General features: G+C 41.2%; 2 protein-coding genes across 2 annotated transcripts; both read left to right on the top strand.

The window, feature by feature from the left end:
- The first annotated feature begins 3,033 nt into the window (after positions 1–3,033).
- u2af1 (U2 small nuclear RNA auxiliary factor 1) lies at positions 3,034–9,549 on the top strand. Its single transcript, XM_039819157.1, has 8 exons — positions 3,034–3,129; positions 4,311–4,398; positions 4,969–5,035; positions 6,219–6,268; positions 7,381–7,479; positions 7,609–7,742; positions 8,976–9,068; positions 9,176–9,549. The coding sequence occupies exons 1-8, from the start codon at positions 3,086–3,088 to the stop codon at positions 9,345–9,347; spliced, it is 747 nt and encodes a 248-aa protein (XP_039675091.1). The 5' UTR covers positions 3,034–3,085; the 3' UTR covers positions 9,348–9,549.
- An 18,428-nt stretch (positions 9,550–27,977) lies between these two features.
- Positions 27,978–49,851, top strand: cbsb (cystathionine beta-synthase b). Its single transcript, XM_039818768.1, is given in 14 exon segments — positions 27,978–28,297; positions 45,189–45,323; positions 45,439–45,518; positions 45,603–45,807; positions 46,035–46,126; positions 46,287–46,400; positions 46,515–46,599; positions 46,694–46,799; positions 47,684–47,761; positions 47,845–47,879; positions 47,882–47,978; positions 48,720–48,828; positions 48,925–49,009; positions 49,600–49,851. Coding segments are annotated over 14 exon segments (1,329 nt in total). The 5' UTR covers positions 27,978–28,296; the 3' UTR covers positions 49,707–49,851.
- Positions 49,852–72,089: the final 22,238 nt, after the last annotated feature.

The raw sequence follows: 72,089 nt of genomic DNA, 5'->3' as shown, positions 1-72,089 counted from the left end.
TTTGGCCTTCCCATACTCTAATCTTCATTCTCTAGTAAAGTATGGATTCACTCTCTTATTTTAGTGACACCTGAAGTTATTTGTAATAGAAATTTCAGCACACTCTTAAAGCTTACAAAAGAGAAAACGTTAAATAAAAATTCCGTTATTCAGTAATTTAAGATATTCACTTTAAGGCACATCTCATTATTCCACTTTTTGAATAAAAGTCAAACGGTCTGCATTGACTGTGTGAGTCTAATTAAACCTCTAATTTACAAACAAATGTAACATTTTAATAGAAAAGCCTGCACATTTCTGTCACTGTTCTGTCATAATCAAAACAATTGGAGACTGCATACAAACTGATATATGGGTCTGATAACATTTTGGAATAAATTGGAATCTGACCTAACAGGATGTGAGTGTTTCTGTGACTACCTGTACAGACTGAAGGCGGAAATGGCTGGGAACTCTCCGACTTGACCCCGTCCACTGTCCAAATGTAACATTTTCATTTTTTTAATTTTAAATTTGATCCATGCATATGATGCACTGAAACACTTGGAACAGCTAGATGACCATTAAAAAATAATAGGTTTGCAATTTAAATGAACATGTTTCAGTTGATGATGAAAGCGTAAGCTCAAAGGGGGCCGTGCCTTTGCTGTGTCAGCTCCTAAACTGGGGAGTGAATTGCCTCTGTTCATTAGACAGGCCTCCTCACTGTCTGTTTTTAAATCTCTTCTTAAAACTCACCTCTTCTCCTTGGCCTTTGACACCAGGCACTGACCTTTTGATTTTATTGTTGTTTTTTTTATTGTATGCCTGTGTGAGTTATGTACTTTATGTCTTTTATTTTTTCTTCTGTACAGCACTTTGGTCAACTTTAGTTGTTTTAAAGTGCTCTTTAAATACAGTTTGATTGATTGATGGATAGAACAACAAATAGGGAACACCTTTTGAATTGCACTGACTTAAAATTAAGCACATAGTGTCCTCACTGTTGTCTATTGACCCCTTTTATGTCCCTTAGCTGAAGTAAAACTTAGACTGATATTAACATAACCAACCGATTGCATTATTGGGGTGGAAGTCACCTGTTTCTAGATCTATCTCTGCTCTAGAATTCAGCATCTGCCTCAGGGCTGCCTGTCTTTGGCTGTTGCCTGGCACACGGACCAACCCCTCCACATGAAGGTTTTTACTCAGGTATTCAATGAGCTGATAGATCTGTGCTATTCCTTCTTCAATTAACGGTGCACCAAAAAACACTCCTTTGTCTTCCCATTTCAGGAAGTTGAAGGAGCGTAGAAAGCATGTGGCGAAGGGCAGCTTAGCCTCATTCTCCGGTGAGCAGCATGGGCAAATCTTTCCCTGGAAGGTCTATGAGTCGAGTGATATTGCTTAGTACCCAATCTGCAAAGGCCTGTTGGTGCTCATGCCTTAGCCTCTCCACAAAGAAGTCTACAGGTTTGCTTGTGTTTGGTTTTTCCTGGCTGATAAACACATTGCATTTTGTCCCACTTCTGCTCAGTTTGAGTTCATTGTTCAGAACATCAGCAACAGATCGCAAGTAGAGCATTTAAACAGGCTACTCTGTCATAATCAAAACAACTGTAGACTGCGTACAAGCTGATATATAGGCTACGGAGCCCTTCTGGTGACAATGGTGGAAAAAATATTATTGCATGGCCCCGCGTTATTAATGCGTGGCCTCGGCCATAAGATAATTAAGGTGTGGCCACATGTTATTAAGGCGTGGGAAGGAGATAAATAAGTCTTAGCCATGCATTAGAAATTCATGGAGAAACTCAATCTAATTCACTGTTTCACATACTGGACTGTGTGCACTGTACGCCGTCCTTGTACCCATGCCTTAATAACACGTGCCCTTGCAATCGGAATTGGACCTAACAGGATGTGAGCGTTTCTGTGACTTCCTCTACAGACTAAGGCTGAAACTGCTGGAAACTGTCTGAAGAAAAATAAAAAATAAAGAGACCTATCTCTGAGCCCTGAAAAAAAATCCCTATGAGTCAACGAGGAAGAGGAAGAATGACCTGGCCTGGAGGAAGCCCGGGGCCCCATAGAACCAGGCCCAAATGAAGCGCTCGTCAGCGAGCGTCTGGTGGCTGGGTTTGCCCCCTGCAAACCCCCAACAGTCCGCAAAGGCTACGTGGCACCCCTCACTCTATCCCATGGGCCCACCACCTGTGGGAGGAACTGCTGGGGTCAGGTGCGCTGCCCCACACGACCCTGCATAAGCTGTTTAAGATTGATGGAAAGATGCACCCCACTATAACTGAAATGAAACTGTATTTCCCCTTGTATTATTTATTTTTAATTTATTTTTCTCTTTTTTCCCCCTTTCTATTAAAATTATAATTCTGTTCAGAATGTATTTCTAAAAGCACTTCCTTTGTAATCCATTCTTAATCCTGTTTTATAAAATGTCTATCTTTGATTACAATGCTGTTGTGCCATTTGGCAAGTGCTTTGTACCTTTAATATAATGTATGAATGTAAATGTTGCCATATCTGTTTTGTACATTTTCAATAATAAAAAAAAAATATTTTAAATAAACAAAGTTCCGAAAGTCACGGTCGAGACGGAAATGACCAATATTGACAATTATCCGGGTTGGGTGTCTTGACTTCAAAATAAAGGGGGTAATTTTTAAGTATTGTTTTAGAGTATTATAAAAACACAGAAGGCATGTAAAAAAGTGTTACACTTTACCTTCACAGTCTGCACATTAAAGATCGACAATGAGCAGCTTTTGTTTAAACCTCTATGATTTCAACGATAGCTTGAGGATAATAGACACAAGACTAGTTTCCATAGACAACAAAAACAACAAATTGTATTAGTACTGTATGCTATGTATGAGTTTACAAAGCAGGGATATAGAATTAGATTACATTAGAATTACCAGGTGTACCTTATTAACTGTTTAATATAATTTGTGCAGGTTTTGTGCAAAAATTCAATTTTGTCAGTAACGTTAGCTACATATTTGTTGAGATTACTCATTTATTCTGAAAGAGGTAAGACGGAAGACTTGTCGTTGTTGCTGCTGGTTGAGCACACAGGCGGGCCAAGATGGCGGAGTACCTGGCGTCCATTTTTGGGACAGAGAAAGATAAGTAAGTATTTAACGTTGATTAAATGTAGTAATAACCCATTTTTGTGAACCATTTCCGCTAAAGTCCGCTTTAACCAGTAACACTATATCCAGCGGTGTTTGCAGTCTATAGCTGGCAACGTTACACTGGCTTTGGCAACTAACAGCTAAGCTAGTGCTAGTAAGCTAGCTAACGTTTGTAAAATACCGCGCTGCGACTGCTAGCTAGCTCCTGCAACATCTGGATGCTGAGCAGTGCTGGGATGTTCAGAAAAATGATCCTAACGAGTTACTGTTTTCTGAATGTAATATAAGCACTTTACTAATTGAACACTAGTGGAAGTGTTACATTAACTATCACATACCCTTGAGTTAGCTGACGATAGTTAGCTAACGTTACTTTATGAAACCCATAGAAGCCTTTGTTACAGTGGGAAATATACGGATAGTCACCAACTAAGCATGCTTCTCACTCTATATTTAAGCAAGTTAATTGTAACGTTACCCCAACCCTAAGCATTTAATCTCATAGTGTGCCTTATCGTTTTGGGAAGTAAATTCAAAGTAACGTGAATGAATGGGAGCAGGCGTATCTTACCGTCTCAATGCGTCCCGTAACATCTTTATCCTCTTACTACTTTTATACCTTACATTGCAACTTCTTCTTATCTCATCACGCGTCTTTATTCTTTCGCTAACCGCAGATGTTGCTAGAACAGCTCATGCCATGTCCCTTTTTAAAATCTAAACTTAATAAACTAAAGACCCAGTCACTAACTTTAACAACTAATTGAAAATATCTTTACTTAAGCTGTCTTTGCCATATTATAGTCGTTTTGTTGGTATTGTTCAACTCCCTATATAAATGATAGTCGCGCATATTTTAAAAACACACTTTTATTTGGTTTTCTCCTTATCTCTGTGACACAGAAATACATTTTGCTCTAATTTAACCCAGCTCAAATGAAATAAAAAGCGATAGACACTGAACGACCTGAAACAATTAGTCAATTAGTTAAATAGTCTGTTTACAGAAAATGAATTGGCATCTATTTTTATAATTGCTTTATGTTTTAGTCTTTTTTTTCAAGCAAAACAATAGACCACCTCTGCAAGCCAGATTGCACTTTTTAAACATAGTGAAAATGTCTATGTTTTTGTGTTTACCTTATCTCATCTTAATCATTGTTTCTTTTTCCTTAGGGTCAACTGCTCTTTTTATTTTAAAATTGGTGCCTGCCGACATGGCGACCGCTGCTCCAGATTACACAACAAGCCGACATTCAGCCAGGTAACCTCATACTTTTTTGTTTCAAAATGTCCTAATATAGCCTAGATAAAGTGAAAAGGGAAAACAATATTTTTTCCCATGTCAAATAGTAATTATGGAACTTAGGTCTGAAACGGCAGGACATATGTTTAGTATTTTACAAATAAACTTTACTAGTTTTAAGTTTTATCTGTGATCCACACATCCTAGTCACATGTCATACCCAGTTTTGCATTCTAATAATACCAGACAGACAACAGGGCAGGGATTAAACCCTACCTCTATGAGGTACCAGTGATAGTTATAAAAATGAAGCACTGAAAATGTAGAGCACTTTCTGGGTATTTATATGTATTCAGTCAGCATAAGATAGCAAAGTAGATTTCCAATATTTACTTGATAAAGTTTTGTTACATTTTTAATCTAACTTTTTTTACTTTAATCTGAGATATTTTCTTTTAATTATTGCGATTTGACTGTTCTCCCTGCTACTGACACATTTTTTTTGGTCAGTACCAAAAAAGCATGAACGTTTAATACCAGCCCTAATCAAAACAAATCATCCAAATAATTAACATTTTTGTGTTTCAGACAATTGCCCTCCTGAACATTTACCGGAACCCTCAGAATAGTGCCCAGTCTGCTGATGGTCTCACCTGTAAGTGTTTCTATACAAGATCTATATATATAAATGTGCAGGGTATTCTTTAGGTGGAATGGGGAGAACAAAATGATTAATTAATTCCCCATATGTTAGTAAAAGCCCTCACTGTTAAAAGGTTGACGTGCTATAGGAATTTGTTTTCATACCAGTTCTGGAAAAGCAAGGACTTGATTTTATAAAGTATATAACGATTGTTCCAAAATAAATATTTGTGGGTGAAAAGTTGTTTTATAAATCCGTGCACAGTAGAAACTATTACTGGAATCTTATCAATATTGTAATGAAAGGGTCAAATAAATTCTAGGCCACCAATCTTTCACAGTTGATTAGGTAGTACCAGTCCTATGACGTTCTGTCAGCTTTTTGAGTAGTTGAATGCTACTCAAAAATGCAATGCAATTCAGTTAGCTTAAAGCAGTGGTTCCCAAACTGGGGGGCACAACCCTAGGGGAGCTCGGAGTTAAACTAAATACTAATTATATTTGCTAGCAAAGCATTGACAAGTTTGTGAAAGGAGCGCCAGATACATGTAAAGCAGACAATGAAGCTACACTAAACACCACAACTATTTAAAAAAATAAAAATAAAATAAAAAAAAGGGGGCAAAAAAAACCACATACTGGTGACCACAATACGATCTAAGGAACTGTCATTTGAATCGCATTGTGTCTCGTTCCCTACAACTATCCCTTGGCGGAAAACAGCTGCTTGCTGTACACCTCTCTCTCTGTCTCTCAATTCAAAGGGGCCTTATTGGCATGGGAAACAGATGTTTACATTGCCAAAGCAATTGTGAAGTAAAAAAATATATATATTTGTATCTATAGGGGTGGGGGGGCTGCAGAAAAAGTTTGGGAACCACTGACTTAAAGCAACAATTTAATGTGAGCCAGGCATACAACAAGTTGCATGAAAAAGTTCTACGTATAACACTGGCATTGAGGTACTGCCAGACTGAACTTGGTGAGATAGACAGAGCTGCTACCTCCTGTTCATTTTCTATAAGATGAGTCAAATACTTTGCATGATGGGATTACAGATAGTAAAGAGTATGTTGGCTCTATAAAGGGCAAAATGAAATAAGTGACAACTGAGGGCCCTGTTTACAACAGAATTTATTGCAGAAATGATAAATTATATCCGTTTTCCTGTTATAATTCTCTCTTATAACCACTAGGTGCCATCAGTGACATGGAGATGCAGGAGCACTATGATGAGTTTTTTGAGGTAAGTTCTGAAAGTTTGATGTAGTGCAGGCCTGCCTCAAACCCTGACCATACCACTTTGCAGCTGGTACATTTTCTTTTACTTCTTTTAAGGAAATAATGAAATCATCCTTTTCTCATAATAATCTAAAACTATATAAAGTATGTAGTTGTTGATGGCATAATGATAATTGGGCCACTTTTATAAATACTGTTCTTTTAAAACATCAGGAATCACAGGGAGGCAGTGCTATTTCGCGTGAATGAACGCACCAAATTTCTCAATCTCTTCATATTTATCCTACAGGCATGGGAATGGTATCAATCTTACTAGTATGAACGCACATCCAAACCAAAGAGGGCGAGACTGTAACCCAACATTGCAACAAACACTCAAATACATAACGTTAACACTTAAAGTGCCCATATTATGAAAAAAACACTTTCTCTGGTATTTGGGGTGTTATTTTGTGTCTCTGGTGCTTCCACACACATACAAACTTTGAAAAAAATCCATCCATGCTGTTTTGAGTGAGATACGGTTTCTGAATGTGTCCTGCCTTCAGTCTCCTGGTGAGCTGGTCAAAATCGGCTCGGACTGTGACATCACAATCCGAAACGAGCTGGCTAACCGCAACCGTTAGCTCATAGCGTTAGCATGCTAACGCTAATGCTAACACTAGCATGGTACCTCGTTCTCAATAGCAAAGCACTGCTACAACACACACAAGTTCACCATAATCTACAAAAGAACTATTTACATGTGCGCCCTCATTTAGAAGTCTCCCAGCTAATCCTGCCTTGTAACTGACTGAAGTTGGAGAAACAGCCTTTTACTTCTACTTCTATGGAGCTAGCTAGCTGACATGATCTACATCTGAGCTACTGAGCATGTGCGAGTGCAATCAAAGATAGTACAGAAGAAGAAAAGAGGTCTCACTCTGTAGCTAAAACAGAAACCAGGTGAAAAGAGGATCTGCAGCAGTGAGAGAGAGCTGTGCAGTACAACAAAAATATGGTGTTTTTTGAAAATTAAACCATGTAAACCTTTTCTGGTACAACCTTAAATACAGTTATGAACCTGAAAATGAGTATAATATGGGCGCTTTTAATGTTTCTCTCTCATCCTCACAGGAGGTCTTCACAGAGATGGAAGAAAAGTACGGAGAGGTGGAGGAGATGAACGTATGTGACAACCTTGGGGACCACTTAGTAGGGAATGTGTATGTGAAGGTAGGTGTCCGGTCTAAAAGCCACATATGCTACCACCACTGTAATGCCATGTTTTTTTTTTTTTTTTTTTTAAATGGCTTGGATCTAGAGCCTGAGTTTTTTTTTTTTTTTTTGTGGTCCTTTTTGTAGTTCCGTTATGAAGAGGACGCGGAGAAGGCTGTGATAGACCTGAATAATCGGTGGTTTAATGGACAGCCCATCCATGCCGAGCTCTCTCCCGTCACAGACTTCAGAGAAGCCTGCTGTCGCCAGTATGAAATGGGGTGAGTGCTACGTGATAGGATAGAGCTTATTTAATAATTAACCAAAAACTGATTGTGAGAGGGCAGAGTTAAGAGACTCAAATAAAGAACCAGAAGAAACAATTTGCTCATTGAAACACTCAAGCATTCATTCTTTAAGATTAATGTTGGACTCTTTGATAATACAAGGAGCAAATTCTCAACTGTTTTTACTTAGAGCTGTAGGACGTCTCCGTTATGGGTTTGAGTAGGAGTGAACTTTTGCAATAAAGAAGCTTTTTAAAACATAAAATGTTATAAAATAAAGGACAGGATCAATGCTGTTAGCAGGCTTCTCATTTTTAGATTTTATCAACTGCATCAACATTTCTTTTGTGTTAGCCAAACTTCAAAATGAAACTGTAAAATGCTCTAAATTAGTCTGGTTTTCTGTGTACAAATGAACTTGTATGTTGACTTCAAGTAAAATACTGATAAAATATTTATCTGTGGCACATATAAGGCCTGTTAATATTAAGATTTCACAGTTTCTTAAGAATTCAAATTAGTTGTGTAATCAAAAGCAAAATAAATGTCTAAATGATTTGTATTGTTTAAATATAATTTTGTAGCTCTCACCGGGTGTACAGTTGATACAGTATTGTTTATTGTCCTCCTCAGATGGAACAGTGACCCCGATCCTGCCTCAAATACTGCCTGTTATTAGGGCTGGGCGATATGGAGAAAATCGGATATCACGATATTTTTGACCAAATACCTCTATCAATACCGCAACGATATTGTAGTGTTGACTATTGGTGCTTTCACAAAATATTTACACAATGAGATTTTTGATAATCATCAGTAATGTGGATATGACTAAGTGGGTAAAGGCAAATAATAGAACAGTTACAACAGTCTGGTAAGTTCAGAAAGTGACATCACTTTACTGTAATGCAGCCTTTAAAACCAGAGAAACACTTATGCCATATTACGATATCCAAAATCTAAGATGATATCTAATCTCATATCACGATATCGATATATTGCCCAGCTCATATCTTCAGTGATTTATAGCGTCCAATCTAAAGCTTTTGTTTAAAGTCTACCATACGTAGCACGCCTTTTGTTTTTAGGTCGATCTCTCTCTAGATCATCCTACCTAAGCTTGTTGCTGCCGCTGTGTCAAACTTCGCCATTGACAGTCTTACACCTCATATGTGATTTGCTTATTCCTTTTGGCTCAAACTGCTCCACGTTGCCCTCTCTCCACAGCGAATGCACTCGTGGTGGTTTCTGCAACTTCATGCATCTGAAGCCCATCTCACGTGAACTGAGGAGAGAGCTCTATGGGCGTCGGAGGAAGGGGTACAAACATATCATTACCTTTTACATTCAGTCACTTAGGAACCTGCATGCATAGTTTTTTTTTTTTTAAATAGCACTTCATAATCGCTCCTCCTTTACTTGCACAGCCGCCATAGGTCCCGGTCTCGCTCGAGAGAGAGGCGATCTCGCTCGAGGGACAGAGGTCGAGGAGGAGGAGGTGGTGGCGGTGGAGGAGGAGGAGGAGGAGGAGGAGGAGGAGGTGGCCGTGACCACGAGAGACGTCGCTCCAGAGACAGAGAGCGTTCAGGACGATTCTGAACCACAAGCCATGACTACTTGTCCTTCCCTCCCTGTATCCATCCCCAGTCTTCTTTTTTTTTAAGGTTGTACCCTTTCAGATCTATTCTAGGACTAAATGAAAGGTACCTGATTTTTGAAGCTGTGACAGCATTGATGAACCTGTTTTTTTCTTGATTTCTGAAAATGACTTTCACCTCATTAAATTACCATTTTTACTTAACTTGACTGATTCATGAATCGTACTTATTATTACATAGCATGAATGTTATTGTACACTCCTATTTCTGATGCAATACAGTAAAAACTAAAGCTACACACCGCTGATTATTAAACCTAACATGTAGTTTATAATTCAACTCATTGCATTGCTCAGAGGTCACAGTTTAAAATTAACACGCTGTTAACTTGTTGACATTCCTAGACTTCAACATCAGTCACTTCAACCAGAAGGTGGCAAAAAGATAAATATCTATTGGTCTTGGCACTTTTGAAAAGCACCAGATATTTGTTGTGAACACATTGCACCAGCCAGAGTAGGTTCAAACATAAAAACCTTAAATCAGAGCAAACACAAAACTGCTGAAATTTGTTTACTTAAAGGAACACATCAACTTATTGGGACTTTGTCTTATTCACCGTATCCCCCAGAGTTAGATAAGTCCATACATACCCTTCTCATCTCCGTGTGTGTCGTAACTCTGTCTGACGCCCCACTGCTAGCCTAGCTTAGCACAGATCCTGGAGGTAACCGGCTCCATCTAGCTTACTGTATGTATACGGTTAGAAGATGGCTGTGTCTCGTGTGACATTATTTGTACACGCTGTAATTATACAAATCACAACATGTAAATAGGAAAACGTTGGCATTATTTTGTCACTTATTGGGAGCAGTAGTTGGAGCCGGTTACCTCCAGCATCTGTGCTAAGCTAGGCTAGCGGTGGGGGCGTCAGAGTTATGAAACGCACAGAGATGAGAAGGGTATGTATGGACTTATCTAACTCTGGGGGATACAATTAACTAGACAAAGTCCCAATAAGTCTGTGTGTTCCTTTTAACTGAACGAGCATGGGTGGTCTCTGCAGTCTGCAGCTACAGTTTTTACTTTACACATTTCCTGAAATGACGGTTTGTTTTACTTTTACATTTGGGTGTATATATTTCATACGGTCTCATTAAGATGTACGACAGGAGATAATCTTACCCTGGCTAAGGTGATTAATACAGAATAATATACACTCTGATAAACAACCCATATAACAAACAGTGCCAAAGCTCAATCTAGGTTAGGTTGACCTAACCGCATGTGGACAGGTAATAAGTGAAGTGATAATGAAGCCAGATACAATTTAAAAAAAAAAAAAAAAAAAAAAAAAAACACTGTATAGTTGTTGTTCTTAAAGTTGAAATTTTCACAAAATTAATAAACATTACTTTTTAATGCAGGGTGTTCTGCAAGTGTTTTTCAGTATCATACACTTCTTCTGGTCTACTAGTTGTTCAAGGTGTTTGAAATGAGTGTGTTGACTTGAGAGGTATGTAGTTCACCCAACCCACCACTTAAAGTAGTAAAAATAGCTCAATCTTTACCATCTATATTAAAAAGCTGCTTATATGTAAATACGTCAATAATAATCCAGTTAATATAGACCACTGAAAGGATCCCGTCTGCATTATGAGTACTTTTAGTTTTGATTAAGTGTATTTTGCTATAAGTAAAATTATGAATGCAGGATTTGTATTTTTGCATTGTATAATTGCTATTTATACTTAGGTAAAGGAGATTTAAACCTCTTAGTCACTGCAATGATTAGTGTTTTATCTCTGCTGAGGACACACTGCAGACTGGACCAAAGGTTTTTGTTTGAGGTAAGGTGAGGTGGGTGGGGGGAAGAAAGAAGGTTTGTGTAATCAATTTTAAACGGAGATGTGGGTTGGTCCAGTCTGTCTGCTGGTGGAATCCAGGCTCGATCAGTATTGTATTCAGATGCTGGTGTCTCGTCTGGCGGACAGGTGAGTGCGCTGCTCTTTAACCCATTTGTGCACGCAACTGAAATTTTGAATTGCCTTCGGTGGAAGACTTCTTTGGGCTTGTCTAAGCACAAATCTGAAGATTAATTTTAATCCCTCAAACCGATTTTTTCTTATAATAGTAGATTTAGTCTTTGGGCACATGGGACTACTGTTTCTTTTATATATTTCATTATATTTCAAGAAAAAACAGTAGTTCCATGTCCCCAAAGACTAAATATAGTATGAAAAAACAAAGAACTGAAGAGCTTCTTGAAACTAGTCTTTGTGAAAATAAGGCAGTCCTCTTTGGTAGGGCGGTATAAATAAATCCAGTGAGCATGAAGAAAAAAAATCAAAGGCACTCATCTTTAGAAAGAAAAGTAAAATGTCTTTATTACATCTGTCATATATTATTCTAGATGTGCCAGATGTAATAAAGGCATTTTAATTTTTTTAAAGACAAGTGCCTTGGATTTTTTTCTTGATGCTCACTAAATATAGTATGATAAGAACATGGCTGTATTTTAGAAACTACCAGGAGCACAATCAAGCCATTGGTGTCTATGAACTCATAACAAGTTGAATATCAAAGATATGCACAAATATACACACAGTAGACATTCAGGAAACACATTGTTAGCATTTTCCCTCATTTTTTAAAAACCTAGACTTTGTTGATAAGTGTAATGTTTCATGTGATCTAAATTTTTATGTGAACTGTTAGATACTTGCCCAAAGTATGTTCGTACCAGAGTTCAATGTTTTAGACTAATCAGAACAAATGTAGCATTTTCCCTTATCATACTATATATAGTCTTTGGCCACAAGTGGTTTAACATGTAAAGCATTGCCTATTTTCTACTTAAATTAACCTAAAACTGTAACATGGCACACTGACTCTGACTCGGGAGCTCTGATATCTGTTAACACTTGTCTCTGCAGTGGCTGTAATCCAACACTAGTTGTATCTTTAGCTTTTTTGAGTCAGTATTTCTTCATCATTACTCATTACTGTAGCACCTGCTACAGTTAATGGGCAGTGAGACATGTGAAATACTTTTATTTTGATGGTCTGGCAGTTTATGAAGAAAACTCAGTAAGAGACAAAAAAAAACAGCTCTTTTTATACATAAACAAGACACTACAGAGTAGTGATGGTCAAATGAAGCTTCGCGAACCACTGTCTTTATTTCCTGAGCTCACTAGATGGTGCTCTCTGTTCAAAGAAAAAGGTTAAAGGAATGGCAACTCAGTGTGTTTTCAAACCTTTGTTGAACAGAGAGCGCCATCTAGTGAGCTCAGAAAATAAAGACAGTGGTTCGCGAAACTTCATTTGACCATCACTACTACAGAGTCTACAGCCATGCTAGCAGCTCTGTGAGGCTCTACTTTGGCACCTTTTAAGCTAAATGCTAAGACATCATGCTAACATGCTATTAATCACATTGCTAACATGCTGATGTTTGGCAAGTGTAATGTTTACCATGTTTATAAAGCAACCTCTATAGGCCAAAATTGACTTTTGGTCATAGTGCCCCCCGCTGGCAACAGGAAATCTTATCATGAAACTTATAATGTGTGGTCTACATGTGATACTGAGCTGCCCACTATACTTTAACCATGCCCACTTACTCAGACCACGCCTCCTTTAATAACATTTGAACCGTTTAAGGTAGAGTCTTGAGGTATCATAGAGAGCCGAAGTCCCGCACCTTCTACTTCCGGTCCATGGGACCTAAATTTGGAAAAAATATGAAAGAGTCAATGGGAGATAATAATTGTTTTTTGATCCCGTTTGTATTGAGCCATGGATTACAAATATGATCTTCGTCAATTTAAAACATTATTTTTCAACTGAAGAAAGTCTCCGTTTATTGTTAAACTGTTGAAGTATAAGACTGTGAAAATACGTAATTAGAAAGACTACACACTTCAATGTCTCATGGATGACGTCTCGCTGAAGCTACGATGTCTGTGTGTATCGTACCGGGGATGTAAAGTTACTCTAATGAGCCAAGGATCTCGCTTGTTCTTTTGCTTATCTGCTGAAAACACTTCACTGGATAAAACACAACAGTTAAGATAACGTTACATGTGTTGTGGAACAGAGCTAAGCTAGCTAGCTAGCGAGCAAGTTGAGCATCAAGCTAGGTGACGTAAATTGTGTGAGACGAGAGATGTAGTTCACTGAGCGGTTTCACACAAAACTAAGTGGTACTACGACAAACCTACGGCTAACTGAGACTTTTCTTCGGTTGAAAAATGGTCTTAAATTGACGAACATCATATTTGTAATCCGTTTAAAAGGGATCAAAAAATGATTTGCCTCTGCCCGTTCACTACGTTTCATATTTAGACACGCCCCCTTTTATAACTAATGACCCCTTTGATGTAGACTATTGTGTGGGGTATCATTGAACTCAGCAAAACTTTCATTTTTATTGGTGACGGTTTGCTTGGCCCCATATGCTTGAGCCACGCCCCCTTTAATAACTAATCAACAGTTTCTTGTACACTATTGTGTGAGGTATCATTGAACTCAACAGAGAGTTCCGTTTTCATTGGTCATGGTTTGGCCTGCCCCCTATGCTTAAGCCACGCCCCTTTCACGCTAATGAAATGTATGACGTAGAGTCTTGTGTGAGGTATCATTGAACTCAGCAGGGAGTTCCCTTTTCATTGGTGATGATTTGCGGTGTCTGATTGCCGCGCAAATGCACAGTCGCAAGGAGCGGTGTCCGCTCCAGCAGGAAAAGTTGTATACAGCTTCTACATTAACTGGAAATGCCATTTGGATGTTTTCTATTGTGTTTTCCTAAAATCTGCTAAAAAGTCATTGACTCCTTGCTTAGATAAACCCTCAGATGTGTAATGTTTAGCAAGATTCAAGCAGAACAAGAGTGCTGTTTATTCATTCGCGTTTGAAAGGTTTTATGTTGCATGTGCGATTGTAACACCTGCCTTATCTTCCTGCAGGTTTCTAAAACTACATGTTTGAAAGCTGTTCCTATTCTTTGCCCACATGCAGCTAACCTGATAGATGCAGATATTACTCAGGGTTAAAAGTCTTACAGTGTGGATGGGGATGCTGTAACTGTGACAAGTGGCAACAGGTGTTCTGCAAAAACAGGACTGTCTCAAGGTTTAGGTTCAATCATACCACGAGATTGAGGATAGCAGTGAGAGTGAGATGGAGAACGGAGAAGCGACTGCTGATCAGTGGAACTGGATCCGTCCTGATTTGCCCAGCAGATGTACCTGGAGGCTGGGTGCACCTATTTCAGAGTCACCTCATAGCCACCCAGAACGGTGAGACATGTTAATGAAAGCTCGCAAAATAAATCACTGGTTATTGTTGAATTAATGCTGGCAGTGAAAGTATGGTCAAATTATGAGACGACAGGCCCCTGGGTATGTAAGAGGCCCGCTACCCCTCCTACATGGGAGCAAAATTCTTGGACTGAAATAGACACAAAACGACTACAGCTGCAGATACGCAATATTAAAAGACTCTAAGGACCAGCAGCAAAAAAAAAAATCTCTACTTTTAACTGACTTTTCCGACAACGTTTTTATAATAAACAGTCACTTTAAATAGAGGCTCTGGCTTAGGGGCCCAATACGTTAGTAGGCCCAAAACAGTAACCATGTTCAGTAATCCTAGTAAAAGGAAAAAAAAAAATGAAATGCACTTTGCATGCACCCAATAGCTTACGGTACGCATGCATGCATTAATTTACAAAAAGAGCCCAGGGTCATATCCCATCGAGGTTTTCGGATGTTAATTGTGTTAAATGAGTGTGTGTTTCTTGACATGTTACAACATGTTGATCAGTGAATTGGACAAAACCATTGGCTGGAATGTCACACATAAAAACATTGCTTGCAATAGCCTTGATAGTGGTTAAGATACTCCACAGACACGTGTGTATTCATCATTGCTGAAATATGACCCTAAATTGTATTTACAGAAAGCTGATGGTGAATTTTTCTTCTACTCTCCATCACAGCATCAAGCCCCCCAGCATCCTCCCCAACATCCTGGGGAAAATTGGACACACACCTCTGGTCCGTTTGAACAAAATCCCAAAGGAGTTTGGACTCAAGTGTGATATTTGTGAGTAAAAGCTTTCATGTAATCCTTCCAAAGGGAAGTGCTGCAAATGCGGAGGTGCCTTAAAGGTGCAATATGTAATATTGTATGTAATACTGGCAGCTAGCGGTTAAAATAGTTACTGCACTACCAATTCAAAATACTGGACAGTCGTTTCCCCCGCCCCCTCCTGCCCAGACTCGAAGTTCACGGGGGTTGCCAGGCTGAGACCGCAGCATTCACAACAACGTTGCTAGACACTTTTCTCACATAGCCAGACATTACTCCACAGCACAGCGGAGTACTTAACGTTATGCTGGCTATATCGACAGTCATAAAAGCCCGTGCTCACGCGGAGCCATAGATATATACACGACGCGGAGCTCTGTAACCAACTGACAGACACACTTTTTCGGCTTAAAATTACAGTATGAACCGCTAAAAACACAACAACCTCACCGTCCTCTCCACACGCCAGGCAGGCACACTTCCTCGGCTTAGAATTACAATACGAAACGCTAAAAATACCACCACCATGCTGACTGAACACACTTCATTTGGCTTAGAATAGCATAGTCCTCTCTTTCCGATTTACAGCCCCCCTCTCGTGGCTTAAAATAACTCACCGTTGTCGGCTCCAGCTGCTGAACTACCCGTTGTAAACAGCCATGGCCCGCTTGCCTGGTCCCCCCGGTAACGTCAGCAGTTAAAAGGGTTAGCATGGCGGCGTTAGCCAGGACCAGTCGGGATCACTTTACTGGCTGTGTCTCAATTGTTTTTGCGAGTAACCAACTCGGGTACTCTAGCTAGCTATATAATTCAATGCGAGTACACAAATGTTGAAATGACATAAAATGCCCGTCCCTAGTGGCTGTGATAAATTAGCCTGAAGCTAATGCTTACCTGTTGAGGAGGAAATTCTGCGTCCTTTTGGGATCTAAGCTGTCTCCATCTTTCAAATACATCTCCAATATTTACCAGGGGGTTGTTACGTCTCTGGTCACGCAACTGTTAGAAACATGCTGTTTTCTTTTTTTTTAGGTCGGGTAGAATCTATCTCCGTTGATCCTGTTCGTTTGTGTGCTGCTTTCATGGATGTACTACCGTTACAGCTGTAGCGCGCTGGGTTTACGTTTTTCCAGGTATATCTGGCAACCCGGCCTGGCTGTCAAACTGGGCCGTTGATAACAACCACAGACCAAAACATAAACATAAATTCCGTCACGGAATGTAAATTTCAAAAAGAAAAAATACTGAAATTAGCATTGTTGTCAGAAAAGATAGTATTTCAGTTTAACATGTTTCCTTAATATCTGATGAGGCATTGGTGTCATTTTTGGATTTATTACAGTACAAATATTACATATTGGACCTTTAAACCTGCACTCTATCTGAATTTCAGCAGGGGGCGACACGTGCGGTTGCAAAAGGAGTTCGGTTTCTGTAGAGGTCTATGAGAAAGTGACCCACTTCTCACTTGATTTATTACCTCAGTAAACATTTTCATAATGAGCTTATGGTCTCAATTGCTTGTTTTAAGGGCGTGTTTTAGGGCGTGGCTATGATGTGATTGCCAGTGAAAGTGTACGACACGTAGCTCCTCCCTCACTCTTCCCTCTCGTCTAAAATCCTCACATCTGCAACCAAGATGGCTGCGCCCTTAATGGCAAACTCGACGACTCATAGCAGATCTCCACAAAACAATGGGTAACGTCACACATGCTCTGTCCATTAATAGTATACAGTCTATGCATCATACTGTATATCGTATGTTTTTTTTATTTTTTACTTTTTTTTAAGTAAAAAGTAACCAGTAACTATAAGTGTCAAATAAATGTAGTGAGGTGAAAAGTGCAATATTTCCTCTGACATGTAGTGTGGTAGAAATATAAACTAGTATAAAATGTAAATACTCAAGTAAAGTACAAGTATGTAAAAACTGCATTTAGGTACAGTACCTTATTAAAAGTACTTAGTTACATTCCACCTCATCATGTGACACACACGCCCCACATATCCTATCAGCAAAATGCACTGCTGAGAAAAAGCCTCTACATCAGTGCACAACATTATTTAAACTTTATACTTTTTTAAGTATATGCTCTTGAAAAGGTCAGAACCCTCAAAAAAAAGAAAAAAATGGGAAGGTGGTGCAATACTTGTTAATCAGTTGCAAGAAGAAATATTTATAGTTTGAATCTTGTCTGCATACTTATCATGCAGATAGCTGGAGAGGAAAATAGCACGGTGAAGATGAACAGGACTGGAGAGTAAAATGTTGTTTTCCCTTTTTCAGAAAAGGAGAGACACTCCTTCCTCCTAAGAACAGCATTATTGTTTTCCTTCCTGGGAAGTGAAGACGTTTCAGTGTGCAGTTGGCTAGCTGGATGTGATGGTTGCTCAGCAGCAGTAGATTAGACAGTCAAGTCTTACCTGGTAAACAGTCTTTGGGTACACTGACTTCTTTCAGGGTATAAGGCATGCAGACAAACATATTAAATGAATACGTGCATGCAGAAAACCTGGTGTGCTTTTATCAAGGGGCTGTTTATATGGCTGTGTCCCTGTTGGCTTCCTGCTGAAAATAAAGAAGCTGCTGTTAAGAAGGGAACATTAAGGTATCATGTAGCTTTTGGCCTTTAATGTTGCCAACTGTGTGCCTGTCGGTATTTTGTCTGAGGCAAAAGGAAAGACTTGTTCTTTTGGCCCACAGAGCAAAGCACAGCAAACCTTTCAGGTATGCTGCTACAGTAGGTATACATTTGATTTCAGTACAGTATCTCCTCATCTGATCCGTCTCGTACTGGCAGCCCGGTGAGGTTATTAGGTTCAGTGAGGATGAAACCTCCCAGAAACATCAGTTTAAGCCTCCTAAGAAAAGCTCTTTCACTCTCCCTTTAACTAATTAAAGTGAAGTTCTAGTTTGTTCCCATGGCTTAATGAGACAAAGGGCCTTATACTTATTTTCATGTGACAGGGATTACTCTCCACTTCACTTCAGATTTCGTTTCTTTGAAATGATAGGCTATTTTCGTCAGACAACAGAAGTGCAGTAGATATTGGCCTCCATTGTTGTCCAAACCAAATGTTTGCCGGTGGCCTGTTTATAGTGCTCAAGCTCTGAAGTGAACTTTTGCCAGAAGTGGGTTATAAAATTGCAAACTGAGTGTAAAATAGAGAATGTGCATTCAGTTTGGCACACTTGTAAATGCATTGCATTTAATTATAGCTGCCCTATATTTGTAGTTGGAGGGGGGGATGGACCTGGTTCATGTGCAAATATGCAAATCTATTTCAAAGTTGACCTACTAGACACAATATGTCTTCTACTTTACTGAAAAATGACAGATTTGTATTTATAAGAATGTCTTACTTTGCCCAATTATTCTTACATCATCAACAGCTACTAACTGTATACGCTGATTATTAGGACTGTTGAATCATTTTCTTAAAAGAAGAAAGAAGAACATGAATGCATTAACTTTACCTGAATGTCACAACAGTTTTCCACTAACTTACTGCTTAGATGAACTACACTCTAAAAAAAACAGTTTACAGTTACACGGTGTGTAAAATTGAGGCATCTTTTTGTTTTTTTACAGTTAAACCTTAAATTTAATGTAAAGAAACGTTAAAAAACAATCATGAAAAAAACTGTAAAAAGTCTGGCAGCAAAAGTTGCCAAACACTTACCGTGAAATGACGGTAAAAAACCTTATGTTATTCTACAAAGAATTTCTTTTTAAAATACAGATATCTACTGTACATTTTCTGTATTTTCACAGTCCAACTACTGTAGAATTAAAAAGAATTGTAATCAAAAAACATATTTAGAATGTTAAACAAATGTATAAATTTGTACAAACACTTAAAATATTGCAAAATACCTTAAAATTACATAATTTAAATGAAAACTGCTGTTTTCATACAGTTTTCTTTGGTAAATTCACAAGATTATCCAATCCATCCACAAGATCTCCCTGTTAAAGTACAGATTTCTGGATGTAAAACACACAAAAATCATGTCAAATTAATGTAAAATTAACCTATTTGACAGCCCATTAATGGTATCTTAAAAGCTTTAGGCATTTATTTTACATGATTATCCAATCAATTTACAGTAAATTCCTGTTTAATACTGGTTTTCTACTGTACAAAAAAACAATATGTGATAATAACTTGCAGAACCATTATTTTATAGTCATTACTTTATAAAAACATTTATCAGTAATTACAATCAACTCTTCAATATGTCTACAGGCTTTTCCCCGTAAATGTATAAGGGTTTACTTTATATAAACAATATTGTATAGCGTTAAAAAGAAACTGTCTAATATACTGTCCTTTAATCATTAATATATCAGGTTTACTTTATACAAACAATACTTTATAATGATTAAAAGCAACTATTCAATATATCTACAGACTTATCCCATTAATGTACTGTGTATATATATATTTACAATTAACTATCCAATATATGCATCAGAGACTCTTCAGAGGGTAAATATTGGTATAATGTAGGGTCCATTTTAGTTTATTCAATGTGATCTCATACATACTGTGTGTTAGTGTTTTAATCTCTGTCAAACATCATCATGTCCAGTATCTCTTAATGCAAGTCTACTAAATTCTAGCCATAGAGTAGGACTTGTATTTAGCTTTGCAGTTATTTGAAGAGGGGTTAACAGAGGTACTGAGACAGGTAGGACCAGCCATACCTGTTTAATGCATTGAATGAGGCTGACATGAACCCTCACTGCATTGGCCTCAACAACTCCACAGCAAAAACCTACAAGCAATTGTTCTCAGTTATAGTTGGATCAATGTAATTATATTAGAAACTACACTACTGTAATATTTTGCAAGCATATTTATGGTAATACAAACAGTAAAACAACTTGGCAGCACACAAGCTTAAAAAGCTGTACTGCACCAAATCACCACTGGGGCCAATGCGGACAAAGATGTTGTATTTAGACAAGAGTCAACTTAAACTACAAGCCTTGGATGTACATGATGTCTATTTTAGTCCAAGTCAGTGATATGCTCATCACTATATAATCATGTTTTGGTCTGGCGAATTAGTTGACAAAAGAATCGTGTAGCCACAGTTCACATCACATAGGCCCACAACCCTATGGGCCTACAGGATGACGATACAGTACACAGAGAGCCAGGCAGCCTGCAGCCTGGGTAAGCCTACATCTTGACCATCCTAATATTTTAGGGGGCATCTGATGTTCTTGCCTCATTTCACTTCTGTGGAGGCCATGGGCCTATTTCAGATTCATGGCCCAACATCTTTTTGCATTGACTGCTTACTTTGCTGATGTCTGGGTGGGTGGCTTATACTGTGTCCACTCTGGCTTTTGATGTTTGTCCCTGTCTATGTCATGCAAACAGCTCAGAGCATGAGCTTCCCTCTTATGTGGGGTAGAATGAATATTCATGCATGTCCGGCACCATAAATCCCTCACCAAGACCTCGGTGATCTGACCACCCCTGCCTATGAAATTACACTACAATTTCCATTGACTTGCAATGGTTACACAGGCATTGATGCACATATTGGGCAATGTGTGTTTCATTTAGGTGTAACATTAATAAGTTAAATGTATTGCCTGTGCCACAGCTATGCTACACTTCTATAAGGGGTGGAAAATCAATATTAATGCACACCAATACCTCAAATATGTACCTACTTGCGTAACTTGCACACCACCTAACCTAACTTGTTCCACTTGTTCCAACGCTCATACAGTTTAATTCAACCCTGCGTTGATACGCCACAACAGACACAACAGAGCCATACGTGTAATGTCAGATGTTGCTTGATATGGTCCTATACCTGTAATTTAATTAACAATAAAGGAATCTTGAATTGTGTGCGGCTGCCCATTTAAAGTGTGTCCCCTCCTATGAAAGTCATGCCTACCGACAAACCGTATGGACATCTGCAACATTATGCTTATTTGAGAAATTATCTGTGATTTCATTTCAAAACTGAAGGAGTAGGCTTTTCATAAAAGGCTGTTAATCCACTTTAAAAATGTTGAAGTCTTCCAGTACAAGCTCCAAACTGTTTTAGGCAAGGCTCAGTGAATGTCATGAAAATAAACAATTCAAAAAGTTTTTACTGTTTTTCCCAATTCCCCACAGTCAGAAACTAATATGCAGACCTCTTTTTTATGTATTTGGTGTACTTCAAATAGAATACATAGCATACATGTTCTTTTCCTTATGAAGTTAAAATTGATGTTAAAACAATTTTCTCTTAATATTAAGACTGGTGAAAACTGGAATTGTATTACACTTATAATTTCATTTAAGTGCAATCCTGCGGGCGAAAAAGTAAACTATAGGCTACTAATCCCATTCTGAGGCTGCAGCAGCATATCATTAACAGAACTATAATGTATAATCATTTATTTCTTTTTAATGACTCTCACTGGTTTGTGTCCAGGGAACACTAAAAAAACATTTAAAAAACGTTTCAGAGCGATCACACTTTTCTGACGGCTCTGCATACAGTGGCTTTACTATTACAGTATGATCCGCTACACTGTTATAAAGAAAACTGCCGTTTGCAAAAAACGTAATGTGACACAAAGAATCTGCTGGGATGTTAAAGCCTGTCCACGATGGTTGATGTTAGTGATATGAGGACGGATAAGGTATCTACATATCTAATGGACTGTGATAAAAAATACCTCTCAAATCGGTTATGTGGAAATGAAAATACATCTATAGTCGGGACATATCATCTCCCGACGTAAACTCTCTGTGAATTAATACAGCTTTTTCATCAACGAGATCGTCGACAAAAGGACATGACATGTTTGAGAAAAAAACGTTTTATAATCTGCCTAACATAAACCAATAATTTTTTTTTTTATTCATGAAGCTAACAAACTGCATTAAAATGCGCCTGATACAGACTGAATGAATGAATGAATGAGTAAATGAGTTTCTCTCAAAGGTTTCTTGAAGAAAACCTGCTCCTGACCAGGTTAGGTTCACAGGCTCAGTTACCATAGTAACTGACTCTGAGGTTAAGTTACCTCTCTTTCTGAAACGGAAAACCCAGAGTTTCCCTCATCTCAGGGTTAACAAACTCAGAGTTTTCACTAAACCTGCTTTCTGGAACGGGCCTCTGGTCTGTGCTTGTAAACAAAAACAAAAAAACAACAACCGAGAGGTTACACCCCTTTTTGTTGGTACTGCTTTACTTGAGTCTAAACACAGTGACTTGGGACTTGGTCAAGACGGTGAAGGTTAAGACTTGTGACTTACACGTGTGACTTAAGACAGTGACACACCAGGGGCGTGAAGAATAAGCGACACCAATATGCAAAATAGTCGCCTGTGAATATTTCACATCAAAACTATTGCGATGCAAATTTGCGACAGTTTTCAATAAAATATTTGGATATTCGCGCCAGCTCATCTACCATGTCAGTAGGACAGATGCTGAAGAGAGAGAGAAAGTGACGGAAGATGTGGTGTAAGCGGACGAGAAAGAGAGAGCAGTCGGAGCAGAGGAGAGTTAACAATTAGTGGTGAAGATATGAAGTGATTGTACAGCAGCTAGATTCTGCAGTTTGAGAACAAATAAATGCAGCAGCTCCTCAAAATCACCAAAAGGTTTCCTGTCTGGTTTCCAGACTGCTGAGTGGAGGGACGGGGGTTAGCTTCGGGTACGTCCCAGGAAAAGCTGTAACACTAAACTACTGTAAGCTATTTATTGAGTTTCCTCCAACTCTAATTCATACTTTGCACGTGACGTCACAACTACTGGCTGGCGGGCAAGAACATCATTCTATAACGTATATTTGTTGTGTGAATTGAGTGAATTTGCTCAAGAATCAATTTGTTGGCTGAAAGCCTACTGTGAAATTTAACACAGGTGTCAGCAAAAGACTGGTTAAAACGAGACCGATAAGAAGAGGCATTGCAACAATGTTTACAAATATACATCATAACGCTGGCGGCACAGATTATTCAGACGCAGACCGCTATGATTGACTGACACACACACACACACACACACACACACACACACACACACACACACACACACACACACACACACACACACACACACACACACACACACACACACACACACGCTTTATTAGTCTTTCTACATGGGTTTAGTTAATGATCAGGCTATAATAAGACCACGTCGGTTATGTAATCGCTGACAACCGGGACAATTTCATAGTGGTTGGTGTAAACTGGGATATTTTAGCGTCCCGACACAGCTTTTGTCGGGACTCGGGACTGTCCCGGTCAAACCGGGACGTCTGGTCACCCTACATGATACATAGCCTAGTGTTGGCAGAAGGTTTTAAAAAATAAACTACTTATCAAGCTGTCATTCGCCGGCAGGCAGGGTGTACATATTCAGATGAAGACTTCAGATTAGCAAACGTTAGCGGGTAGTTAGCTAGCTAACTAACTACACTCACCTTTGCTTTGATTATGAAGATATTCCTGTTTTTCACCTCTCATACGACAGCTTTGTTAACCCATCCACTCTTGAAAAAAAGATAGCTATCTGTACTTTTGTAGGCTTTCATTTTTTGTGCGGTGTAAAGTGACGAATTCTCTATAAGATAGATGTAAATATCTCCAAACTCCAAGTCTGGTAGAGACTTTGCCAGCTTCAAAGCAATGAAAACATCAGCGGGTGCTGTGTATGGATAACAAGTTCCGAGTGACATATGGTCTGAATTGATTGTAGTATTGGAAATCTGCAAGGCTGCAATTCCCGTGACTGGCCACTGTTCAGCACCATTCTATCGGCGTTTCTTGCCCGCCAGGTATCCATTAAAAAAATATCTAGCAGAAATATGGCTACAATGTGATAGTCACATACAGTATATAGTAGCCTAAGAACAGAATAGCTTACCTATTGTTATTACTATTATTTGAGGCACTTTCTTGCAGGATTTCACTGAACATATCAGACAACGAGGGTGCATGCCCCTCATCTGGTGCAGAGAGACGAGTCTTTTTTTCTGCGCTCTGATCTCCTCCTGCGCTGGCCGCTGCTCCGTGCGCTGCTCCGTCTCTGTCTCCACGCGGGTTCTCCGCATCCATCGCGCGGCCTGGATCATTTCTCGTGCGCCCTGCTTTATTTCCGCATCCAAGTAATGGTCTTTATAACGCGGATCAAGTACAGTCGCGATGAAGTGCAGAGGATCCAAATAGATCTCACTGAAACGTGTGCTGACAGACTCTAAGAGCTACTTTTCATTGTTTTCCCTCCGTGGTCCGTCTCAACCTCGTTGCTTAGGAGACGCTTTGCAGGTGGAACGGATCGGGTACTGACACACGTGCAGGTCGCGGTTTCTGTTTGCGTCATCACAACATTTCGGCCGTATTGTTTCAGTGATAAAAGTATTTCGGCCGAAAACCAAAAATGCCCTTTTGGGCCATTTTCGGCCCATTTGATGCAAATGCACTTTTACATAGCCCTTTTGGTTTTTGTACATTCAAAACCCCATTTACTAATGAGGAAGTTGTGAACATATATTGGATAGTAATAGTAATTACTGTAAAATAATGTTCATGAAGTAAATCCCATGCACTTATAAGAAAAGTCTGTAGATATATTGGTGTTGCTTGTTATTACTGTCAAAGTTTAACAACATTGTCAAAGTTTAAATAAAATAAACATGTATGTGCATATAATGGAGAGTTCCTTGTTATTACTGTCAAAAAATGTTTATATAAAGTAAACCCCCTACTTCAATGAGGAAAAGTCTGTAGATATATTGGAGAGTTGCTTTTAAATTACTATAAAACAATGTTTATATAAAGTAACCTCATATATTAATAGTAAAAGTATGTATATATATATATATATATATATATATATATATATATATATATATATATTGATAGTTGCTTGTAATTACTATAAAGAACAGTTTATATAAAGTAAAACCCCATACAATAATGAGGTACAGTCTGTAGATATATTGGATAGTTTGTTATAACTGTCAAATAATGTTTCTATAAAGTGAACACCCATACAATAATGGTAAAACAGGGTGTCCGCGGGGTTTTAAAAAGTATTAAAAGGTAGTAAATCAATTTAGTAAAAATTAAGGCCATTAAAAGGTATTAAATGGTATTAATCGCCATTTTACGAGGTATTAATTTTTTGAATGACTTTTTTGCAATCTATTGCAGTTGTCCATTTGTTTTATTATGTCTATTTAAGTTAATCTTATAAAGTTTGTTTGATATTATATCCTATCCCGCATCGGGTGATAACCTATTTTAGCCCGACAATCCAGACCCACATCAAGGTGTAGTGTCTGGGTTCACACCATTGGCAGGGCTCAATCTGAGGGGCGGGATAAACGGTTGTCTTTCAAATTCCCTCTGCACGCTACAACCAGGCAGAGCAACGAAGAAGATAGCGGAGCTAGTTGATAGATTAAACTTTTGCCGTATTGGGTCGGCAAAACTCTGAACACATCTTCCTTTTTTAAGAATGACTTCTGTGCCGTTCTTTTCTCAAAGAAAAGTTGAACTCCAAGTCTTCCAGAGTCGCGGCCAAAACCGATTCCAAAGACCGCTGTTAGCCAGCAGCAGCTCTTCTTTGTTTTCAAGTAGAGATGCACCGATTAGAACTTCCTAGGCCGATTCCGATTTCCGATTTTCTTTGAGTTTGACCTGCCGATACCGATTTTAGCCTATTCCGATTTCATTTTTTCTAACCACTTTACAGCACACCCAAATATTTATTTTCTATCTTTTCTTAAAGGTACAATATGTAACATTTCTGCTTTAAAATGTCTAAACATTACCATACCTATGTTATATATTTTTATGAGTTGTGTTCTTACACTATCCCAAATGTTTCCACCAAATGTCAAACCCAGAGAAATCTGTTATTTTATTTTCAGACACGGCACGTTTCCTTTAGTCGCCCGTCAGTGGCGTCATATAACCTTTCACCCTCCAGTTACTCTAACTTCCGTCAGAACACTGGCACCAAGATGATACGTTCAGGAGTAATTGTAAATCATGCAATGTCACAGAAAAAAAATACTTGTAACCGTAATACTGCTTTTTTTTGGCCATAAAGCATCATTTTGTGATTAATTACATCCCACTTTTTATCACAGTAATACAACAGATACCTTATTTATTTTGAAAGTTCAATATCGACAAGTAGCTAACATTGATGCTAATGCTTTGTGGGTAACATTATGAGGTTACAACATCATTCAACACGCTTTAGTATGACTGTTTCGACCACAGTTAACAGGACTGGGCCAACCCACGAATAACTTCACTAGCAACGTTAACTGTATAGATAGACGATTAATCTAATGCTAATTTAGCCAGCTAGAACACCCCGGTCTGTCTCGCTGCCTCACTCCCCGGGCGCAGAGACTCAGTCGGGGATGACAGCTGACAACAGTCCGGGACATATAGCTAGTTAGCTATCGTTAGCCCCCAGTCAGCTATCAGCCAGCTACTTTTATTACAGCAACCCCCCGGCCAGAACTTATCTCCAGTGCCTGGTGCTTACGGACCGCTAACGGCAGTTTAATTAAACGTCGGAAACGGACCATATCAGACCAGGCAACAGTCACAACAGCGGCCATCTATAGAGTTACCTACATCTCCGCAGTGCTACCGGTGTATGTGCTGAAAATCTCCTCCCTGCGTTCGATTCTCCCTCTTCGCGTTAAGCTGTCTTTACGGTTAGCTAAATTAACCTGACAAAAGGTGAGTTAAGCACCAAAACGAAAAGTTAAGATTACTGAAAAGTGAAGGGGAGATAATTCCGGGCAGCTGGGAGATGTTCGGCTGCTGCACAACCGGCATCGAACGTCCTGGCTCGCTGTCGCGGAGATTCCCCCGACAATCCCCACCCACACCTGTCTCTCAGCCTCGTTTAGTAGCTAGCTAGCGTTACAACAAACCCCGTCCGCCCCGGTGTTGAAACGATCCAAAAGGTGATACTGATATGTGAAATATTTTGTGTTTTAGCTGCTGGCTACTGTTAGCTTGCTGGCTCACGAGCTAACTGGTCAGCTACAAATAAAAATCTAATCAAGAAAAACGTAATTATGTTGGGGAAACTGCAGCTATTTTATTAGAATGAATAAACGTAACGTGAATAAACTTGAACGGGTAAACTCGTCCGTGAACTGATGCATTCTAACTGGCAGCGAATGTAACTGTCTGAGGGACAGTGTTATAAAGATTTGCTTTGTGGTCTATATTTTTGATAATTCCATATTAAAAACATTAAAAATGTAATAAATAAGAGTAAAAAGGGGATGTTATATATGTTAAATATTTTACTTTAAAAATAAGTTGGTTTAAAATGTTGTTCTGTAGCACAAATACCATTTTTGATGCGGAGGTCAAATGACCAGAGTTCAATGAAGGCCACACCTGTGGCATTGTGGGTTGAAGACGGACAGAGAGAGTAAATGTGGCCGCAGAGACACATGTACCGGCTTCAAACTAAAAATGATGCACGGTTCAAGAGGCAATAACGGTAATTTTGCACTTGTATTTCAGCCTTGTCATATTTATGTTTAATATTGTTGTACTTTCTTTACATTTAACGTATTATTGTGAAGCTAACATTGTGGGCCCGTCTAGTTGGTGAAACGTGCTTGAGAGACTGTGAAATGACTGGCGGAATTGCATTTGACTTATTGTATTTTATGTGTTTATTTTTCTTTTAGTTTTCACGGTGTCTTACGATGAAACGTGGAAATAAATGAACAAAGGACATCTGTATGATGCGTGGCCTTACTCCATTGGACCAGTGTATTTACAGTGAAAACGTAACGCCAGCATGGCCAAGAGTCTAAAGTGAGAGTCTTACTAAAGAGCAGCGGTGTCCATGAAGAAGAGAGAGAGAGAGAGAGAGAGAGAGAGAGAGAGAGAGAGAGAGAGAGAGAGAGAGAGAAAGAAGCATCGTTGAGGCAGCTTGTGACCGGACAAGAAGCTGGAGAAGTGGCGAGCTGATCCACGGAAGAAGGAAGGAGAGTCGTTCCTGAGACAGGGCGGAGAGTGCCGCGATTTCGCCAATAGAGGGCTGCAACAGCGAGGACTAAAGCTCCGCAAATACCCCCTACCGGCCAGAGTGCAGAAACTGTTTCGTCCATTGCTGTCAACATAAAACGGGCGGCTCCACAGACAGCGCCAGGTTTGATTGTGCTACTCTGTGCTTCTTTATGGACCTTTGTACAGTTTGAAAGAAAGGACTTGATAAAACAAATTTCTGGGTCATAAAGAGAGATTCGCTTATTAATCCTTATAAGCAAAAGACAAAAAAAAAAATATGTTAAAAGAAACTGGTTTATTAACGATAGAGTACCTTTATTTGTTTTTATAGTCCAATTGTTGTTCCTGAGTTATCAGTGTAATTGTTATTAATGTTTTAATGTAATTGGTAATAGCTTTCATCTGAGAGTTAAAATACTCTTAACGAGTTTGAGTGAATAGAAATAGTGGTCGATCGCAATGATAACTACATAGTTGTAAAGGGTTTACCTGTACAATTAATAATTTGAAGTACACAGTGCCCTTTCTAAAATCTGTGAAATGTCAGTTCAGGAAGAAAAAGCACCAAGTGCCAAATTAAGTGAAAAAATAGAGTCCCTTCAAAAGGAGTTAAGCAGTTTGAGAGTACAGTTAAAGGCACAAACGGAGGAAGCTGAAAAGGAGAGATTAGAAATATGTATAGGTGAAATTCTTGCTAAAATAGAGATACTAAAAATATCAACAGTTGAGCCTATCTCTAACACCTCCCAGACAGACAACCTCAGGAGATCTTCACGAGAGAGAAGGTTAACCCCAAAAATGCTGGAGCTGAAGCAACAAGAGACCTCTCAAAATGAGAGTAAATTCATAACATTGTATGAAAAATGGAAAGAGCAGGTTAAAGCTGCACGCATCAATCTTAAAGATGAGTGCTCTGATGAAGACTTGAGTGAAATGATGGATGCCGTGGAAGGGCTAGAGAAACAAGTTAAAGATGCATACGTAAATGTACGATCTCAATCAACACCCTCTACTGAGATTAGAAGGAAGGTGGATTCCTGCACAGCGGTATCAAGAGACTTGATGGAGCTAATGAAGGTACGCATGAGTGAAGTAGGGCAAGAGGAATTTGATGCTAAAGCAGAAAACGCAAGACTTCATGTGATACTGGATAGAGAGTATGCCCAGTCAATATTTGGGTCTTCAAAGACCAAATCTACTGTACGTAGCCACCACTCAAACCGTTCTTCACAGTCATCAGAACAGCAAAGCATAACAGCAAAAAGGGCAGAGTGCGCAGCGCAGCTGGCCGCAAAGAAGGTTGAAATAAATATGGAGGAGGCAATTGCTGCACAAAAGCAAGAACTTAAAAGACTGGAAAACCAGAGAGATCTTGATGTGATAGCTGCTAAGCTTAGGGCATACTCTGAAGCGGACTCAAATGAGATTTGCAGCGAAGACCAAGCAACACCTCCAGTACCACGTAAAGAAATTAAAAAAGAAAAAACGCATAAGAATGATGATGAACAAACAACCAATACTAACAAGGAATCATCATTAGTACAAGCCCTGCATGATGCAATGTTTCTTACAAGACTTCCTACACCTGAACCCTCAGTCTTTTTAGGAGACCCACTTAAGTTCTTAGAGTGGAGAACAAATTTCAAAGCACTAATAGAACGTCGATGTATAAATCCAGTGGACAGGTTGTTTTACCTGCAGAAGTACATCGGTGGTGAGGCAAGATCTGTAGTAGAAGGAACCTTCTACAGAAAGGACGATGAAGCTTACAATCAAGCATGGGAAGCATTGAATGCTCGATACGGCCATCCCTTTGTGATCCAGTGTGCATACAGAGAAAAATTGAACAACTGGTCGAAGATTGGCTCAAGAGAGTCAGTGAAATTAAGACAATTTAGTGATTTCCTGACAGCATGCAGCAATGCCATGCCTCACATCAAGGGACTCCAGGTATTGAATGACTGTGAGGAAAACCGAAAGATCCTCCAGAAACTCCCAGATTGGTTGACCTCTCGCTGGAATCGCCATGTCACAAAACAGCTGCGACAAACAGAGGAATATCCCAATTTCAAGGAGTTTGCTGACTTTTTAGCAAAGGAAGCAGACATAGCCTGCAATCCTGTGACATCCTTTCAAGCCTTAAAGTCTCCTGAAGAAAGGCCACTAAGAGATGTAAAACGTCCAAAGGCTAGTGCATTCAGTACAAATGTGAAAGCAGATACATCGGATAAATCAATGTCAAGTATAAAAACAAACAGTGTTGTAGAGAACAGCTCAAAAGATTCAAATGGATCAAGGAAAGTGAGCATATCAGCATTCTCTTCTAACCCGGTAACATGCCTATGCTGTGGAGAGAGTCACTCCATCCACAAATGCCAGAAGCTCTCCAGTAAGCCTGCAGAGGAAAAGAAAAGGTTCGTATTCGACAATAACCTGTGCTTTGGTTGTCTTAGGAGGGGACACAATTCAAAGAACTGCAAGAATAAAGCATCTTGTGGCATATGTAAGAAACCTCATCCAACACCACTTCACGAGGACCGTCCTGCTGCAGCAGACGCATCTTCCTCTCATGCTATGCAAGCAGAAGAAAACACATCTTCCCTTTCCTGCTGCGTTGATAGAGGTGAAGGTGGGAGCACATCCATGATAGTGCCTGTTTGGATTTCTTCGGTCACCACCCCTGAAACAGAGACCTTAGTGTATGCCCTACTAGATACACAGAGTAGCAACACCTTTGTAGACCAAGGGGTAAGTGAGAAGATGGGGGTGGGTTCAGAGCCAGTCAAGTTGAAGCTTACCACTATGATGGGAAAAGATTCCATTGTTCAGAGTGAAAGAGTTAGTGGGCTTAGAATTAGAGGGTTTACCTCAAAAAGCTTTGTCAACTTGCCACCTGCTTACACCAGAGACTTCATTCCACTTGAACGTTCTCACATTCCTACCCCTGAAACTGCCAAAAAGTGGAAACATTTGACCCAAATAGCACAGGAAATACCAGAGCTGATGGAGTGTGAGGTTGGACTCCTCATAGGCTATGATTGCCCCAGAGCCTTGGCTCCACGACGAGTCATAACAGGAGGTGACTGTGAGCCGTACGGTATCAAAACTGACCTGGGTTGGAGCATTGTTGGCAATTCATCTCAGGTTGCAAAGTCAACAGAAGTGACAGGTCTGTGCCATCGAGTATCTGTCAAGGAACTTCCACCATTGACACCAGCCAATGTCATCAGAGCCCTTGAAGCTGACTTCAAAGATACTAACCCAGGGGAAAAGAGCATATCACAAGATGACATTCAGTTCATGCATTTACTGAATGAAAAAATACACCAGAATGCAGATGGACACCTTGAGATGCCTCTTCCTTTTAAGACACGCCCACAACTGTCAGAAAATAAGCGTCTGGCTCTGGTGCGGCTGAAGCAGCTGAAAAGAAAATTTGAGAGAAATCCAAGATTCAAAGATGACTACATTAAGTTCATGGACAGTGTATTTAAAGATGGGGATGCAGAGAAAGCTGAGAACCAACCTAGGGCAGGATACATCTGGTATATTCCTCACCAGGGAGTATACCACCCTAGAAAACCAGAAAAAATTAGGGTTGTGTTTGATTGCTCCGCCAAGTATGAGGGCACAGCTCTGAATGATCACTTGTTAACCGGACCCGACCTCACAAACGGATTGACAGGAGTACTCTGCAGGTTCCGCAAACACCCAATTGCACTGATCTGTGACGTTGAAAAAATGTTTCATAGGTTCCATGTAAGCCCAGAGGACAGAGACTACTTACGATTCCTGTGGTGGGAAAACGGTGATACAAAGACAGAGCCAAAAGAATATCGAATGCGGGTCCATCTGTTTGGAGCAGCATCTTCTCCAGGCTGCGCAAATTATGGAATGAAGTACCTTGCAAGCAAAAACGAGAAGGATTATCCCGCAGCAGCCAACTTCATAAGAAAGAATTTTTATGTTGATGACGGGTTGATCAGCGTAGACTCTGTGGACACAGCCATCAAACTAGTCAGAGAAGCGCAAAATGTATGTGCAAAAGGGAGATTACATCTCCACAAGTTCATCTCAAACAACAGAGAAGTCTTGGAGTCTATCCCTGACAGGGAACTAGCCAGTGGAGTACAGGATGTGGATCTCAATCATGAGGAACTCCCAGTTCAGACTGTGTTGGGAGTGAAGTGGAGTGCGAACAGTGACTCATTCTCCTTTAATGTCGCCCTGGATGAGAAGCCAGTGTCACGGCGGGGAATTCTCTCTACAGTCGCTTCTGTGTTTGACCCGCTAGGCTTCCTGGCTCCTTTCCTTCTACTGGGAAAGAAAATACTGCAGGAGATGTGCCAAAAGGGCATTGGATGGGACGAACAACTGCCTGCAGAATTAAAGCCTCGATGGGAGAACTGGCTGAACGATCTAGAGAATCTGCAGAAAATCCAGATTCCAAGATGCTTTGTTCCTGAAAACCTAGGGATGGTACAGAGGATTGAACTGCATCACTTCTCGGATGCAAGTAGCTATGGGTACGGTCAGTGTTCATATATCCGAGTGGTGACAGAAGATAAAGTGCATTGCTCCTTAGTCATAGGTAAAGCCAGGGTTGCACCCACCAAAGTTGTAACTATACCTAGACTGGAGTTAACAGCTGCAGTGGTCTCCTCAGCAGTTGGCGGTATGTTAAAGGAGGAGCTGGAGCTCAAGATCGACCAAGAATACTTTTGGACAGACTCACAGGTAGTCTTAGGCTACATTAACAACGAGTCACGCAGGTTTCATGTTTTCGTTGCTAATCGAGTCCAACGAATCAGAGAAACAACAGACCCATCCCAGTGGTACTACATTGACACCGACCAAAACCCCGGCGAAGACGCTTCCAGAGGGCTCAAGGTGGCAGAGTTGATGAGTTCATCGTGGTTCACTGGACCAAAATTCCTGTGGGAAAGAGAAATTGTCACCCAAAAGTCAACTCCACAGCTTATGGTGGGAGATCCAGAAGTCAAAGTGATACAAGCACTACAGACAAAAGTCGAAGAGGAAAACTTTCTGGAAAGACTTGGGCGTTTCTCAAAATGGCATACAACGTTGAATGTTGTTGCTCGAATCCAGAAACTGGCAAAAAGAGCAAAAACAGCAGAACCCATAAGTGTAGAAGACAGAAGGAAAGCCAGTCTTGTACTTGTGAAGTTAGCTCAAAAGAATGTCTTCAAAGAGGAAATACAAATGCTGAATCATGGTAAACTGCCACAAAACCATCAGTTGTTCCAGCTTGATCCGGTAATGCAAGACGGTGTTCTCAGAGTGGGAGGGCGATTAAAGAAGGCCTCCTTACCTCATGACTTGAAGCATCCGGTAATCTTACCAAGAGATGGGGTTATTACATCTCTGATCATAGGTTACTGCCATGAAAAAAGTCAGCATCAAGGCAGAGGACAGACTCTTAATGAGCTCAGAGCACATGGTTACTGGGTAGTGGGTGGCAGCAAAATTGTGGCAAGCTACATCAAACAATGTGTCACATGCAGAAGAGCTCGCAGACCTACAGAAACACAAAAGATGGCAGATCTACCTCCTAACCGTGTCGATCCCTCACCACCATTCTCCTTCTGTGGGATGGATTGTTTTGGGCCCTTTCTGACTAAACAGGGTCGTAAAGAGCATAAGAGATATGGTTTGATATTCACCTGTCTATCCTCAAGAGCAATCCACATTGAAATATTGGAAGATCTAACAACTGATGCCTTCATAAATGCACTGCGGTGTTTTATAGCTATTCGTGGAGCTGTAAGACAAATCAGGTCAGATCGAGGGACAAATTTTGTTGGGGCTAAAAATGAACTCACAAAGGCTTTAAAAGAAGTTGATAAAGACAGGCTGACGTCTTACCTGGCTGAGAAACATTGTGACTTTATCATGAACGTACCTGATGCTAGTCACATGGGAGGGGTTTGGGAACGGCAGATAAGGACAGTTAGGAGCGTCCTCAGCTGTGTCCTCTCCAAGAGTGCTGGAAGATTAGATGATGCTTCTTTAAGAACATTTTTCTATGAAGCGATGTCAATAGTAAACAGTCGCCCCCTCACTACTGACAGCATCAATGATCCCAAAAGTCTAGAACCACTTACTCCAAACCATTTGCTGACCATGAAAAGCTCTGTTCCGCTTCCTCCTCCAGGAAAATTTGTGGCAGAAGATGTGTACGCCAAGAAAAGGTGGCGCAGGGTACAGTACCTGACAGAACAATTCTGGAGTAGATGGAAGAAAGAGTATCTGGCAAACATTATCCTCAGACAACGCTGGCACTCTGCAAGGCGTAATGTGCAGATTGGCGATATAGTCATTGTCAAAGAAGATGAGGTGCCCCGTAATGAGTGGAGAATTGGCAGGGTACTAGATGTTTGTAAAGATGAAGATGGGTTGGTGCGTAAAGTTACAGTACAAATGGGAAACAGAAAGTTCAAGAAAGAGGGTTCATCCATTTTTGAGCGACCTATTCATAAGTTAGTTGTACTTGTAGAAAACAACTACAATGTGTTGTAATGGAACTAATATCTAAGAACCTACAAGTAAGGACAGTTCAAAGTGGCAGTGTTGACCTGAGAGGTATAAAATACCAGTTGTTTATTTCTGGAAATTACTAGATTTATTCAAATGCTTCCATAAATGTGTCATAAATCATAGTAATTTGATGGGAGTGTAACTGTCTGAGGGACAGTGTTATAGATTTGCTTTGTGGTCTATATTTTTGATAATTCCATATTAAAAACATTAAAAATGTAATAAATAAGAGTAAAAAGGGGATGTTATATATGTTAAATATTTTACTTTAAAAATAAGTTGGTTTAAAATGTTGTTCTGTAGCACAAATACCATTTTTGATGCGGAGGTCAAATGACCAGAGTTCAATGAAGGCCACACCTGTGGCATTGTGGGTTGAAGACGGACAGAGAGAGTAAATGTGGCCGCAGAGACACATGTACGGCTTCAAACTAAAATGATGCACGGTTCAAGAGGCGCACACGGTAATTTTGCACTTGTATTTCAGCCTTGTCATATTTATGTTTAATATTGTTGTACTTTCTTTACATTTAACGTATTATTGTGAAGCTAACATTGTGGGCCCGTCTAGTTGGTGAAACGTGCTTGAGAGACTGTGAAATGACTGGCGGAATTGCATTTGACTTATTGTATTTTATGTGTTTATTTTTCTTTTAGTTTTCACGGTGTCTTACGATGAAACGTGGAAATAAATGAACAAAGGACATCTGTATGATGCGTGGCCTTACTCCATTGGACCAGTGTATTTACAGCGAAGGTGTTTAACTTCCCAACGTCATCAAAAGTCCAGTTTTACCGTCCATTGTTTTGGTTGAGAGACCCCTAGTGGCAGAAAGTTACATATTGTACGTTTAAATAGAACATTTTACATTTTGCATAGAAAATTTTTTGAACAGATAATGGATCACTATAAAATATAACTATATAAATTACTCCTGGTGTTGGAAATTCACACACATCTAAAGAGCAACTTAATATAATAAATATAGCCTTGTAGTATAAAGATATTTCTCAAAACACACACGCAGGCCTGTTTGAACGTCAACAGTAACGTTACCTGAAAACATAAACGTCACCACTCATTTTACACACAGTTTAGCATCAAACTAAACGCTGGGGGAAGATTACTAATTTTTTTTAAAGTTTTTAATGTTGGTGTGGAGCGGTATATGCACCCCCACTAACCTGGAAAGCGTTTTAAACAGTAACGTTAATACAGCGGGTCGGAGGAATACAGTCTCTCTTTTTTTTTAACACAGCGTCTCTTGCAGCGTCAGAGGCAGAGGGACAGTCACCGCAGCGTTTGCTAACGTTAGCTTCTTGTCTCATGGGGTCAGATCAACAGCAAAAATTCATCAAAGTCAGTGTGCCCAACGCTATTTTCCAATAAACTGTAGCTGTCATATTTCACGGGACCCGCGGTTTTCATGTTCCAGTTATTGAGCCTCAGAGGAGAGAGAGAGAGAGAGAGAGAGAGAGAGCGAGAGAGCGAGAGAGTGGCTGAGATCAGAGCAGACTGCTCTGCAGAGCAGTGTATAATTACGACTTTATAACATTTCATGAACAGCTGATTGAGCGGCGGTGCGCTGATCTTGCGCGATGTTAATCATCGCGCCCGAGTGCATTTGACCGGCATAAAATCGGCATAAGTCAGACTGACCGGCCAGTCACCGGTCATGACCGAGCACATGAAAATCGGCCGATTCCGGTCACTGGCCGGTGCATCTCTATTTTCAAGTTGTTTGTATCCCACAAACATGAACCGAGATCCTGAGTGGTGCATCACACAGATGAAGAGTATAGTGCAAACGTTCCTCCAGGGCAAGCAGGTGGCAGGTGGCATCTCAGCTGGTAAGAAAATATTGTATAGGGACAGTAGAAGTGGATCGGTTATTCATGCACGTGTTAGCGGTCTCAGTGTGCAAGGTGGTTCTATTTCGTATAGGCTTCGCCCTCTAAGCCACGCTATGGGTTCATCCCTTCGCGCATGCGCAGTCGTGAAGATTTTCTTTCCCGCCCTTGCGTGCCGCACGGGCTTCAACTACGTCCGCAATTACTGTATAAAAACAGGGCAGACCCGTTGCTCTGCTCCCACTTTTTCTTCAAGCAAGAGCAGTTATGAAGAAGGTAATGAAGACTACCAGCTCCAGTGGCGTCCGCCTCTGCCCCACCTGCCGGACCGGCTACATCTTCTCGCCGGACCCCACCCCCCGCTGCGAGACCCGCCTCGCCCCACACCGGCAAGGCTCTCACCTCCGTCGCCTGCCCCGTTCGCCCGCCCGCTTGCCTTCTAAAGAGCTTCAACGGGCGCGGCTTCTTTCTGGCCTTTGAGGTCGACGGAGAGGGGACGGCAGCTGGGCAGACCGGACGCCACCGACCCCACCCTGGAACCGCGTAGAAGAGGGCGCTTTTCTACGGGCACGAGTCCGATGACTCGTCTCCCGAACGACGACTCTCTCACCGGGTTTCCTTCCTCCCCACTGGGAGGACTGGATCTGGAGACTGGGATTGATGCCTTTCAGCTACGGCTCTCCCAGTCCCCAGAACGGCCAGGGGCACCGCCTCAGCGGTCTTCCCCTCTGCCGCAGGTGGCTCCACCCTCCACCACCAAGGCTCTTTTTATGGACCTGCCGGAGATCATAAAAAGGGCGGCGGACCAGAGGGGCATAGCGCTTCCAGCGGAGCCTCCAGCCCCTCGCGGCCTCCTGAGCGGTGACATCTATTCTCAGGAGCCGCCCAACGGGCCCCACTCTGGCCGCTGTCACGGAGCTTCGGCCGTTTGCGTGAGGGTTTCTCTCAGCCAGGGAAACTGAGGGCGACCGTCTGCGCTATGCAATATATCGGCTCCACATGTCCCAGCTACCCACGGAGGTCAGGCGCGAAGCTGCGTACGGTCCCATAGCTCCCGATGGACTATTTGGACCTCGTCTGCACAGCCACTTCCCACCTCCACCAGGCAGCCGAGGAAGCCGGAGCGGCTACGGCAGCTGGTTCCTGGAAGGCGGGCGCCTCAACAAAAGCGCCACCGCTCCACCAACCGCCATAAGAGGAAACGCCCACAGCCTCTGCTGCGCTTCGCGCGGCCTACCAGGCTTCTCGACCCCCCGACCGAAGCGACAGCCGCCCCCGACCGGCAGGCTTCACGGGGTCGAAGGACCATGAAGGCGGCTCCCACCTGGTCTAACCCGCCCCCGGAGCCACCCACCAAGCAGCGGGGACGGTGGCAATGACGGGGCGCGGGGAACGTCTGTCCCTCCACGGTTGAGAACCGGAAACACAACGGCCCTTTTAAGGGCCACTCAAGTCTTTCTAAAGAGCAGTTTCCCCTCAACCTAGCAGCCCTTGTTCCCACTGAACATTACACTTATAATATGACAGATGTTCCCCACACAAGCACAAACACACACCAGGTCACCGCTGCTCGCGGGGCTGCACCGCTCTCTCACTATGCAGACAGCGGGAGCAAACGCCATGCCGCTACACTTAGCGCCGCTCAGTTCTCCTCTTCCCCCTGGCTATGCCAGCGGGATGAGGACGACGATGACCCGCCACCCTTTCGACAGGGCCCTACCATGGGCTGGGCGACACGTTCTACCCACGTCTCGCCCAGCGGCGGGACGGGCTCTGCGCTTCCTGCTAGCTATGTCTGTAAACAACACACAGACATGCGCGCGCCCGCTCTCAGAGCACAGCGCGGCATGGATCAGACTGACACACATGGACTCGTGGATGTCAAAACTGATATCACGGGGCTACACACTCCAGTTCGCCTCCCCCCCGCCTCGCTTTGCGGGCGTGTTGGAGACAACTGTGTCGTCCCAGGCGGAATCAGACGCCATGACGTCAGAATTACGGGAACTGCTCTCAAAAGGAGCAATTTCCCGAGTTCCTCCGGGGGAGGAGAACGAGGGTTTTTACTCCCGATACTTTCTCACTCCAAAAAAGTCAGGCGGGTTTCGCCCCATCCTCGACCTGTCCCAGTTCAACCGGTGCGTCATGGTACGTCCATTCCACATGTTGACTACCACACATGTGTTGGAATGCGTGCGCCACCAAGAGTGGTTTACATCCGTGGATCTGAAAGACGCTTACTTTCACATACAAGTCATCCCCAGACACAGGAAATTCCTGCGCTTCTTTTTCCAAGGGGCTCATTTTCAGTACAACCGACTGCCATTCGGTTACTCACTGGCCCCTCGCACTTTTTCCAAGTGCATGGAGACGGCACTTCAGCCGTTGCGGAAAAAAGGCGTCAGAGTCCTGTTTTATCTGGACGATTTGCTCATCCTGGCTCCCTCTCGGGAAACGGCGGCGCTACACACCGTGTCAGTCCTGCAGCACCTGCAGACACTCCATAAACTGGCAGAAAAGCGCATTGGTTCCCTCACAATCGATAGTTTATCTGGGCGTAGTGCTAAACTCGATTGTTATGAGGGCCAGGCTGTCAACGCAGAGGCAAGAAACGCTGCTTTCTCTCCTGTCGCCACGCACCAGCGCAGCAGGTGTCAGCGCTGTCTATCATGCCTTCTGGGCATGATGTCCGCGGGCTACATGGTAGTAACCCCTGGGGCTTCTCCACATGAGGAAAATCCAGAGGTGGTTCCTTCGGCCAGCCGTCGACCCCATACGCCACAAGTGGCGAATGCTGACTATCCCTCCCTCTCTGCAGTCAGACCTGTCATACTGGGGAAACCCCAGACCCTGTCAACTGGGGTTCCCCTGGGCAGTGTGACGTCGCTACGTGACAGTGTACACGGATGCGTCCCTCACTGGCTGGGGAGGAATGTGCGAATCACAGGTGGTGGGAGGGGAATGGCCTCCTCCTCCCCTCCCACACATAAACTGCCTGGAGCTGTCCACGGTGCTGAAGGTCTTGAAGCACTTCGCCCCGAAGGTAGCAGGGAGACATGTGGTGGTGCAGACAGACAATGTCACAGCAGCGGCGTTCATAAATCGCCAGGGCGCCGTACGCTCGGCCCGGCAATTGGAAATAGCCAGGAGCCTCCTGCTGTGGTCTCACAGTCATCTGCTGTCCCTCAGGGCCGTCCACATCCCCGGGATAATAAACCGGGCGGCAGACCTAATGTCGAGGGGGGGACCCTCTCACAATGAGTGGAAATTGAATCCCACTATCGTTCGGAAGCTGTGGAGCAGATTCGGGGAAGCGGAGGTGGACCTGTTCGCCTCACGAGAAAACACACAGTGCGCTCTGTGGTTTTCCTTGAGCTCACGGGACAACCCACCCCTGGGCGCGGACGCTTTCTCCCACCATCCTTGGCCCAGAACCCTCCTATACGCTTTCCCCCCGGTCCCTCTGATCCCTCGCCTCCAGGAACGTACCCAGGAGGAAGGCCTGTCGGTCATCCTGGTGGCACCGGAGCGCACGAACGCATCCTGGTTCCCGACACTGGTCCAGCTGCTGGCGGCTCCCCCCTGGCAATTGCCGTGGCAAGAGGACGCCCTGTCACAGCTGGACGGCGCGATAGCCCACCCCCCAGTGATAACCCAGCGACTGTGGGGCTGGCTGCTGAGCGGGAACGCTTGCAGAGGTTAGGCTTGCCACCTGCCGTGGTGCGCACCATTCAGAGCGCGAGAGCCCCCTCTACAACAGCGTGTTACGCGGTGCGCTGGTCCGCTTTCCAGCGCTGGTGCACAGAGAGGGAGTCAGACCCCATATCGTGCCCCCTGCCCGTCGTACTGACTTATCTCCAAACACTGGTAGATAACGACTTGGCCCCATCCACGGTCAAAGCCTTACGCGGGCGCGGCATTTCATCTTGCCACCGAAGGCTATGGAGAGAGAACGGTTTTTGCGCACCCCTAGTTAAACGATTTTTGAAAGGGGTCAGACGGCAGAAAACCCCCCTGCGCGTTCTCTCGCCCCCAATGGGATCTGGCCCTGGTAATCCGACCTCTGGGGAAGCCCCCTTTCGAGCCCCTGGCACAAGCCCCTCTCAGGTTGCTGTCTCTAAAAACGGCGCTCCTCCTTGCACTGACATCAGCCAAGCGAGTGAGCGATTTGTGCGCTGTCAGTATCGCCATCCTGTCTCTCAATCAGAGGGGACGGGAGCGCAGCCACCCTACAGCCCAACCCTTCCTTCCACACCAAAAATTTTAACAAATTCCTTTCGGTCGAGGGTTTTTCCCTCCAGGGTTTTTCCCCCCCCCGCATAACGACGCGGAGGAGGCTTCCCACAGATTGTGCCCGTGCGTGCGCGTTATCACAGTATGTTTTACGACGGGCGCCACAAGGCCGGACACAGCAGCTGTTTGTTCACTACAGGGAACACTCCCGGGCGGCCCTGTCGAAACAACGCCTGTCCCACTGGCTGTGCGAGGCTATCACCCAGGCCTATAACACGGAGGGGACGGTGCCCCCCAGGGCATTCGGGACACTCTACACGGGGCTCTGTCTGCATCGACAGCCCTGTTCAGAGGCATGTCAGTGGCTGAAATCTGTGTTGCGGCCTCTTGGGCATCTCCATGCCCTTTCATCCGCTTCTATTTGCGGGATGTGTCTGAGCCCTCCCTGACTCACTCGGTCCTCTCTTCTCACAATGACGAATGAGGCCCCGTCGTATGTATAATTGTATATATTATGTACATATGTATATGTTTTTGTCACTATTATACAATCACGACATGTGCCCCCTTTATGTTTTCTTATGCCGGGTCCGCCCTGTTTTTATACAGTAATTGCGGACGTAGTTGAAGCCTGTGCGGCACGCAAGGGTGGGAAAGAAAATCTTCACGACTGCCCATGCGCGAAGGGATGAACCCATAGCGTGGCTTAGAGGGCTACGCCTATACTCATAGAATCTGGAGTTACAATAACGTAACTATCGTTTTGTGCATTCTCGTAACAGTGTGGAAGTGTCATTGCTTTTACGTAAATAATTTATTTGAACAAGTTCTGAAAAGCTCTACTATCTACTCCTAGCTCTCGATGTAGATGCTGTGATGGTTGACAATGTTTCCTCTAGAATTGTTTTCTGCACAGGGGTGGGGGTGTTGAACGTCAAAAAGTAACGTTACTTGAAAACAACGTACGTAGATTCTTTTTAGCATCTCACATTAGCTAGCTACACTTTCAGTCACTATGACCACTACTACTACGGTCAGAAACATTGATTGTGCCAAAATATGAACAATAACGTCTCTGTCAATGGGCTTATCTGCTAATGTTAGCTACCGACCGTTAGCTTAACTATCCAGCAAATAGACGGTGCCGTTACCTGAAACCGGTGATTAACGTCACCGCTCATTTTACACTTTTTAACAACAAAACAGAACGCTGAGTGAACATTACTAGCAACGTTTTTTCATGTTGGTTTTCTAGCGGTATGCACCCCTAGTGGGGAAGAAAAAAACAATTAAATTGAAGCACTTAGCATGAGATCACAGATTCACTTAGTTTCAAATGGTTAGAATGACACGCATGTCTGTATGTATGTCTGTCTGTTTTCTTGTATTTCACTTGCCTCATGGAATATTTTCTATGTGTACTCATTTGCGTGTCTGTACATACAGAAGAAGGTTGACTTAGTTTGAAGAGGTTATAATGGCATCAGTGAATGCATGTTTCTTTGAACTGCTTTAATTTATCATTTTATTTCATCTATTAATTTTATTCTAAAGGTGAAATGAATGCAAGATGAGTTAGGGTTGCAAGATGTATCCAAAGTCAGTGAGTCTAATCTATTCTGTTGACTTTCCCTATCTGCGTTGTTCTATTGGCCTAGAGGGTGTATTTTTTATAAATCTCAAACTCTGTTTAATGGTTAGAAAACGTGTTGCCATATTAACCTGCAACTCACTGGTGTGTTGGTTTTAAAAAATATTGAGAAGGTATTAAAAATGGTATTAAAAGGTATTGAATTTGTCTCTAGGATTTCTGTATATACCCTGTAAAACTATGTGTATATATTGGATATTTGCTTTTTATAACTAAAAAAAGAATGTTTATATTAAGTAAACCTCATATATTAATGGTAAAGGTATGTAAATATATTGGAGAGTTGCCTTTTATAACTATAAATGAATGTTTATTTAAAGTAAACAACATACATTAATGGTAAAAGTATGTAAATATATTGGAGAGTTGCCTTTTATAACCATAAATTAATGTTTATTTAAAGTAAACAGCATACATTAATGGTAAAAGTATATAGATATATTGGAGAGTTGCTTGTAAATACTCTCAAATATTGTTAATATAAAGTACTGACTATTATTACAATGTTTCTGGAAGGTATGATCCCATTATCTTCTCTTTTTTGTACAGTAAAAAAACAGTATTAAACAGGAATTTACCGTAAATAGATTGGATAATCATAAAATAAACGCCTAAAGGAGGGTATTTGAAAGTCCAGAAATCCAGAAATCTGCACTTTAACAGGGAGTTATTGTGGATGGATTGGATAATCTTGTGAATTTACCAAAGAAAACTATATGAAAACAGCAGTTTTCATTTAAATTATGTAATTTTAAGGTATTTCTGCAATATTTCTTAGTTTTGATAGATTTATACATTTGTTTAACATTCTAGAAATGTTTTATAACAAGAATTAGTTTTAATTCTACAATATTTAGACTGTAAAAATACAGAAAATATTTACAGGAAATTTCTGTATTTAAAAAAAGAATTTTCCTGTAAAATAATGTAAGGTTTTTTACTGTAATTTGACGGTAAGTGTTTGGCAATTTTGCTGCCAGACTTTTTACTGTTTTTTTACGATACGACACACCTGTTTTCACTATGAAATACTGAGCAGATGATCTCCACAAACAGAAACAAAACATCACCACAGTAACAGATCATAAAAATAAAACTACACACATGAAACAAACTTGTGTTCATTTATTTCATGATGCAGAAAATATGTTGGTTGATGTTGGGGAAAAAGGAAGGAAGCAACAATTTCACACTGTGTTTTAATTTGGTGGATTCCGTCCTGGTCGTGGAACAATGGACCAGCTCTTCACTCTCGCAAGGATCCTGGAGGGAGCCTGGGAGTATGCCCAACCGGTCTACATGTGCTTTGTGGATTTGGAGAAGGCGTATGACCGGGTCCCCCGGGAGATACTGTGGGAGGTGCTGCGGGAGTATGGGGTGAGGGGGTCTCTACTCAGGGCCATCCAATCTCTGTACGACCAAAGTGAGAGCTGTGTCCGGGTTCTCGGCAGTAAGTCGGACTTGTTTCAGGTGAGGGTGGGCCTCCGCCAGGGCTGCGCTTTGTCATCAATCCTGTTTGTAATATTTATGGACAGGATATCGAGGCGTAGTCGGGGTGGGGAGGGGTTGCAGTTCGGTGGGCTGGGGATCTCATCGCTGCTCTTTGCAGATGATGTGGTCCTGATGGCATCATCGGCCTGTGACCTTCAGCACTCACTGGATCGGTGGACAATGGAGCGGGAGATTGGTCGGAGAATCGGCGCAGCGGGTGCGGTATTACATTCCATCTATCGCACCGTTGTGACGAAAAGAGAGCTGAGCCAGAAGGCAAAGCTCTCGATCTACCGGTCAGTTTTCGTTCCTACCCTCACCTATGGTCATGAAGGCTGGGTCATGACCGAAAGAACGAGATCCAGGGTACAAGCGACCGAAATGGGTTTCCTCAGGAGGGTGGCTGGCGTCTCCCTTAGAGATAGGGTGAGAAGCTCAGTCATCCGTGAGGAGCTTCGAGTAGAGCCGCTGCTCCTTTGCGTCGAAAGGAGTCAGTTGAGGTGGTTCTGGAAAGGATGCCCCCTGGGCGCCTCCCTAGGGAGGTGTTCCAGGCACGTCCAGCTGGGAGGAGGCCTCAGGGAAGACCCAGGACTAGGTGGAGGGATTATATCTCCAACCTGGCCTGGGAACACCTCGGGATCCCCCAGTCGGAGCTGGTTAATGTGGGTCGGGAAAGGAAAGTTTGGGGTCCCCTGCTGGAGCTGCTCCCCCCGCGACCCGATACCGGATAAGCGGATGAAGATGGATGGATGGATGGATGGATGGATGGATTTCTATCCTAGTTCTGTAACAATGATTCAAAATAAAATAATGCAAAAATACATGTTATGTATTACATGATCCTTTAAAAGTCACAATCAAACTAAAACACACTCAGTGACAGTACTTTGTTTTACAACTGTTTTATTTTAGTGGCCAAGTGCGAGTTCTTCAATGCAGGAGGCAGCGTGAAAGACAGGATCGGCCTGCGGATGGTGGAAGATGCTGAGAAAACCGGGATCCTCAAACCAGGAGACACAATCATTGAGCCCACCTCTGGCAACACAGGTACCTTGGAAGAAAGATGTAGAAGCAGGTTGTTGTCGAGGCAAGATCGCAGAAAACAAAAACGTAACATAAACATGGCAGGTTACTTAAAACCTTGTTCCCTGGCTGCCTGCAGGTATCGGCCTCGCCCTGGCAGCTGCAGTTAAAGGCTACCGCTGCATTATAACCATGCCTGAGAGGATGAGCAACGAGAAGGTACGCAGCTCTTTTATTTTATCACAAGTAGTTCATTATGGGACATTTGGCCAAATGAAATCTGATCTCACTTTGTTTTTTTAGGTTGATGTGTTGAGAGCTCTCGGGGGAGAAATTGTGCGCACGCCTTCTTCTGCAGCTTTTGATTCACCAGAGTCTCACATAGTCACGGCTTGGCGTCTAAAGAGGGAGATCCCCAACTCGCACATCCTCGACCAATATCGTAATGCCAGCAACCCTCTGGCTCACTACGATACCACAGCTGAGGAGATACTGGAGCAGTGTGATGGTTTGTTCTTTTTGACAGATAAAAGATTGAGGTCAATACAGTGTATTGTAGCTTGGTGATAGTTTTTATGTATAGTCCTTTAGAAGAATGACAAATGTATTGGACAAATTGAAAGAATTATATTTAAAGGTGCCCTGTGTAGATTTATGGTGAACAAACAAAAGTTGTCCTAGAGGCACTCTCCAATAACTGTTGAATCTCCGTTTGCTGATTCCTTTTCCTTTCAGGTAAATTGGACATGTTGGTGGCGGGAGCCGGCACAGGCGGTACACTTACTGGTGTTGCTCGGAAGTTGAAGGAGAGATGCCCCAATGTCAAGGCAAGATGCACACCTTATTAAGAACCTTTTTTGAACGTGTTTTAGTTTGCTAAATCTATGATTAAAAAGGCATTTGTGTGGAGAACAGATATCACATCTGTACAGATAATGTTACTTATGTGTGTTTCCAGTCTCAACACTGTTGTCATGTTTGTGTCAGATAGTCGCTGTGGACCCTGAGGGCTCCATTCTGGGTGGCTCTAATGAAAATAAGACTTCCTTTGAAGTGGAGGGCATTGGACATGACTTTATCCCCACAGTGTTGGACAGATCTGTGAGTGTGTGTTGCGCATGCGTACATTTGAACGTGCAACATTATCATTTGTTCTGCACGCAGAGCAAAAATCATATCTCTTTCTGTTGCTCTCTCCCTTACAAACCTATGCAGCTTGTTGACATGTGGTATAAATCGACTGACCTGGAGACATTCACAATGTCACGCAAGCTGGTCAGAGAGGAGGGTCTCCTGTGCGGTATGTTCACTGACCAAGTGATACCATTGTATTGTAAATTGTACTGCACTTATTTGTTCCCTGTGTATGTAATATTTTTCCTGTTTTACTGCAGGCGGCAGCTCTGGCTCAGCCATGGCAGCAGCAGTAAAGATGGCTCGGCAGCTTGAGGCGGGACAGCGCTGTGTGGTCATCCTGGCTGACTCCGTCCGCAACTATATGTAAGACAAATTGTCTTGGATCATAACTTAATACTTTACACCTGGAGCGTTCAACAGCCAAGTTACATGGTGCTGATTCTACTGCACTTGATTTACCAAAGCCTCAATGTAATCCTTTTCTTTGTTTATGTGCATGTAACACTGTTATATAATTATAATATGTATCTCCTTGTGCAGCACCCATACTTTAGTTATGATCTTCTACGGAAAGTGAGCTGCTTCGCCAATATACACTGAGTGTGATGATCACAGGCTAATATGCTGCTTTATTTTGTTTGTCCACTATGGACAATATTGTCCACCCTAATGATGTAACTAGTGAACTGAAATATTCAGACGACAAGACGTAGAGTCTTCAGCCTTGCTATGTGCTCTCTGAGGCTGTACTTTTACAATAGTTTGCCAGTTAACCAAAGGGTCTGGTTGGTAGGGGATGACACACAACCAACGCCCCCTGGACACCAGAGATGATGCAGTTTCACGTCAGCATCTTAAACCCCTTGTTCAGCAGCAAATCACACGCACAAAATCTTTAAACTTATCCCAAACTTATAAATGTCATAAACCTGGCTCTAGGTCATAACAAAAACAGGAAGGCATACACAATGCCAATAATTTAAAGAACGTATTGTCAAAATATGCATATAAGGTTTAACTAAATAATACAAATGCAAAAAAACCCACAAACAAATAAAACAAACAACCGGCTCGTGCTGTCGGCAGAGCAGATGGGGCAAAAAGAAAGAAGGGAGCCAAAGTCCAGAAGGCTAGCAGGGGCCGTCACATAAAGCACACTCTAAAACTCAAGCCTGACCAAAACTAATGTGTCCGAAACCAGAGCAACTTCTAATTTGTTTAGCTATCAAATGCATCGCTGCCTCCAGGTCAAAATTCCTGAGTGACAAGTGGATGTGTGAGAAGGGGTTCCTCAGCCCGGAGGAGCCGATGGACTTCAAACCCTGGTGAGAAAGTCAACAATGAGGGTTTAACAGGGCTATCGATCCAAGTGTTAGATGACTCATTTGTCTCACTCTCTCGCTTTAAGGTGGTGGAACATGACTGTCCAGTATCTAAACCTATCTGCCCCCTCACTGTGTTAGCGTCTGTGTCCTGCCAGAAAACCATCGACATCCTGAAAGAGAAAGCATTTGACCAGGCCCCAGTCGTCGATAACTCAGGGTATATCTCCTCAAGAAATGATATACATTAGTGCACCTTCAGTATCAAACTGATCCAGACTGTTGTTTAATGCAAACAAAAAGGATGAACATATATTTAGACAGTTCATCAGCTGATGTTTCACAGGGGTTATTTTTACCTCAGGGTCAGATATTGAAGCAACTTGACAGAAGACAGGAAACTAAGCAGCAGTTAAGAACTAAATTAAGCCAGACTCAGACTACAGAATTCATTAAATGGAGATTGTGCATGCAACAAGAGGAGGTCCAGGTGAATATGAAGTAGATCTGAAAAATGAGAAAGCTGTTAACAAAAATGACATTTTAGAGGCTCCCTAAAGCCGCGCTCAGATTACTAGGGACCAACTCTTGTAATCTGAGCGCGGCTTTAGGGAGCCTCTGAAAAGGGCATTTTTGTTAGTATCTTTCTCATTTTTCAGACCTACTTTATATTCATCTGGCCCTACTCTTGTTCCATGCACTATCTCTATTATTTATTAATCCTTCAATATGACCCATTGAGCAACTATAACCTGTTTTTATAGCTTTTTCATTGTTTTCATAGACAATTCAGACCCATTTCATTTTTATCTGGACCTCCTCTCATTATATACACTACCTCCAGTTTTTGAAGTATGAGAAAAAGCAGACACCATTTCTTGTATGTATGTCATGTCCACTTCTGGTATTAATCAGAATATATCAGCATGTGATGCGGCGTTTGATGTGTGTTTTTCCACAGTGTGATCCAGGGGATGGTCACTCTGGGAACCATCCTGTCCTCTGTGTCGGCAGGGAAGGCCAAACCCTCAGATGCTATCAGCAAGGTGCTCTGCAAGCGTTACAAACAGGTCAGTCGGTAGAAACACATACTCTATGTATACTACACACATTACATGCATTCAAAGTTAACATGTTTACATAATCTCTCAACACAATGCTCTAAGGTGCACCTGACAGACAACCTGGGGAAGCTGTCCCAAATCCTCGAAACAGACCACTTCGTCCTGGTGGTGCATGATCACGTTCAGAGTAATATAATTTATTTATTTTAACAGAATTTTCCTTGGCATTTTGCATTCATTTAATTGAAGAGAGTAGATAGGTGTCAGGAAATGAGGGGAGAGATGACATGTAGCAAACATCCCCACCTGAACAGAAGTTGTTGTCAAGTATGGTAGTCAGGATGGGACGATTCGGGTGTGAATGTGATAAAATTGCTGCTTCATTTAGATTTTTTCCACTTTAAAGGTGCTTGTAGGCAGATTTTGTTACTGTTGTAGAGAGCCAGGCTAGCCGTTTACTTGTTTTAAGTATTTATGCCAAGCTAACCAGCTGCTGGGATGTTAGGCCTACAGTATATTTAACGGAGAAATAAAAGAGTGGTATTAACCTTTTCATCTAACTCTCCAGCAGAAGTTGGATAAGTGGATTTTTTTTTTTGCTTGAAGCAAAGGGTAATATGTATTTTACTGTGTTGTCCCTGTTAGCTTCCATAACAAATTAATAAATACAGTAGTCTTTGAAATGCACTGTAGTCAATGTTTATCCTGCTCTGTTTTCAGTTTTCTTCTATGTTTAGCGAGTAATGTCAGTAACTACAGTCTACTGTCTCGTTCCAGATAAAGCTGATGGGTCAACTTGTCAGAAGCAGATGGTGTTTGGCATCGTGACAGCGATTGACCTCCTCAACTACATCACCACAGATGACAGCCAGGATCACTCGTAGTCTCCGTGATCACTTCCTGTTTAAGACGTGGGCGATACTGCTTGCTTGCGACTGAATCATATTTTAATTCAGTGGTTTTTGCAGCTACATACAGTACAGGCCAAAAGTTTGGACACACCTTCTCATTCAATGCGTTTCCTTTATTTTCATGACTATTTACATTGTAGATTCTCACTGAAGGCATCAAAACTATGAATGAACACGTGGAATTATGTACTTAACAAAAAAGTGTGAAATAACTGAAAACATGTCTTATATTCTAGTTTCTTCAAAGTAGCCACCCTTTGCTCTGATTACTGCTTTGCACACTCTTGGCATTCTCTTGATGAGCTTCAAGAGGTAGTCACCTGAAATGGTTTTCCAACAGTCTTGAAGGAGTTCCCAGAGATGTTTAGCACTTGTTGGCCCTTTTGACTTCACTCTGCGGTCCAGCTCACCCCAAACCATCTCGATTGGGTTCAGGTCCGATGACTGTGGAGACCAGGTCACCTGGCGCAGCACTCCATCACTCTCCTTCTTGGTCAAATAGCCCTTACACAGCCTGGAGGTGTGTTTGGGGTCATTGTCCTGTTGAAAAATAAATGATGGTCCAACTAAACGCAAACCGGATGGGATGGCATGTCGCTGCAGGATGCGGTGGAAGCCATTCTGGTTCAGTATGCCTTCAATTTTGAATAAATCCCCAACAGTGTCACCAGCAAAGCACCCCCACACCATCACACCTCCTCCTCCATACTTCACGGTGGGAACCAGGCATGTAGAATCCATCCGTTCACCTTTTCTGCGTCGCACAAAGACACGGCGGTTGGAACAAAAGATCTCAAATTTGGACTCATCAGATCAAAGCACAGATTTCCACTAGTCTAATGTCCATTCCTTGTGTTTCTTGGCCCAAACAAATCTCTTCTGCTTGTTGCCTCTCCTTAGCAGTGGTTTCCTAGCAGCTACTTGACCATGAAGGCCTGATTCGCCAACCCGGTCTCACTCGAAAGCGTACAAATAACACGGGTTTACAGCCATGCAATGTGTACGCCAAAGTGAAATTCTTCGTGCATTACATACGCGGAGCGCTCCAATTGAAGTAAGGGAGACCGGTGCGTTTTATATGCACGCAGCTCGTGTCACCACATTGTGTGTTATCGCAAGAACAGCATCACACACAAAAACATAAATATGAAAAATAATGCAGGGAAAGGCTTTAGTAACACAAGAAAGTCACAAAAACACACTAATAAACGGTTGGGTTTAGGGAAGAAACATTGGGGAAGGCTTAACAAAAAAACACAACAAAGTCGCAAAAACGCGCCACATAAACACGCTAATAAACGGCCTAACAACAAAAATAAAACACATGCTGAAAATTGCCAAACACGGGATGCTGAAAATCGCCGAACACGGGACGCGAACCCCGGTCTCCTGGGTGAAAGTCCTGTGTTTTACCCATCCACCATCCCAACCAACCCTCCATATGTGGTCCCATGTCCCTTTATACTATAAACGCAGTGGTTTCCATTACTGTAATTGGAGCGTTCCACATATCTACTGTACGCACAATTTTGGTTTAGCGTACACATTGCACGTATTTCACAGGTATAAACCCGTGTTATTTGGAAGCTTTTCAGTGAGAGTGGGCTGGATTTGCGCAGTCTCCTCTTAACAGTTGTTCTAGAGATGTGTCTGCTGCTAGAACTCTGTGTGGCATTCATCTGTTCTCTAATCTGAGCTGCTGTTAACTTGTGATTTCTGAGGCTGGTGACTCGGATGAACTTATCCTCAGCAGCAGAGGTGACTCTTGGTCTTCCTTTCCTGGGGCGGTCCTCATGTGAGCCAGTTTCGTTGTAGCGCTTGATGGTTTTTGCGACTGCACTTGGGGACACATTCAAAGTTTTCGCAATTTTCCGGACTGACTGACCTTCATTTTTTCATTTGTTAAAGTAATGATGGCCACTCGTTTCTCTTTACTTAGCTGATTGGTTCTTGCCATTTGAATTCTAACAGTTGTCCAATAGGGCTGTCGGCTGTGTATCAACCTGACTTCTGCACAACACAGCTGATGGTCCCAACCCCATTAATAAAGGGAAAAAATTCCACCAATTAATCCTGACAAGGCACACCTGTGAAGTGAAAACCATTTCAGGTGACTACCTCATGAAGCTCATTGAGAGAACACCAAGGGTTTGCAGCGCTATCAAAAAAGCAAAGGGTGGCTATTTTGAGGAATCTAAAATATAAGACATGTTTTCAGTTATTTCACACTTTTTTTTTAAGTACATCATTCCAAATGTGTTCATTCATAGTTTTGATGCCTTCAGTGAGAATCTACAATGTAAATAGTCATGGAAATAAAGCAACACATTGAATGAGAAGGGGTGTCCAAACTTTTGGCCTGTACTGTATGTGGAGGGGATTAATTTGGTTCCACATAAGCAATACACTCTGTGTAGTATTAATATGTAACATTCTGAAATCAAATTTAAAGTTAAAGTTTGGCAATATTCTAAAGGTTTCTTTTTGTCAACAAATCTGTGAGCCACATTGTTGCATTGGGAAACATGTTCCTTCGTTACTATGAACATGGACACTGTATTTTATTTTTAATCTAACTGGAGCAGTGCCCGTTGAAAAGTTCCCTGTTCGAAAGGGCCCGATTGCAGGTGTTGTGTCACAGACTGTTCCCCTGTCAATATGTGTTTACACTGCCTAAACCTGAACCAAACTCCCTAACCCTAACCACAGAGGGCGGCACTACGCATTTTAATGGGAGGGAAACACTATTTGATTGTGGGAACAGACTCTGGAACTGCTCATCCAAGCATCTTCAATTCAATTCAATTTTATTTATAGTATCAAATCATAAATCATAAGAGTTATCTCAAGACACTTTACAGATAGAGGTGGTCAAGACCACACTCTATAATTTACAAAGAGCAAGCATTTAGTGTGAGGAAAAACTCCCTTTTAGGTAGAAACCTCGAGTGGTGAGGAAAACTCCCTTTTAGGGAGAAACCTTGGACAGACCCAGGCTCCTGGTAGGCGGTGTCTGACGGTGCCGGTAGGAGGTGTGATGAACAGTGGCAATTATAGTCACAATAAAGATAATGGAACTATGACTAGAATAGTAGTTGTAGTAGTTCATAGCAGGGCACTGCAGAGCGTAGCAGGGTGTAGCGGGGCATAGCAGGGTGTGGAGCAGGACCACGGCGACAGCTGCAACCATGATTTAGGTGCCACCCTAATCCAAGGAAAACTGCGGCACTCGACACTGCACTTTCTTAGATCCTGAGCCATACCCCTGACATGACTGCGTCCGCTAGCGTTTACGCTTCATTTGCTAGCTAGCTATTTGGGATATTTTTATGGAATTTGTTGATAATAAGGACGATATAGAAAAACACCGTACCAGAAAACCAGCCTTACTCTTTAAAGACTTAATTTGTCCAGACTTGATTATGCTCACTAAATGTATTTAGATTTTCACAAGTACATTATTTTTTAATGGTATTAATGATTTAGAAATGCCTTTTAACCATGGAAACAGTAGTTTGACCAAACAAAAAAAATCTTAATGGATTCCAGTAAAAGCTAGTAAGTGGACTTTGATTTAAGATTTCTTTGTCATAGCCTTCCTTCAGTTTGGCCTTACTCTAACCATTACAGCTACAAGGTAAACCAAACCATGACACTCAACTTAAGAATAAACGTTCATGCTGAAGAAAGGATAATAGTTTATAATTTGGAGTACAGTAGTAAAGAGAATAAACTGACAAATGTATTGATATTGCGATGAACATAAAATATTGAGCATTACAGCTTTTTTATGGCTTTGCCTGAAACCTATTGCTTCATTTTTGTAGGTATGTAGTTAAGCTTGTTGGTTTTCTGCAGCTCAGTGGGCCTACAGGTAGTGCCTACAGACAGGCAGATGAAGCCCTCCATCTAGTGGCTGAACATTTTAAACCAGACAAACTCATGATTGTGTTTCAAATGACAGCAATCTGTGGCACTTACTGTAGTGAACATTTGACAGCCTTGTTGCAGAAAAGATGTATGTATTGTTTTAAGATCTGGATTTATAGTGTGCCTCAAATAACGCCTAACAATAACTTTGGGTCAGACTTTTTCATTTAAAGTCTCTTTACGGTGGCCGACAGGGGCAAACGCCCTGCAACTTCAGAAAACACATGCAAATAGACAAAACACAAGCAAATTAAGAAAACAACTTTGTTAATTTGACAACACATGTGCAGCATTCAGCAAACGCGGTGCATATACACACAACACAACCAAATACAGAAACGCCATGCAAATAAAAAACAATGCAAAAAGAAAAGCACCCCGAAAAAAGAAGCGATGCAAAAATAAAAACAACTTCATTAATTTGACAACACATGCGCAGCATTCAGCAAACGCGCTTCATATACACACACAACACAACCAAATACACAAACGCAATGCCAATAAAAAACGATGCAAAAAGAAAAGCACACAAACCCCGAAAACAAATGCAACAAAAAACGCTGCATCCAGATTCCACAACGGAAGTTCTCCGGACCTCTAGAGGGAGCAGCTAAGGGGTACAGCTGGATTTTCGACCCCACGGGGAGAGAGAACTCTGCCTTTTTATTAGAGTCGGGTATGGCTGCATAGTAAAAAGAGAACTCCCGTCTCATGCCCTTCCGTCCATAGACTGTATATTAAATTCATATTATTATTATTATTAATAACATAATATATTAGTAATATACAGTCTATGCTCCCGTCCATTGACATATATAAAATGGACCAATAGACCCCGTTGCTCTGGACGGAGACCAGTGAAGGCTATTAGAAGCACTTTTCCGGTGATGGCCAGCTTTACTGCGCAGCCTCCAATTGACAGAGACAACGTAAATGTTACGTGAGCAACGTGTCTGAAAGTTGTAAGTCTTCTGGTAGCTGTGCCAAGAGAAATCTCAATCATTCCCAATCTTACAGAGACGGAGAGTGTAGGTATATGTAAGGAGATAACATAAGCACAGGCTAATTATTGCTAACTAACATGCTAGTTAACATTAGTAATTAAACCTAAACAGCTAATGTAAGTCAAAACTGCCTGCGAGCTTCTCCTGTACTATACGGTAATTCCTCTACTGTGCGACAGTAAGTCACTTGGTTATGACACAATCGTTAGCCTATTTTTACAAAAACGTCTGCTACGGAGCCATAACGTGAGGTACAAGGTAATGGAGCCTTTTATACATTGTTGTGTTTCTTTAGAACTAAACAATGGACAAATAGAGTCTTTAAACGCTTCAGATATAAAGTTATTCGCAGTCAAGTGACGTAAAAAAATAATGGCGGTCAGCGGAATGCTGAATGAAGGTGTTGGCCAGGTAGCAACAAAATGGCGCCATAGATGGCTCGAGTTCTGAACCGAAGCTTACCCCCTTGCTCCCGTCTCATGCTCTCCCGGCTGGTGCCATGCTCGAGCTTCGACTTTTCAAAATAAAAGCTCACGTCTGGTCCGCTCTTCTTCCTTTGGTGTTTTGGATGTTTTTGAACTAAACAGTAGGCTACGGCAATCATGCTAATGAATACAATAACTTTTTCAGCAGATGTCTTACTTACAACATGATGCAGCAAGCAAAGCAGTTTTGTGTTTATGTGCGGGCAGGATTTATTCAGTTTGATAAATCCCACGGTAAATTGGCTGGTTTACTAAACTGGGAGGGACTATAAATCTGTCTGTTTTTTGTATTTCAAGAGCGAATTGCTCCACAATATGAATACAGATTGGTCACTTATTTTGTTGTATAATCACAATATTACACTCGAGGAGGCCTACATTTAAGTGATGCGCCTTCGGACCTGGAAATTAAACCCTCATATGGCTTTTAAAACAAACGTCAACATTAAACGCTGATGCAGTTTTAAATATTTTATTACCACGAGTTTACAGACACGTCTCTGCTGATTGAGTATCACCTGGGACCTGAGCTGAGACACACCCACCAAACGAGAGAAAACATATCTCAAACATAGACTTAATATTTACAGTCTATGATCTCACCGTTGCACACCGTTCTGAGATTGAACGTGTCTCTCTCTCTCTCTCTCTCTCTCTCTCTCTCTCTCTCTCTCCCCATGTATTTGCATGGCGTTTCTGTATTTGGTTGTGTTGTGTGTGTAAATGCAGCGCGTTTGCTGAATGCTGCGCATGTGTTGTCAAATTAATGAAGTTGTTTTTCTTTTTGAATCGCTTCTTTTTTCGGGGTGCTTTTCTTTTTGCATCATTTTTATTTGCATGGCGTTTCTGTATTTGGTTGTGTTGTGTGTATAAGCAGCTGAATGCTGCGCATGTGTTGTCAAATTAATGAAGTTTTTTCTATTTGCATGTGTTTTCTGAAGTTGCAGGGCGTTTGCCCCTGTCGGCCACTTTTCACATTTAAAAATGCTTTGGACTTTATATGGGTTATTGAGCTTCACTGTGCAGAATGATGTGTGTGCAGAGTTTGACACTAGAAAGCTGTTTTCACTTTCAGCTGCTGAAGGGGAAAGTTTATCTGTGCTCACCTTAAATCCAAATTTAAGTGCATGTATGAGAATGATTTGGAAGTCATTTATGGTCCAATTTGCAAATTAAACAGAAAAAACCCAAAACAAACATCAGACACAAATTATTATTTAAAGCAAATTATTTGTATATCCTAAAAGAAGTCTGGGGGGATTTTTTAAGTAAATAATAATAATAATAATAATAATAATAATAATAATAAACTATTTATATAGCACCTTTCATAACATGTAAATGCAGCTCAAAGTGCTCTACAAAAAAAACATATTTATAAAACACAGGTATTAAACACAGAAAACACAAAAAGTGAAAAACAATATAATAATAAAATCCTAAAGAGATAACAAATATAATACTATAATAAAATGAGTTAATAATGATGAAAACAATTGTAAGATACAAAAGCCATAGAACTAGTGCAGTATAAAGAAAAAGAAGAAAAACCCTGATCAGTTGTTCCTTGACTCATGTCCTCATTTGGCCTGTTGTTACCGGGCGTAGTGTCTCAATAGACCAGAGGGGGGCAGTACTGACCCACTACAGGGACACAGGCGGTACATGTAGTAGTAAATTGACAGGACATATATATATAGATGTTTATGTTTAAATATGTTTATGTTGGGGCAGCCTCTGCCTCACCCGGTGGGAGCATTCGCCCCATGTTGACTGAGTCCTGCAGCAGCGCGGGTTCGAGTCCGACCCGCTGCACTTTGCTGCGTGTCGTCCCCCATCTCTCTCCCCCTTTCTGGTCTGTCCACTGTCAAAAAATAATCTTTAAAAAAAAAAAAAAATGTTTATGTTTAAACTCTCATGTTTGTAACTTTGGGTTTTAGGTTTTAATCTTTTAAATGATTTTCATTGGTCTTTCATTTACTTTTCCTTGCTTATTTTCAGTTGGAGCTTACTGTATTTTAACAAATGTTTATAATGTGAAGCACTTTGTGACTTTGTCTGTAAAAGGTGCTATATCATATATATATATATATATATATATATATACTGTATGGCATAATGATATGATTAATTTGATTATGAGGAAGTATCATTAGATAATTAGGTGAACTACATTTTGTTGATTTCATTACAATTTTTATGTTGTGATTTTTTTTTACATATCTTACTGTTTTTACACAAAAAGGTAGCTTTTGAAGATTTTGTGAAAATGTATTTTTATTTTGCTTTCTAAACGAACTAGACGTTACATTTAAATTTTTTTCCACAAAGCTTTTTCTTTTCCTTAAATATGCTGTTTTCATATGAACCCAGTAGAATCTTAATATCACTTAATATAACACTCAGCAAGAAACTGATAAACTGTGTTTATAAGAGACTTTAAAGTGAGACTTTAAAAAAAAATAGTCCTCTTACCAATATAAAGTTAAATTCAACAAGTCTCACTTTTGCTTGATTCAATACACTGCTGCTAGAGCCTTATATGACCTGTAGCTAATGTGGGACAATTAATTAATGCTAACTTGAGTTGACAAACTTTAGATAGATATTGCTGCTGATGTGTAACTGACAATAAATAAGACCAATTTCCATGTCATAGCATACGTGTTAATTACATTTTGTTTTTGCATTTGTGTTTTATGTACTGTATGTATGGGAATTAAACATTAGCAAATAATAGCATCATTGTTATGTTATCTTTTCCATCAAATTAAAGTCTCTTTGTAACTGAGAGTCCATTGGTTTACTCTATTGAGTAATACATTTGTGTATTATATCCTTTCAAGTCCCAAAATGCTGTTTCATGAGGACTTTTTGTGACTCTTTCTAAGGAATTATTTTTCATTGCATCATCTATTCTGATAAAGAAAAAATGCAAAGCATTTCAAATGATTCAACAGCTCCAATGTCACTGAATATTGACTTCACATGGAAGAGACACTCAGTGTGCTGAACTAGAAACTGTAACCATCGACTTAATTATTAAACAGGGCCACTCTAAAGGGGCAAACTAGCCATATAGCACAACCAATATAACAGCAGATGGAAAACCACTGCCAACACATCATACTGGCCTTGACTGTCCTTTGCACGTGGTCACCTTGACTGTCACCATCGCATGATGACGCAGGTCTCTATCATTCATCAACATAAGACAGCATTCACTAAATACTTCAGCAACTATTTCATTAGGCATAATTGGCATGAATGTTGCCTCCTGAGTGCAATATTCAGTGGTGGGAAAATGCCTTCAAATCCTTTACTTAAAGCAGCGATAATATTTTTAGGCAAGCAATGGATCACAGCAAGCTAATTTATGTTATGTTTGTGTTCACTTCAACCAGCAACAGTGAACACAACAGCTGTGTACTCAGCTCAGGAGACATACAGAAAGTACTGGTCGTTCTGTGTCCTGTTCAGTTACAGTAGTTGTCAATTGTGCCCTTAGCAGCCAAGCCTTTGTTCTTGTGTACCTGCTTATTTCTGTTTTTTTTTTTTCCCTGTCTGATGCTCCCTTTTTCTAAATTAGTTTGCCTTCACTGATTGATTGCCTGTCAATCTTCTTTGATCCATTCATATTTTAACTTAAACTCTATCCTCAAGTCCTGCTCTTGCGTCTGAACATCTACTACCAGTCCTGTCACAAAGAAGTTTGAGAAAATGTTTGTAGATGTAAATGTTAGTGTAAATGTTTGTAGATGAAAAATTGTTAGTGTAAATGTTTAAAATGCAAATGAGCATAAACTCTTTGAAACTTCTCTTGAAGCGTTTTCATCCTTGCATCTGTTGACCTGTTTAAGACCTTACAGACCACAGAAAAGCAGAGAGATGCCTGAAGATGGCTTCACCTAATAACATTCTTCTACTTATTAACCCACAGTAATAATGCTCAGTCTGAAGCCTGGAGGCAAACAATTCATCAAACTCAGCAGGCAGCTGTTTCTGAACCAGAGAGCTGCTGCTTCCTTTCTTGTGGAAAGGTCACGTGAACTATGATGTCAGTGTGTCACATTAGTGGTGCTTCTGAACTTGTGGTATTTTCCAATTAAAATCATGAAACAATACATCACTCTTGGGTTGATTATAGTATAAGTTTGTAAGTTTATTGATGACCTCTCGTCACAGGTTGAATAATGTTTAACTAACCGGTTTAACTAAAGAGAACTGTTGTCTTTTAGATTGTTTCATTCAAATAGTTTTAGACGCCTGAAGAGGTGAAACTATATATAACTACTATATGATATACAAGTTAAACACAACATTACAGACAAAGTTCAATTTGCCGAATCCTTAGGTGTTTAAATCCTATTTCATAAAATCTGCTTGTGCGTGGAACATCACATATTCAGGTAAAACTGAGCCACTCCTGTCTGCCCTCTTGAAAATATTCAGCACACAGTATCTGTGTTTCTCTAGAGTAAATAAATGTGATGTTGTCCTTTGTTTTAGGTTCACTGTATAATCTGCAATGGTGAGTTTCTACCTTTTAAATCTTACAAAAAAGGTAAATGTTTTGTCATTTAGTCTGTGATCAGGTCTGTTTAGTTTGGATAGACAACTGCTGAGATCTGGCTGCTTCTTGACGCAATAGGAAATTTAAACCATTTTTAGAATCAACAGGTCAGTCGAAGCACCACAATCGCTGCCAGTGTGTGACTGGCGATTAAAAAAACTGGGTGCGTTTGGAAATTAAGTGTGACGCACGTCCAGTTCCTTCTCAGCCTTTCAGTGCTTTCTTTCCCTTCCCAGAATAATTGCAAAATTAGAGGTTAATTATTTGCCTCAGGCCTGAGGCTTTGACTATACTAATCAAGGAGGGTGGATTTTAAGTCACTAAAAATCCCTGAGCCTGAAGCAGATCCTGAGTAACTACAATATTTTCCCCTCAAATGCAGTGGAGTAGAAGTATAAAGTAGCAAGAAATAGATGCTCTCAAGTAAACACATACCTCCAAATGCTGCTGAAGTACAGTACTTAAGTAAAGTTACTTTCCACAACTGGAGAAGATTAATACCACTCATATGTCTGTGTAGTAAATATGATGCTACAACTAGTAGTCAGTTAGCTTAGTTTAGCTTAGCACAAAGACTAACAGCAGGGGGAAACAGCTAGTCTGGCTCTGCACAATGGTAACAAAATCTGCCTATCAGCACCTCTAAAGCCAACTACTTTTGTTTCTTATGTGCTGCCAGGCTCATGGATGTTTAATAATAACTGTGAGCCACATTGCTTTATTTCTTCTTTTGCATTTTCCATCCTGGTCTTCCTTACTCCTCCCTCTCCTCAGTCCACATAGGCTACTCTGGGAAACCCCTGAGCCTGACCCTCAATGCTGGCTAACCACTTTAAAAGCACATGCAGCCACTATTCAGACACTGGCTACATGCAGGGACACACAACCCTGTTTGAACCAGAGACTGTATGACATACAAAACAAAAAAGGTAGTATGTACAACAAATATCTATAAAAAGATCTTTAGCCAAGCTTGCAACGTGACTACTTAAATAATCTCAACAACTATTGGAATATTTTAAGATGTCATTTTGTACAAACATTTGTGGTCCACAGATAATGAACCTTACTGAATTCTCACCTACATCTAGCACCACCAACAGGTTGACAATTTTGCCTTTAAAGGAACACACCGACTTATTGGGAATTTAGCTTATTCACAGTAACCCCCAGAGTAAGACAAGTCGATACATACCCTTCTCATCTCCGTGCGTGCTGTAAAGCTGTCTGACGGCTCCAGTGGCATCAGCCCATAACAGAACAGGCAGGTGAATGGTTCCAGTAATCCTACTGCTCCGAATAAGTGACAAAATAACGCCAACATTTTCCTATTTACATGTTGTGATTTGTAGCGTCACAGCGTGTACAAAAAATAACGTAACATGAGACACAGCCATCTTCTAACCATAAACAAACCGGGAACTATATTCTTGCCATATATTATGGATTGCCATAAAACGTGATACATGTTCATGGATCCAGAGGATGAATCCCAATTACTTTAGTGATTCTCTGAATGTTCCTTTGAAATATTTCATCATCTACTCAATGGATTGTACAAATGTTCATGGTTCCCATATGATGAATTCTAGTGACTTTTGTGATCCTCTGACATTTCTGTAGTGCCATCAACAGGTTGACATTTTAGCTTTTTAGTGTAATGTTGCAACAACTATTGAATATATCTCAATGAAATTTAGTACAGATGTTAATTTCCCCCTCAGGATGACTTCTAATCCCCATCTCGCTCATGCAGTGGCATCAGACTTTTAATATGTCCAATACTTTGGTTTATGAACAAATACCTGTAAAACTAATGACATTTCCATCATCCTCATCTGTAGTTTCCTGTTTATGCTAGTTATCTAATGTTAGCATGCTAAAATGCTAAGTTAAAATGTGTTAGCATTTCGCTCAAAGCCTCACAGAACCACTAGCATGACTGTGGGGTTGTTACAGCTGCATTTGTGCTGAGCTGCTTACACGTGTGAGGTTATAATTATTTATACAGGATATGACATTTGTTCCCCCAGTTTTGACGAAAAATATCAGTTCCAATGCTTCATGACAAATAGTCTTGTGAAAAGATTGTGCAGTTATTACAGTTCCTAGTTCCTGTTTAGTGTGCATGAAATCAGATGAGATCCACAGGAGAGACGTGATAGATGTGCCTGTCAACACTCGCTTGACAGTGTGACGCGCGCACACACACACACACACACACACACACACATGCAAAACACACTGTGGTGTGAATGACATGTCTCTGTCTAAGTGGCACAAATTGAACCCCATCAGTTTCTGAGCCAGTGCACAGCTACTGACAGTGACAGAGGACCCATCGTCACTGGGCTGTTGCCTACGGTTATGTCACTGAGTAAGATTCCGGCCTCTTTTCCCTCGCTTCCGCTGCCTGTGTTAGTAACAGCCCTGCTGGTACAGTCCATCACACCTCCTGACCACCATTATCTAACTCACTGGAGTGGAGTCACTGGGTCGTGGCACCTGCTGTCATGACCCTTTGCCTAGAAAGTTACACTTGTTACAATTGCATCAAGCTTTGCACTATTAGCATTGGCGTTCCTCTCTGGGAAATCAATAGGGTTGAAACTGGCACAGTTCAGTGTTAAATAATGAAGAATACATCATGTCCAGTGAGCCACTACTGAACAATAAACTGTGTGTTCTGTACTGAAGTCCCCACAGGTTTGTTCATGCTGTATAAAAAAAATATTAAAAAAAAAGTTTAAAGCTGCAGAGCGGAAACATATTGTGAGAAATGAAAAAATTAAATATGTTCCAGATGGAGACTTTTTTTTCCTGTGCTGGATATAAAGATAGAGATTTATTGGTTCCTCAAAGAACAGCATGGTTGTGCCCTGAGGAATCATACATGGATATAAAGAGAACTATTTGAAAACAGGTATTTATTAGTTGAGAGATGAAAATGATGTAACTCAATAAAACTATTGAGTTTTCAACTTTTAATCCTGAGGAATGATTCAGTACAAAGCTCATAACAGGAAACCGTTTCTCTTTTCATATGATCAATCACAAAAAATGATCAAAACACACATTCATATCTTCCACACAAACACACACACACACACACACACACACACACACACACACACACACACACACACACACACACACACACACACACACACACACACACACAAACAGCACCATAAAGGACACTATGTAGTTTACTGGTATTAAAGTAAAGCCAAAGGCCATAATAATTTGAATATAATAAGTCAACTTAGTCTCGCATCGCATTGCATTCCTGCACAGTGCTACGGAGGAAGGTCTGGCCAGTCCACACAGCATTTTGGGATGGGAGAAAAAGGTGAACGATCAGAATCGTCTTAGGCGGCGCTAAGCTCTGGACGGAGCAACGGTGCCTTTGAGCTTCTTTAATGATAAAATTATAACAATTAGAGATAAAATTCATCACCTTTTGCCCTCAACTTCTAACGGTTTACCTTTCAACGCAGGACTGCTAGAAAGAACGACTACACCTGACATATACTTAGACTGCTTTTATCCTATAGACCTTCAACAACTAATGGTAAAGGTATCTTCAGCTAAGCCATCTACCTGTCTCTTAGACCCCATCCCAACGAGGCTACTCAAAGAAGCATTACCCGTGGTTAACACTTCACTACTAGATATGATCAATATGTCTCTATTAACAGGTTATGTACCGCAGTCATTTAAAGTAGCTGTGATAAAACCTCTTCTGAAAAAACCCACCCTCGATCCTGAGGTCTTAGCAAACTATAGACCTATATCTAACCTTCACTTTCTCTCCAAGATCCTTGAGAAGGTAGTTGCTAATCAGTTATGTGATTTTCTCCATAGCAACAGTTTATTTGAAGACTTTCAATCAGGATTTAGAAAGAATCATAGCACAGAGACGGCACTGGTGAAAATTACTAACGACGTTCTAACTGCTGCAGACAAAGGACTTGTCTCCATACTTGTTTTACTAGATCTTAGTGCTGCTTTTGACACTATTGACCATACAATCCTCTTACAGAGATTGGAAAACTTAGTCGGAATTAAAGGAATTGCACTAAGCTGGTTTAAGTCTTATTTCTCTGATCGATCTCAATTTGTTAATGTTAATGATAAATCCTCTAAGTACGCGAAAGTTAACCATGGCGTTCCACAAGGCTCAGTGCTTGGACCAATTTTATTCTCCTTATATATGCTTCCTCTTGGTAAAATCATTAGGAAACACTCAATTAACTATCACTGCTATGCGGACACCCAATTATACTTATCAATCAAACCAGACGAAACCAGCCAGTTAGCTAAACTTCAAGCATGTATTAAAGATATAAAATCCTGGATGACCTATAATTTTCTGATGTTAAACTGTAACAAAACTGAAGTTATTGTGCTGGGCCCTAAACACCTCCAAACTTCATTATCTAAAGATATAGCTTCTCTGGATGGTGTTGTCCTGGCCTCCATCACTACTGTCAGAAATCTAGGAGTTATTTTTGATCAGGATATATCCTTTAATGCCCATTTAAAACAAACATCGAAAACAGCCTTTTTTCATCTTCGTAACATTGCCAAAATTAGGAATATCCTGTCTCAAAACGATGCTGAAAAACTAGTCCATGCATTCGTTACTTCCAGGCTGGACTATTGTAATTCCCTACTGTCAGGTTGTTCAAATAAGTCCCTTAAGACTCTTCAGCTGATCCAGAATGCTGCCGCAGGTGTTCTGACGAGAACTAAGAAAAGAGAAAAAACATATTTCTCCTGTTTTAGCTTCTCTGCATTGGCTTCCTGTAAAATTCAGGATTGACTTTAAAGTCCTTCTCCTGACCTACAAAGCCCTAAATGGTCAAGCACCATCCTATCTAGAACAGCTCTTAGTACCTTATTGTCCCACTAGAGCACTGCGCTCCCAGAATGCAGAGTTACTTGTGGTTCCTAGAGTCTCTAAAAGTAGACTGGGAGCCAGAGCCTTCAGCTACCAGGCTCCTTTCCTGTGGAACCAGCTCCCAGTCTGGGTTCGGGGGGCAGACACCGCCACCACATTTAAGCGTAAACTGAAAACTCTCCTCTTTGATAAAGCTTATAGTTAGGGAGTGAGGAGTTGCAGTGTCCGCCTAACCCAGCCCACCTGCTTCTCTTCGTAGTCATCAGATTTGTTTATCATATAATCAATAATATAGTGAGAGTAGAGGGAGGCAGGCCAGTACAGCCTCTCATCAATGTTTTCATTTGTTTCCTTTTGTATGCGTCCTGTCCCAGAACTGCTTGTTACTAACCTAGCTCTGGGGAGTTTACTCCCCGGAGTCCTTATGTTTCTTCTTCGCAGAGCTATGCTCTGCGATTCCCTGCAATGTCCAGCCGTGTCCTGCTGCGTCCTGCTGCGTCCTGCTGCGTCCGCCGCATCCACCCATGCTCTGCAGCGCCACGTTTCATCCCGCAACGTCCTGCTGTGATGTTCATACGCACGGAGTAGTCAGGATCCGGTATAGGAGACTGCACTACTCAGTATGACACGATGTGCCCTGCTATGACATGAACTACAACGACTACCTTCGAAGTCACTGTTCCATTATCTTTAATGTGACTATTATGTGCCACTGTTCATCACACCCCCAACCGGCCCCGTCAGACACCGCCTACCAAGAGTCTGGGTCTGCCGAGGTTTCTTTCTAAAAGGGAGTTTTTCCTCGCCACTGTCGCAATAGCCACTGCTAATGCTTGCTCTTGAGGGAATTACTGTAATTGTTGGGACTTTGTAAATTTAAGAGTGTGGTCTAGACTTACTCTATCTGTAAAGTGTCTCGAGATAACTCTGTTATGATTTGATACTATAAATAAAATTGAATTGAAATTGAATTGAAAAATAGCCTCGGGAAGGAATTTGTTCCTTCCTCACAGAAATACAGTCTGCTCATACAAGAAAGGGATGAGAAGACTCTATTTCCTGAGGAAGCTGAGATCCTTCAACGTGTGCAGCAGGATGTTGGAGATGTTCTACCAGTCTGTTGTGGCCAGCGCTCTGTTCTCCGCCGATATCTGCTGGGGCAGCTGCATGAGAACAAGCGACACAAACAGACTGAAGAAACTGATCAGGAAGGCTGGCTCCCTTATTGCAAACAGGACACATTTGAAGCTGTGGTGGAGAGGAGGTCACTGAACAAACTGTTATCCATCATGGATAACCCCGACCACCCTCTACACCCCACACTGGTCCACCAGCGAAGCACCTTCTCCAAGAGGCTTTGACAGCTTCGATGTCGCACGAACCGCTACAAGAAATCATTCCTGCCTCATTCCATAAAACTTGTTACATAAAACATAACATAAAACAGTTCACAGCTGTGTGTGAGATAACTATCTCATACCTCATATTTAATATCTAATATTATAAAAATAATTGTGATATATACTATGTATGTAGGTTGTAAAACATTTTCTACACTTATACATCTACATTCTTGTTCATTCATTTAAGTATATTTTTTAGTATAGTTGTTCTGGCATTTTTTATCTCTGCTATATATGTGTGTATATCCTTGGTAACTTGCTACTTGCTGCTTGTAACAGAGTAATTTCCCAATTTGGGATTAATAAAGTCCATCTATCTATCTATCTATCTATCTATCTATCTATCTATCTATCTATCTATCTATCTATCTATCTATCTATCTCATAAATCCACCGGAGTTTAGAATGCCAACCCAAAGAAAGTGGAAGATGCCGAAATGAGGGACATCCGGCGGAATTTCCGGCGGCACCTGATCAATCCCGAAACGTCGTCAATATAGACTATAAGCACCTAAATACCTCCAATGTATAGTTTAATGATAATGTTAAAGTTAAAATACCACTGAATTTGTAGAATTCACATATTTTACTTGGAAAATCTATGTTGGTAGAACCCCCCACCCCTGTTTTTTTACATTTCTGAACGGATTGGTGTTTTTTGGTGGAGTTTTACAAAGTAACTGGATTTTTTTTTGTGTACTTCGATCCAAAAATGATCATTTGAATTTGAGCAACTTGAATATAGATTTATGGCATATATAGCTTTGTGTTAACGTGACACGCTAGATGGTTTGTTACACAGAACTATCTCTCTCTTGTCTTTTTCTTTTTGGGCTCCTGTTTGACCATTGTGTATGCACTTTAGTATTTTACTATTGGGAATGGATTAAATCCTTTTTCTGTGTAACTGCACCTGGTGAAGGTCATAACAATCTCCAAGCAAATCTGAATACCACTCAGATGACTTTGCCCTTAAGAACGTACAGCTTGCTCTCATAAAAAGGGGATCCTGGGTTTGAGTCCTGATAGGAAATGCCTCCTTAACCAACAGGAACATAGCACAATGGAGAACATTGTGAGAAATCACAGGATTATCATGAGGGCATGAAGTGGGAGCAGAAGGCGACAGAGAGGAAGAACATTTAATTTTCTCACTTTGCGTCATTGCTCGGTCAAAATGTTTAAATCACAAGCGTGTCATCTCGTGAAATGATAGAGACTCCTGCTGGCTCTCATCTCCTCTCTGCTCCATGTCCTCTCCAGCTTTTTATCATACTGTTCCCCTGCAGTTACACTCAAAAAGATTTATAGAAAAAGTAATTTTCAGCAGACAGAGATAGTTTTAATGAAAATTCAATAAAAGGAAATGTGAAGAGATAGCTGGAATGAATACAGATTGACAGACAGACATGCAAAGAGAGTTTGTGATCAAATTACTGAATTAGTGATTACTGAAAAGTCAAATGAATGGAAGGCAAAGCAGCTGTTTGCTCTGATTTATCTCTTGCATCACACTCGGCCCCTCAGGGGGAGCACAGCAGATTGAAACTAACCTTTGCACTTTATTGGGACGGGCAGGGGGATACAATTTGAAGTTGTGTTGTTTGCCAAAATGTGTTTATTGTTTCCCATATTTTCTTACTGTGACCCTTTGGAAAGAATAAATGTTAAGAGTGTCTCGGTTTCTGCTCTGATCTATCTCCAAGCTCCAGATGTCAGCCAAGTGTTAAACAATTCCAGTGCAAAAGACATTCTGGGTTCTTTTTGGCCCTATTGAAGAGCCTTCAATAAGACATTTATTGTTGTTTTTAAGTCAAATTGAAATTTGGATTCACTTTTGTGTTAATATAAACTATAATGATATTAGAGCTGTGCTGGCGCTGCAAGAAAACATGCTGTCAACTTTCAGGGTGCTCTACTGACAGCGTGTCAGAACCCCAGAAACATTGATACAAGTTGTTTTTCACAAAATCAAAAGTTGTCATCTTTTAATAAGGGGTATCTGGGTGGCGAACTGCTGCATACAATTGCTCTTACAGGGATAAATAAAGGTATGTTAAATTGAATATCTAGCTTACCAACATTAGCCGCTGGTAATAAACCTACATTAAGGAATCACCTGGTTTTGCAGAGGGTGTGTGAACCCTGAAGCTTCCCTGTAAGGACTTAATGCTATAACCAAGACAAAGGTAGCTGCTGATCAATAAATAAACTGTTGGCTGGCTGCTAGTAAACCATGATGTCTGTTGGAGCTGGGCTGAGTAACAAAAGTAATGCAATGTGTAATGTAACTTTTGCATTTGAGTAATTAGTAAAATAATGTATACTTTTTCTATGCACAGTTGATTACATATTCCTAACTTGCCCAACACTGTCTAAACATTACCCCCATGAGTCAAATCCATAGACTGTTAATATTTACAGTCTATGGTCGAATCATAACACTGAGTTAAGTACGGAGTGCTCAAATCACAAATGGGACAAAGTAAAGTATGTCCCCAGAGCTAGTTAACTACCTATGTCTTGATATTAACAACTATTTTAGGGTCCACCCACAGACTCTGCACCATTCAAATTACAGGACAAACATCGTCAGTCTATGCAAATTCATGCCCCCTGGAAAACACTAATCACACCAGAAGAATATATAAAACTTTTCATAGATAATTTTAGTTTTGACCAAATGTGTACACAAGTCACTACAAACCCTAAGGAGATATACACCGATATATACACTCCATCTTTATCCTGCTCTGCTCTGGAAGCGACCATTAGCGTTGTAAACCAAAAGGAGGAAAGAGCCAAACACATACAAACCTGTACTATCATGTTCTTTGAGGTTAAACACACACACACACACACACACACACACACAAACTGTAAACTCAGATTTAGTTGTTATTTCATGTTTTGTTAAAAAACATATTAATTACTAAATCATATTAGTTGTTTGTAATAATCAGCTTAAGTATGCAGTGCACAGATCATATAAAGCAGAGATAACTAAGGAGGTTGACTTTCTGCATGGGAGGGGTGGGGTCATTTGAACTGTTCTGCGCTGAGGCGATACAAAGGCTCATGGGGAAAAAAAAAAAATATATATATATATATATATATATATATATATATTCTATATATCTACATACAGTACAGGCCAAAAGTTTGGACACACCTTCTCATTCAATGCATTTTCTTTATTTTCATGACTATTTACATTGTAGATTCTCACTGAAGGCATCAAAACTATGAATGAACACATATGGAATTATGAACTTAAAGGTCCCATGACATGGTGCTCTTTGGATGCTTTTATATAGACCTTAGTGGTCCCCTAATACTATATCTGAAGTCTCTTTCTCGAAATTCAGCCCTGGTGCAGAATTACAGCCACTAGAGCCAGTCCCACAATGAGCTTTCCTTAGTATGTGCCATTTTTGTGTCTCTAGCTATTGAGGAGGAGAGAGGGAGGGGCAAGGTGGAGGGTGGGGGTGTGGCCTTGACCAACTGCCACTTTTCTCATTTGAAAGCCATGATGTCTCTCTCTCATGGGTGAGCCAAATTCTCTGGGCGGGCAAAGCAGAGAAAGGGGAGGTAACCTTGCTTGTTATGACCATATAAGGAGCAAGATTCCAGATCGGCCCATCTGAGCTTTCATTTTCTCAAAGGCAGAGCAGGATACCCAGGGCTCGGTTTACACCTATCACCATTTCAAGCCAATTGGGGACCATAGGCAGGTTGGGGGAACGCATGAAAACGAGATGTTGCATCTCATGGGGTTGATCCTCTAATAAATGTTCATAAATAAATAAATAAATATTAATGTTAAAAAACCTCATAAAGTGAAATTGTCATGCCATGGGACCTGGCATGAAAACATGTCTTATATTTTAGATTCCTCAAAATAGCCACCCTTTGCTTTTTTTGATAACTCTGCAAACCCTTGGTGTTCTCTCAATGAGCTTCATGAGGTAGTCACCTGAAATGGTTTTCACTTCACAGGTGTGCCTTGTCAGGGTTAATTAGTGGAATTTTGTCCCTTATTAATGGGGTTGGGACCATCAGTTGTGTTGTGCAGAAGTCAGGTTGATACACAGCTGACAGCCCTATTGGACGACTGTTAGAATTCATATTATGGCAAGAACCAATCAGTTAAGTAAAGAGAAACGAGTGGCCATCATTACTTTAACAAATGAAGGTCAGTCCGGAAAATTGCGAAAACTTTGAATGTGTCCCCAAGTGCAGTCGCAAAAAACATCAAGCGCTACAACGAAACTGGCTCACATGAGGACCGCCCCAGGAAAGGAAGACCAAGAGTCACCTCTGCTGCTGAGGATAAGGTCATCCGAGTCACCAGCCTCAGAAATCACAAGTTAGCAGCAGCTCAGATTAGAGACCAGATGAATGCCACACAGAGTTCTAGCAGCAGACACATCTCTAGAACAACTGTTAAGAGGAGACTGCGCGAATCAGACCTTCATGGTCAAGTAGCTGCTAGGAAACCACTGCTAAGGAGAGGCAACAAGCAGAAGAGATTTGTTTGGGCCAAGAAACACAAGGAATGGACATTAGACCAGTGGAAATCTGTGCTTTGGTCTGATGAGTCCAAATTTGAGATCTTTGGTTCCAACCGCCGTGTCTCTGTGCGTTGTAGAAAAGGTGAACGGATGGATTCTACATGCCTGGTTCCCACCGTGAAGCATGGAGGAGGAGGTGTGATGGTGTGGGGGTGCTTTGCTGGTGACACTGTTGGGGATTTATTCAAAATTGAAGGCATACTGAACCAGCATGGCTACCACAGCATCCTGCAGCGACATGCCATCCCATCTGGTTTGCATTTAGTTGGACCATCATTTATTTTTCAACAGGACAATGACCCCAAACACACCTCCAGGCTGTGTAAGGGCTATTTGACCAAGAAGGAGAGTGATGGAGTGCTGCACCAGATGACCTGGCCTCCACAGTCACCGGACTTGAACCCAATCGAGATGGTTTGGGGTGAGCTGGACCGCAGAGTGAAGTCAAAAGGGCCAACAAGTGCTAAGCATCTCTGGGAACTCCTTCAAGACTGTTGGAAAACCATTTCAGGTGACTACCTCTTGAAGCTCATCAAGAGAATGCCAAGAGTGTGCAAAGCAGTAATCAGAGCAAAGGGTGGCTACTTTGAAGAAACTAGAATATAAGACATGTTTTCAGTTATTTCACACTTTTTTGTTAAGTACATAATTCCACATGTGGACAACGGTTTCTGTCCTAGTTAAAGTGTTTTAATAATATTCCGTTATTGTTTTGGGTGTGCATTTATGTTATCTGGGTTTCATGACTCCAGAAAAAAATAATTTATGTTTACTAATGATTTTAAGTAATGACTGATGTAAACTTGATTTGTCTACAACTTACCACTCTGTGTTACTGTAATACAACTTGATCTGTTAAGTTTTACCTTGTGTAAAGAACAAACAATTGCTCCATTCACTTCAATGACGTTCTAGTAGATAGACAAGAAAGGGGGCGACAGAGGAAACCTGGTTCAAGGTATAGGTTCACGCAGATAAATCTAGGGAGAAAAACAGTCTAACAATACCAATTTGTGATACCAATACAAATAAATGAGAGAGGCTTTGTTCAGAGTTTTAACAGAATGAAATACAACAGATTCACAGCATACACAAACACACACACTAAGTCGTGCCTCTGAGAAGAATTTGATGCTGATATGCAGTGAAGGGCAGAGGTGGTGCCTTAGATGGAGTGTACTGTAGAGCTGCTGACAGACGCTGCTCTCCAGGCTGTGTGTAGGTGTCTCTCAGGGGACAGTCAGGCTGAACTGTGAAACCCGGAGTTTAGGCCGAGCAGCCACTGCAGCTTTTCAATACTTCATGACATGAAAGAGGACGCGCATACCTGGTAACACACAGCGGAGCACTTCATCTGAGGTTAACAGCGACTTTGGAACAAAATGTTTTTTTCAAATCAGACATCCATTAACAGATTATCTCTTGCCCTCGCTGTTTTTGAATGGCCCGTTACATGATATACTCACAATAAGCACTTTAGT

The sequence above is a fragment of the Perca fluviatilis genome, chromosome 12, assembly GCF_010015445.1.
Source record: "Perca fluviatilis chromosome 12, GENO_Pfluv_1.0, whole genome shotgun sequence".
Taxonomy (NCBI): Eukaryota; Metazoa; Chordata; class Actinopteri; order Perciformes; family Percidae; genus Perca; species Perca fluviatilis.
The sequence above is the reverse complement of the archived record's forward strand: the minus strand, read 5'-3'. Positions and strand labels throughout refer to the sequence as shown.

Bases quoted from the DNA above. Each gene is read 5' to 3' on its own strand.
- u2af1 (XM_039819157.1), top strand. From the start codon at position 3,086: ATGGCGGAGTACCTGGCGTCCATTTTTGGGACAGAGAAAGATAA. The intron at 4,399-4,968 runs GTAACCTCATAC...TTTGTGTTTCAG, and splicing joins ACAAGCCGACATTCAGCCAG to ACAATTGCCCTCCTGAACAT. The intron at 5,036-6,218 runs GTAAGTGTTTCT...TATAACCACTAG, and splicing joins GTCTGCTGATGGTCTCACCT to GTGCCATCAGTGACATGGAG.